Consider the following 53,319-nt stretch of genomic DNA (forward strand, 5'->3'; position numbering starts at 1 on the left):
GCCCTCGCATTTGCAAATCGCCATTGCAAGTAACGGTTATGTAGAAGCCTCAACAAGTGTGCATCAACAATACGATCTTCCCCCATCTTCCCTCTCCGCATATCCACAGAGAAACTGAGAATCGAAGGTGTACCGTTTGGATTACCATTCAATGAGCCAGCATTCCTGACCCGAGAAGGACTAGGCATCCCTCTTGATGGGGACGAAGCTGAGGATGTCCAAAGCTTACTTGGTGATGCAGGCCGTGTGGCTCCTCTAATAGGTGAATCCATTGTCCTTGGAGACAACAATGGGCCATCACTAGCAAACTTTTTCGACTGAACAAACTTTGCTGGGACAGCCATTCTCGACCCAGGGCTCGTCAATAATGGTGAGCCTGGATCCTGCAGGCGCCTCAAACGACTATTTGTCTCCTGCCAAAACCTTGCCGACACAAAAATCCCTCGAGGCCCCCCACCTCTTCCCTTGGAAACAACACCACCACAATCTTGCACTCCGGAAGTGCTGCCAGAGGACACACTATCTGTATCAGATGCAGTGAGATCAGAAGGCACAGAAGATTCATTTACTGAATTGGCATCCGGGTTTTGCTGAACACCTTTCAATAACTCAGCAGCGTTGCTCAAATCCAAGCTCAATCTCCCATCAAACGAGGCCCTCCGACTCTCATCAATCACCATTGAATTCTGCACTGCCCGAACAACCTTCCCAGATCCCACTCCAACCATCTTCTTATCAGCAACACCATTTCGAAAATCCAAACTCCTCGACAATATCGGATTATTCAGACCCGAAATAGTCGAGTTCGCTTGTCGGGTCCTTCCCGGCCAACGATGCTGCTCCAATGGCTTCGAATTCTCCACCTGATCTCCTCCTCTAACAGGGGTCCCTCTTCGCCTCTCCGGAGTACCCTTCCTCGCATTGCCCAAGCTCGGCGTTTGTGCCTTGGTCTTGCTAATTGGAAGTGAAAACGCCTCACCCTGAAACGACACCGATAAACTCCGAGTAGAAGTGACCAAAAGCTTTGTAGCCGCTGATACCTCAGCGGCATTGCCGTATCTCGAGTCGGGGATTGGCGTCATGGGCCGAGACGTAATGGGTCTCCTCCGGTCGACCGACTGGGACCGTTTCGTAGCCGTAGACGAGGGTAATGAGGTCGATACAGGGGTGGAATTGGACGAGCGAGAGAGCAAAGGAGATGGAAATCTTCTAGAAGTCGAAGAAGAAGAAGTGGTCGTGGTTGTTGTAATTGTGGAAGTGGAAGTGGAAGTAGATGTGGAAGGAGAGGGAGACATATACCTGGAAGAGACTTGTCTGCCTCTGGGTCTTCTAGGACGATTTCCAAGGCCATTGTCTTTCTCCGGAGGTAGCAGTGGTGTTCTTAGAAGATGGGCTTGTTGGCCTTCTTCTTGTCGGGAAATGGTTTTGGGGTTTGTGGAAGCAGCTGCCTCAGAAACGGCTGCCACCATTATAGGACTTTTTTGGAACTCTCTCTCCCTCTCACTCTCTCTCACATTGTCTCTGTAACAAAGTGCTTCTATTTCAATCCTCCCAAAACCCACTGTTTCTCATGGCCAAGAGTCAAGACAACCCGCAAAGAGAGATCAAGGATCTTAGCAATAAATGAAAGGGAAACAAGGGGCTTGTGGAGGATTCAGCATTATTCGGGGTCCAGGTGAGGAAGAAGAAGTGTAATATCTTCTGGGTTGAGACTTGAGAGAGAGAGTAGGTGAGGCCGTGAGGGTGAGAGTTGGGAGGGGTCGCAGGTGTGCTTTTTGGTTTTGCGTTTGGGTTTTAGTGAATCTTTGGATGGACGTTACATTATTCTAATAAAAATATACTAAATTAAAACTAATTAAACACAGCATTTAATGGTTCCCTCCTCGTATTTTTTTTCCAAGGAATTCACATGATCTGTTATTTCTTACTTCTTACTTTCGCTTATTTAACTGTATTTTCCATAACATAGGAATCATTCCTTCAATCTGAAACTTAAGAAGCATTAAGTAATTTATGTTGATCTCTGCTATATGCAAACCTGACAAAGTCTGCGTGTGAGCTATGGAGCCCGTGATAGCATCTTTAGGAAGACAAGGATGAAAGAAATAAAGATAAGAGTCTAATTGAGTAATACTATATACATGAAATATATAGATTACACATGATTTACCCATTTAGCCATTCGAGGTTTTGATCTAATTTACTCGGTCTTTGCCTTTCCCACCTACACCAATATTGATACCATGTGCCAGTTCTGGAATCTTCACTTGATTAATGTAAAGCCAAAAGTGACATAATTAATATTTTAGACAATCAGTTGGTTCACAGTCATTTTGATCTCTCCTAAAGTTTCTTTCTAAAAACAGATTCACCTTTTATATTGATTTTTCGAATTAACTAAGAGCAATGACTTGATTGAAATTATGCAAAACACAACACATGAGGTCTGTTTATCCTCTTTGCATACCAGACCATGAATGAAAGGTCCTCAATGCAGATGAAAGTGCACAGCTTTATTTCTTTGCTGTTCTTCTGCATATTTGTGGGTAAAAGTCTTTCTTTTTTTTCACTTGTTTTAAATTTTAATTAGTGAAGTTACTGATTAGACTGAAGATACAGTTACTGGGGATGTTAGAGAGAAAGGGAGAGATTACCTCAATAAGAAAGACATGAATGAGCTAACCTCCTTGAAAATGGCTCTCAAACAAAATAGTGGTTGATGGAGGGTTAATGAAATTGCGACAACCTTAACCAAATCAGATTTTAATAATTTCACTGTTGTGATTTTTGCAAGCCAAGCTATAACACCCATTATTAAATCTCATATAAAGATGCCACATTTCTTTCGGTCTCTTTCTTCTATATGTCTATAATCTTTGTATATATGTATGCATCCCTTGCTTTCAATGCAGTTCTACCTCTTTGAATACACTGCTCTTAACTTTTTCCCCCCTTCAATGCAGTTCTACCTCTTTGAATACACTGCTCTTAACTTTTTCCCCCCTTCGTCTCAACCTTCTCAAACTCACCAGCATCTTGTATTTCAGTCTTCTCTAGCTTCTACATCTTGCATGGTCCACTTGGATCTAAGTAGTTGACAAACCTCAAGCAAGCCATCTGAATTTTTTTTTTTTTTTTTGACAAATAAGTTATAACCCTGGGCAATTATTCATATAGCAAAAAGTCTTTCTTTTTATTAATATGGAAATCAATGTGTCCATGTCCAAGATAGTTGACTGGTTGTGACTTTGTGCAGAAATTGGAAACTGTGATTGTCTACTATTATGGGTGAGGGGGCTGCAAATAGACTACTTTGAACAAATACTACAAATTAAAAGGCAAAAGAAAAAGGGAATAAAGACAATAGATTATTCTCTACGTTATGTTAAAACGACATTAACCCATTCCATCACTCAAATTTACCCTAATACTTCTCAATGTCGTTTCGAGAAAACCAATGATAAAGCTCACAAGGAGAAAAATCTTGGACATATTATTTTTTCTAAAATGTAAATTTTAGGCCCCGTTTGGTTTTTAAACTCATTTGAGTTCCATTCAGTTCAGTCTAATTTTAAATTAAGTCTAACATCTAAATATCTAATTCTTAAATTATTAAACTCATCTCAACGTAAAACTCACAATTTTTTTCAATATAATACTTATTTACATGTGAGATTCATAAATTTTTTCAACTTTCCATAAATACTTATTTACACGTGAAATTAATAGCTCATATTTTTTTAGACTTCAAAGTATATATTGACAAAAAGCTCTGACCAAGAACATGGTATTGTCAAAAGCTATACTGATTAAACTATGAATCTAATAATATAGCTATTACTGTAATTGAATAACCAAAAGTATTGCCAATCAAAATGAATGATTATATCACTAAACGACAATGATGAACCTGCAGTTAGAAACCAAACCCCATCCAAGTTGAACCTCCTTGATATTAATTTCACCCATCATTTACAAACACGAGGGGAGAAAAAGAAAAAGACAGGAAAAAAGAATGAGGTCTAATAAAGCTGAAATGATGTTAGCTTTGGAGTTTTGGAAGCCATGTGACTTAAGGTACACCCCATAGAATGATTAGTTTAAAAGTAACACACCTACTAAGTGATGTTTGTTTAATAGGAAATAACATTCAGTTTGCTTTGTACATAATTACTAACTCAGGGGAATGATTTTGTCTCCACCCTGTAGCTTTCTCATACATTGCTTCTCCTTTCCACTTCATACCCACATAAAAAGAAAGAACTGTATTTATGTTTGCCACGAAAAGACAATCTTTAGACTCGAGGTGGTGCTCAGGTTGGAGTTAGAATTTTCACAGTTTCTTAGAACCAAAGAATCAATGGGAGTTTAAACAGATATTTTGAAAGAAGTTAATGATTTGGAGAACAGAGGAGCCCCCCCACCTTCGAATATCATAAGTTGTGATGGGCAACTTAACAACATATGCCAGTCTTCATCTTTCTAATCTTCAAGCTGCCCCCCATCAAGATGGCAAAAATTCCGCTTACATCAGTAGTTTGATTGGTTAGAGATTGATTCAGATGCAGTCGGCAATGGTACTAATACTCTGACTCTGATCATTACACATCTGGTCGAGGCGTAGAACACAGAAGGAAATTAACCACCAGTTGTGTAGACTTACTTGAAGACAAAATTATTAGAACGAAAAGATGCTTTATACACTAAACTGTTTGCCTTCAGAGATAAATATAAAATTTTAAAAAAATTTCTAAGTTTTGTACGGTTAAACATTCTTGAAAAACAAACACTCATTTTTTACCTTTTTTTTTTTTTTTTTCTTTTTTTAATCTCAATTCATCTCTCATTATTTTATCATTGTTCATTAATTGTACTATGTAACTATAAACAAAAAGTTGCATCGGACCCTCTCCTTTCTCTCTCTCGTGTTACCCTTCGACAGCAAAACCTATTGATACGTAATGCGAATTGATGTTATTTGATGTCTGCTTATCTCGTTCGGGTCGTCTCTCATTGATTGAATTGACGTCTGTACCCTTAACTATTCAAATACCGTTCGTGTCGTTCGTGAGAGATGATATTTTTTCTTCACATCTTTTTCAAATACAGTTTCATAAAATATTACTAAAAAAAACACAATAATTGGTGGATCCTAATTTTTATTCTTTATCAAATACTACAGAAAAAAATCAAATTTTTTTATCGCATCTCTATAAATAAACACACATTTTAACAAAATTATTTCATTTCATCTCAATTCACATATCTCAATATTATATACACATATTTCAAAAAATATTATTTCATCTCATCTAAAAAAAAAAAAAAAACAATCAAGATTAAAGGAGCTTCCCACCATGGCTTATAAGAAAAGTTACAGAAAATATATTCACTTCACAATCACAACATTGAACGCCTGCACAAATGCTGAAGTTGAGCAGCACCAACTTACTGCAAAAAAAAGCTAAAAGGCTGCGGTCTTCTGGCTTTGCTTTTTAAGAAGTTGTTAATACGTCGTTACGTTTGCTGCCGTAACCAAAGAGCTCAGGTCACCTAATTTTCATTAGGTTTCAAAACGACAGCGGACGGCCCCAAGTGAAATTCAAAAAAGTCAACGGAGCAATTTTGTAGTCAAGTGTGTTAAGAGTACATGTTACATCATTTAATCCTTAAGTTACAACAACATTACTTCTCTCTGCAGTAGTAGAAGCTCCTACAGTCATATCTCCATCACTTTGCTTGCGGATTAAACATTGGATCCCCTCCCTTTACACCCTTTCTTCCTTTTCTTTGCTTGGAACAGTCCACAACTTCTACTTACGATTGCACTTACACGTTACTATTCAATCACGACTTTAACTTAGCAGAAAAAAGTGGGGTTTTTTTTTTTTTTTTTAAAAGGAATATTAGTAAACTCATCATCATTCAAAATCATAACGAGGCTTCGCTCCGTTGGTATGGTACAAGAAAATATCTATATTTTGACTTTTTTTTTTTTTAGGTATAGGTGCAGTTTGGATAATGAAATAAGATGAGATGATTTTAGATAAAAATTAAAAATTGAATAAAATATTGTTAGAATATTATTTTTAATATTATTATTATTTTGATATATGAAAAAATTGAATTGTATATTATATTTTATGTTAAGATTTAAAAAAATTATAATGATAAGATGAAACAATTTTACTATTCAAATAGGGTCTAATTTTTTTTTATTTTACAGCTAAGAAGATATTTTATTGATATAAAGATAGAGACATAGTCCAAGTACACAGAAAGTATACATGCAATTACACCTATTTAAGAACTAAAAATTATAAATATCTAGTTTGGATAGTGAAAATGTTTCATCTTATCTCATCACATCATTACAACTTTTTCAAATTCTCACATAAAATATAATAAATAATTTAACTTTTTTAAATCTTAAAATAATAATAATATTTTATTTAACATCTCATCTCATCATCCAAACCGACCTGAACATGTGTTGGAATAAATAATATATTCACAGTTCACACTCTTATCTCGTGAGCAACATACTCCTGTTGTGAACAATTTCAAGTAAGCAAATAAAAGAGTATGCAGAACAAATATATGTCATGAAAGCTGGTGGGTACGTTCCTATGTCCTACTAAATTTATACGGTATAAGTAGGCACAAAAGTACGAGTAGAAAAGGCCCCACTCCCGACAACGAAATCAAATCTCTAAAAAGGCTACGTTTGGTTTTGAAATGAGTTAAATTCAATCGTAAATAGTAATATTTTATAACAATGAATTTAACTTTTTAAATTAAAATGCATAAATTAAGTTGAAATAAATTTAATTAAAACATTAAAAAAGTAATAAATCTTATTAATGATTAATTTAAAATAAATTGAGAAGAGATGAATTTGATTCAACAACTAACACATCCTTAAAAGTTTAAAACCTCCTCTTGAGGTCTGTTTCAGTTACTAGTAGAGTTGCAGCCTTACAAACACGTACCCATTTTTTTCTCCTTTTGGTCCTCAAGAGATTTAGATAGATGGTGTGAATTCAAGGGCTTAAAAAAGGCTTATTTTCTATCCGTTGGTCCAATGAATCTCTTTCTTATGGGACTAATGAATATGAAATATAGAAGCATACATTATTCAAAAGCCGTACCCACATGTCCACACATCACTTCTCCAAGAGAAATGATAAATGCACTGGAGTGTGCAAACATAGAATAATCACTTTTTTAATACAGGACCTACATAAAATAAAAATTAATTTTTTAATAATAAACTCTTACTCTGTTTTACACACTCCACGACTACACAACACTTACACACTCCACCTATATGTAGCACTACTTCAACACATTATTTCTAGAGCAAGGCAGAGGCACCACAAAGAATTTGGCAACGAGACAACTACAACGTCTGAAATAGTGATCATGTTAACACAAATGATTGTCATTATTGATCCAAAATATTTGTTAAAAACTTGAAGTTGAATTCAAGTTAATGAATTGTCTTGACCTCCTATATAAAGGTTGGCCTAAGAGACCAAGACAATCTAAAATACAACTATAACAAGTTTATATTCTTTTTGAATGTATAAATTTTAATTTATAATTTAATTTATATTATAATTTTGGTAAAAAAAAAAAATTAGATCCAAAAAAAATTTATAGACCCAATGGGTCATCGGGTTGAGCAGGAGGCGGGACGGGATGCGGTTTCAACCCAGCCCCTAGTACCAAGGTGGAGTTGAAAACCGTCCCCTGCATGGTGCAGGGCAAAGTGCGGGGATGGGTCCACCCCGCTCTGCACCATGCAGGTATCCCTAACGAATGCTAGAAACGAGGAAAATATTAATGGGAAGATGTACATTGATGCTGGGTCATGTCTTTAAAAAAGACCCGGGTACAACCCAATACCCGGATCGGGTAGGTCTGAAATTTGGCAACCAGGGTTCTGGCTCGAGTTTGATATGGTCCGAAACCCGGAATAGGAATCCAGTTTTCCGGGTTCCGGACCAGGTCCAAAAAAAAAAAAAAAAAAACCAGCCTGATAAACAATCTTAATTATACTCATGAGAAAAGAAACAGATAATAATTAAAAAAAATAACGACAGCAAACAGAAGATAATAAATTATAATTGAACTTCAAATATTTAAGGCAAAAATATTCCAATTCCTGCATCCAAATCAAGTTCCATATTAGATAAACTAAACAGAAAATCAAATTTTCTTAGAACGAACAGATCAGAACGTGGTTCGGCCAAAGCATCTGTTCTTGTGGGACAGACAATTGAAAAAACCCTTCAGCGGTACTGCAAGGCAAAAAAGCATATGGTTTACCTCAATTGAGAGATCGGATTAGAAAACAATCAGAACCTAATATTCTGTAAAGTATACTCGACCAGCTGAAAAAGAGATCATTACCTTAATGAAGCCAATTTCCTTGGCGTTGCTACGGAAGCACTGTCTGCAACACATGAGCCCATACTTCCGGATCAACCCATGGGGATTCCCGCACACACGACTACCAAACAAAGGGGAAAAAGGAAACACCACAATGTCAATATCAAAATCGAAATGGGTATTGGTAAACATGAAATCAGCTAATCCAAAATCACGTATAAAATCAATACTAGAAAGTGTCATATGAACTTCAAAAACTCAATCCAAAACCACCCTGCCTGAAATGTTTTTTAAATCATTGCACTTCAACAAGCACAAGTAACGAAGCAACTCAACACACCACGGCTAATATCGAGAAAAAGGCCATATTATCACTACGACTATCAGATCATTCCGCAGGGCATTTCCCCTCAACTTAAGCATGTGTTATTCTTTCACCAAGTTTTTTTAACACCACTAATTTGTTCCAATGATTACTATCCAGTAATTCCTAATTAGACAGCTTCCGCATGCACTACTAAATTGCTCACAAGAAACCATCGTCAATTACCCAGTTATTTTCCACTGGAATTATCCTCCTGACTAGACGCTAGAATGCATCGTTATTCTTCCAGAGAAAAGGATCATTGTTTTCAAGCATAATTAACAAAATAATGACTTTTTCGCGCAAATATCCAAAAAATTCAACGCCGCTAAAATAAATCTGAGTTGAAAAAAATTCAATCATCGTAGCAATAAACACAGATGGCAAACAGAGTCAACAAATCGACAACCAAAGAAGGCTAAATAGAGAATACAAAACATTAGTGACTCTCCGTAATAAGGAAAAGCCACGGAAGGAATGCAATAAATTAGTTTTTTTATCCCCTTTCGTTTGATAAAATTCTCTCGGGGACCAAACAGGTTGAAAGAGGAAATGCATATTCGTACCAGGCGCGGGAGCCAGGGCCGTAGTTCTTGGGGTGAGAATTCCATACGTTGGAGTGTCCCATGATTTCTTTGGCGTCTCAGTGAAAGTGGGATCTGCAAAGAGCTGCTCAACTGCAAGTCTGCAAGCAAGAGGCGTTGATAAAACCCTAGAAAACGCAGCAGAATACAAGGTCAAGGTAATCAAGGGAAAATTAGTATTTATATAAGGGTTAAGAGTCGAGTCGGCGAGTCCAAACCCTACTCAGCACGGACTTTATACGATTATGGGCATAGTTAGAAAAACCCAAATCAAGCCCAGGTAGCCAGCCCACATAGTTGTTTCGCTTAATGTATTAAACAGAACAGAACGACGTCGTCTATACACAAAAGATTCTGCAGTCTCTCTCTCTCTGAGACAGTCGGTCCCCTCTTTCCAGTTTCCAGTTTCCAGTTTCGATGGCGAGTCAAGCTGCGTCTTCATCATCCTCCTCTGGTCCACAGGTACATCAAACTGAGGGTTCTTCTTCTTATTCTTTTCAAAATCTCTTTTTTTTTTTTCCCTAGAGTGTTGGTTTTTAGTTTAGGTTCTGATAAAATTTTCTGAATGATCGACTCAGGAACACCGACTTGAAGGTCATGCAGAAGAGGAAGAAGACTTATTAACACTGTACGGAGCAGATTCGGGGTGGGTTGAGGCTCGGACTCATTGCGATCATTTGGATGCCCTATCTTCCGATCTCGCTCACATTCCGACCCCCGATACTCCTTGCTACAGGTTTCTTCTCAGATCTATACTCCCTACAAATATCAGCAAAGTTTTCGACTTTTTTTGTTAGAGGTATCTGTTCTATGCTGGTGATAGGTTTGTTATTTACCTTAAATAGAGCCTACCCGTTGATCTGTAATGATCTGTATATTGCATATTGCATATTGCATTCTATCGTATATTGCATTCTATAGTGATCTGTGGAAATCGTTGCCATCAAATAGGTGTCAACACCCGAGTGAGAACTGGTTATGTTTATGCTGTAAGGAAGTGCTCTGCAGCCGTTTCGTGAACAAGCACATGCTCCAGCATTACCAGCAGACAAATCATTGTCTGGCACTCAGCTACAGGTGATAATCATTACCAATTTGGTTTTCTTGTTTAATTTTATCGACAATCTATTACAACGCTGTCTTGCTCATGCGCTGTTTTCTTTCTGAAACAGTGATCTGTCCATTTGGTGTTTCTCTTGTGACGCATATTTGGATGCTCAGATGATTCAGCAACTGCGGCCTGTTCATGAGATAGCATACATACTGAAATTTGGCGAGGCTCCGCCGTTTCGGACGGTTTAATGGTTGAACTTGAGTCATTATCCATCAGAGGCTTGAAGGTTCAACATCAGGCAGCGGCAAGTTTCTCGTTGTGGCCTTGTAGGCTTTGAGGTTTCCTTTTGTGCACAGGACGGGATGGTGTTTGAAGTTTGAACTGACTATATATAATCAGGTATTATATAAAGCTTGGAATGTTCATCTTTCGAGTCTCTGTTTCTTGTGTACCACTACCATTCTTGGGTGCTATAAACTTGCAATTCCTACTGTGTACCACAAAAATGGCATTCCATGCAATTCACTAGGCCAAGGCAGCATAAATACTGCATAGCCTTGTGGTAGAGATGGGTTCTCCTTTGAGAATACCAAACACAAATGTGTCTTTGGACGGATCGATCAATGGAAATCGAAGTCCCAAATTTGCGGTAGCTCAAACTATATTCAAAATTGTCCAAGAGTGAAAAGCAATAACTTTCTTCTTTAAAGAAAAAGTTAGTTTTAAGAAAACAAAAGAAATTAATAGAAGGAAATGGAATTCCATACAATCCGCGTGTAAAGAATCAATCATATTTTTTCCGAGCTATTTCTGCAAACTTGGAATTCAAAACATAGTAAATAAATAAAGAAGAAAACACCATATCATAAATATATCAATGAAATAAATTCGATGTTGCAAGAAAACCGATTATAACAAATGGAGCCTTCAAGCTAAATGCTGAGAATGCAAATTCAGTAGGAATCCAAGGCATTCTATATTCGGTTAAGGGCAGGGAATTCACATCTCCACCAAGGAAATAATGCAACAAGTACCTCTCCTGTCAAAGACTTTGTATGCGAGTCAGTGCCACCAAAAGAATTTCCAAAAAGGCCAAGCTTCAGTTTCTCCTCAGTATGATACAGAACTAGGGTTTTCAACATTCTAAAGTAACATTATAACTTACCATCCTGTTCCGTTCCCTTTCATTTGTCTTCACAATATCCTGCTGAGAGACTTGATAAGTGATTTCAAATTGTGTCTTGTAGCATCATCGCCCATGAGTTTCAGAATATCAGAGCTTTTTTTCTGCAATGGTGGGAAGACATAAAGAGGAAACAAATAGAGAGAAAAAATTATCAAAATGGCCACTAATGCCTTGTAATCAGAGAAGATTCAAGGCAGCTTGCTAATCAGGATCTCACCTCAATGTTCTTCAAGGCAAAAACCAGTGTGTGAATTGATTTTTGAATCAGTTCAGTGTTTTCAGGGGTCATGATGGATGAATGCACCCTTCTGCACGATAAATAAAGAAACATGTATATGAAAGAATATTTAGAAGTTAGTTGGAATCTACTAAAACTTTAACCATGCCATGTAACACCTCTTGATGAATATTTACATGCACACAAGAAAAATAAAATTTTGGATAATTCACCTCAATTCCTCAGAGGCTTCCGCAAGGCTTCTGGTCAATTTCTCAACTTCCTGCGGCAGACCACTATCAGTAACTTCAGCCAGCAGAGGTTGAACTTCTTCAGCTAGGGATTTCAACTGAAACATCACCGCAACAAAGCTAAATGTGGTGCATAACAATTAAATGCTGATTATAAATGTTCATTTCACAGTCAAATAGAACATGCTCATACATGCACACGACTCAGACACACAAATGCCAATTGAATGTTAGCCAGCCCCAGCATGGTGGCTTTGCTAAATATTATTGCAATAGCCATCTTGCAACAAAACCAATAAGGATAGCACATACTACCTTGGTAAGCAATGGCTTTGCCTCTTCAAGAAGAGAGATAGCTTGTTCAGCCAGTGAATAGCTATTGGCAATACCAATGTTCTCCATTCCATGTCCCAGATGAGTGAATATCCCTACCAGTGCATCCAAACTTATCCCTTGATCGCCCTTTATCCTTTGGTAATTGCATATAATTAGACCTTCTTCAACACATTTTGGGTCAAGAGGTCCTACTGAAGGTGTTGGTATCGGATCTTGAGGTGTAATGTCAATTATAGTTTCCATGAGAAGACCTGACCGGTTCACCTCAATAATGGAATTTTTAGGTATGATTATTTTTTCATCTTCAACCTACAAAGAGAAGGTGACACGTTAAAGTTGATACATAACAATATCTTGATCACATTGCAGAATTTTGTTAGTGAGATGAAAACATGGACAGAATTTAGGATCCACGACAAGATTATGGCATCAAACTCACCTCAACAACTGCCTCGATACTTTTCAACGACAGATTGATGCGGATAACATTGCCAACAGTCACCCCTCTAATCCTCACTGGTGTTCCCTTGCGCATACCACTAGCCTGAGCAAACTCCAAAACAGCCAAGTACTTCCTGAATTTAGACCCGATTTGGAACCCTCTCACCCAAGACAAACTGAGAGCTAAAAGAACTGTACCCGACACTAGAAACAGCCCAACCCCGCCTTCCCAAATGCTCCTCCGTCCAAACCCAAAATCACTCAATGGCCGCAATGTTTGCCTCAAAATAATTCGAGGAACATCCAAAACCATGGCAAATGGGTTCTTTGTTTCTGCATCAGAGGGCAGTTGGCTATGTCCTGTATCAGTGGATGCAGCTCTTATCTGGGCAAGTTTCCTTCGTGATCTCAATGGAAAATGAGGCAAGCTTGGGAAAGTAACAAGTGATGGGGATAATACTATGGGGCATGTTGAAACTCGGGGCATAGGATTTCCAACCATCTTTTACTCACCAGTCGACACCAAATGTGAAATCTTTGCACCAATAGATTTATCAAAGACGGCAAGAGCTTCAACGTTTAGAAAGGTCACTGATGGGCTATGAAAAACAACAGATGAACAGAACAGGGGGTTTTATGAGTATACAGACTACAGCTGCTAAAACTTCATTCCCAATGGTCCACGATGATGGGTTTTAAACTCCCTTTAGTTACTATCAAAACTGAAACGTGTTCTTTTATCTTATGCATGATTTAGTCATATGAAATGTGTTCATCAATAACCAATAAATGAAATAACTTCCTTTCAATTCGATTGTCTTAAAAAAAAAAATGAAAAGGAACGATATATGAAGGGCTCACCTCAATTGAACGTTATCACTTGTATTTTAACAGAGTTGACGAGGATCAAGTTCATTTTACTTTCCGTTCTTTTCCTTCTCCACATTTTCTCTAACCAAACAGAACATAGTGAAATCGAAAAATGCATACCAAACATATAGTACCCCTCCAATGAAAAGCCAAAAAACTAGATATCTGATACTTACCTTCAGTAGCACTCTAGGAATCTGAGAACCGTCTGCCGTGACGTATGGTTTTCATGGCGATTGTTAGAATATTAGTTTTATTTTAAGATTTAAAAAAAATTAAATTATTTATTATATTTTATATAAAAGATTAAAAAATTTGTAATAATTAAATGCGATAAGATGAAAAGACTCTCAATCTAAACATCCCAGTGAAGCGCGACGCGGTTTCGACTGAACGAGAATATTAAACTAGTTGTAGTTGTACCCCTTCGTCTAGTTGGTCGTATTGGTAGCTTGAGAGGGCATATTCGTGACTTCATTATGTTTGTGAGGCACGTGATCCGCATCTGCCAGCCTAATAGTTCTTGTTTGGGCTTGAGCCCATCTGTAGTAGGTTATAAGTTCAATTCCGAGTGTCTCCAGATTTTGCAACCAAATCCGATCCATCAGAATTCAGAAGTCCGAAATTCGAATCACACCGTCCCTACGAAGAACATTGCAATGGAAATTAAAAGGCCCATTTTGTTCTTTTATGAAGCATCCATCATTAGTTTTTCAAATTTCCATCACCTTGTATTTTCATTAATGCAAAGTTTTTAGATTAATGAAGGTTCTATTAGGATTATGATAGTCTCAAATATATTTGTGGAACTCATCAGTTGGGAACTTTACATGCAAATTCAGAAATAGAAAAAGAAAAAGAAAAAGAAAAGAGATCATTATTGAATTACTGGTTTTTTAATCAGTTCAATGCATTTTATCCTGATTTTACGACTTCGTTGATTTGATCAATAGTTGTAGACATTAAAGGCTAAAGCCGCGACATAGGAAAGACGAGACTGCATATTTGCCTATTTAAAAGGAATTTTTGCTGAGATATGGGAAATCTACTTTGCCAAAAAAAAAAAAAAAGATGGGAAACCTAGCTTTTCTGATTTCCTTCTCTCAGTTTTTTCGAAGAAAAACAATGTTTTTGTTTCAATTTCTGGTTTGGTTTTTTTTTTTTTAATTTTTTTTTTACTTTGGTTTGGATTTCCATTTTGGTTTTGATTGTTGTGCAGGCAAATGGTGTAAAAATCCACTCTGGTGGTTCATTCACCCGTTGGCAAAGGCGGTAGTAACAGAGAAGGAATGAGACTGAACCCAAGCCCCCCCCGCCCAGACCTTCTTACGCTGCATTGAACTAATTTTTTTTTAATGGCACTGGTGTCCAGGAACAGCATCCCAACTAATCCTAGGTGTGCATAGACGCTCGACAAGGACTTTTCAGCAAGTGCACCTCAAGTAATTCGAAGAAAAAATCTCAGTCTAATGGCCCCTAAGAATTGTTTGCACCCAAGAGGATTCGAACCTTAGACTTAAAAGGAGCATACTACCAAGACCAAAACCTTTACCACTTGAGCCCGCCCCTAAGAATTTTGCAGAAAAGTCAATTTGAGATAGTCATGTGGATAAACTTTCCTCATTTTACAAATACAAAAGTGAATTGATAAATCACCTAAGATGCATGTTACTTGTCAAGAGATTACGCAAATTGAAGGAAAACTTGTCATAACTCAAAAGAAAGGGTAAAAAAACAATAACAAAATGTAGAACTAAAGAAAAAGTAGCACAATAGAGCATAATGATGTGTGTGGACCTGAGGGAGTGCTTACAGCTCCCCGCTTAGACCTCTCTAATCCGAGTCTCAGTGAATAGGGTGCTATTAGGTAGGGAAGGCACCTCCAGTTGCCCCCTCCTACCCTTTTTAATTAAAGAAAAATTATATTCATGCGTGTGTATATGTGTGTGTGTGTGTGTGTGTGTTTGGCACGCTAACATAGCAAAATGATGGTAAACAAAAGGTAGCACCCAAATATATGGATTTGCTTCCCTGAAAGCTGTATCGGTTCACAACACAATAGTTACATGTCGATTGAATCTCTCTTTTTTCCCCCTAGCCAAGGTGGACTATATCACCGACAATAACAAAAACGATTACCACTGGTAAACTTCCATTTGAAAAAAGATTTGCATTCTAATCATCCAATACCTACAACTTTCTATATGTTCCTTCCCCAAATTCTGTTGTATCTCCTAGTAGATCACATGCCCGCTGCTCACACTCCAGCTTGCCCCACCTTGCATCAACTCGCTCACACTGGAATGCCAGTTTGCCGAGGCTGTGAGCCAATCACTCTCATATTAGCATTAACATGACTTGGAAGAAAATCTTTCATAAAAATAAGAAAAAAAAAAAGGGAAGAAAATCGATGTGGTTCAATTTTCTGGTTTTCAAAGGCTTAGGTACTAAGGTCAGACAACATCTAGAATTTCAGATGACCAGAGCAGGTGAACTGGTCAAATGGTCAGCAAGTTCCACAGCGATCTTTCAGATATTAGTTGGGTCATCCAATTTAAGCAGCATACCAGTTTGTAGACAGATACACACATACATAGGTGCACACACTCGGGGCATCCTAGTGACTCTTTCATGTATTTTGATGGCTTTCAACCTTTTGGGATGAACTCATTCAAATGAGACATGCAATTCCAAGAATAAACAAATTTGCCCTAGATTTTACACTGCCACCAATCAATGTTCTATATGGAGTAAAATGAGCATCAGAGAAAGACTCGGCTGTATTTGACAAACAATTAAAAGTTACCTTCTGTTAACAACATTATGTGCATGACATAGCCATTGAGAGAACTCAGAATGAGATCCAGCCTGTACAGGATTTGCTCTGTCAAACATGTAACAAAGATTTACCCACAAGTTAGGAATTATACAAAATTTTCATCGCCATATTGGAGGATGTTTGGTGTTTGTGTTACTGATTATATGAACATAGCCATTCCCTTTGAGGGGAACGTTTGTGTTTGTGTGTCTCACTGTGTAGCATTTAAAAAAAACAAAGGATACCAAATATAAGACAACATCTCTTCATAAAATTCAAACTGTAATGCTATAATTGCCAAGGATTGACTCCTTCCAGGCATTATGAAATTTGTTTTCCTATTTGAGCAGCATGTAGGGCATGAAGAAAAAAATATTGTACCTCAAAATTTCTTTAAAGTGATCTGCGCATTCCTTGCAAGGGTACATTCGAGATAATATTGCCATCTGCATGACGAATGTAATCATGTTAGTAGCTCATAATGGTCAGTGATTACAGCTGCTAGTTTGGTAACATCCAGCTGTTTTCATTCCATGTTGTGTATAAAGGTTTCAAGTACTACTCCATCAATCATACTGATTAATGTACTCCTCGTATTTGCATCTCCTGATGGTTGGTCATATACACAAACATGCGATACAATAATTTAAGTAGAAGAAACGGAGAACCACTGGCATGATTGTAATAGCTTCTTGAAGAATAAATTTTAATAAATAAATTAAAAGAGCATAGATTTGTTATAAGTACGAACTCAGAGTAACATACCAATTCTTTAACATCCTTCTTCTGTTGTCTTGTCGGATTGTCTGGATACTGAGAAGATTAAAGGGTCTTTAATAACGCAGCATACTTTCAATGACAAAGAGCTACTTACTTTAATGACAGAAAGATGATAAAAGGTTTCTTTTAATGGACCTCTCATCAATATAGAAAAAAATGCAGAAACCATTGCCCAGAATGAACACAGGATTGCATTGAGGAATGCTTTTAGAAGCCTATTGGGATAATTTTTTTTTTTTTAAAAAAAAAGACTATAGAGAAAGAATCACTCTAAAACTGTTATCAATAGAGACACATGAAATGGCTAGACAACAACTGTGCTATATGAGCCATGCAATAATAAAAATAAAGGACATTTAAGAAACATAAGTAACGAAATTGAAAAACATGTATCATCTGATAATTCAGGAAGTACAAGCATATAACCATCTGGGAGGACGGGAGGGGAAGGGAAATGAAAAATCATCAAAGCAGGGGATATGAGAGCACCTGAGCAGCAAGGGTGTGAAGAAAAGTCCAAGTGGCCCTTCCAAGCTCTTCTTTAGTCACAGGTGCAGCAGAATTTCCCTGAAGATTTGTTATGATTGAATGAGTTTATAAAAATCCCAAGAAATGTGTAGTCATAACATAACATATGAATGAGAAACCCTCTCTTAGTAAGATTTTGGATAGAAATAGAACCTCACATAATAGTGGTGACTGAAACTCACAGTTAAAACCCTCAAATGCAAACCCCTCTTTTCTCACCATTTAACTATGCTCCGTTAGAACTTAGATTGCTGAAACAAAAAAAGCAGCTGACAAAAAAAATGCTCTTCTATGCGAATAAAATGTGACAATTCAACACTTGACACCAGACTGGCATTAGCACAGAAACCATTTATATGGCTTTATATAATTGAAACACAAAAGGAAATCCACAAGCAGCTGTTAAGTGGCCGCTGTCTCCAAACCAGAAAAGGAAAATGGGCAAAGAGATCATCAAGTAGCCGTTACGCACAATCTGCTAAATATAGAATATTATGTATATAACCACATAATCATCGGTATGGTAACTTTGTTTCCTTCCAAAACCTTTGCCACACAAAACCATCTGTTTTATTCCTTTCTTCCCACCCGCATGAAATAACATATAAATATTACAGCGAATTGTCCTGTCGGAACTTTTGTCAAACAGGTACTGAGCTTCAGGTCCATGACGTGTGGAGCAAATAACTAAGTAAGAAGCGAAAAATAGTTCCGAATACAATTTCAGAAACAAAGAGACTGAGTCGGCGTAGTGGATGAGGAAGTACAAACGGAGACCTTGTTGATAATGTCTTCGGGTTGGAGACGGGAAGCCACGTCGATGCTTGATGGGTTTACTTTGGATGAGGAAGAGAAAGACAAGAGGGGCTTTTTACTTGCGGGCGATGGGTTGTGAGGCTGACCTATCAGATTGGAGAAATGGGTTTGAATGGAGTTGGAGACTTTCTCAAAGGTTTGGATGAGAGCCTGCAATGGATTATCAGACATTCTCGAGGACAGAGAGCGGGAAAAAGAGCAGAAAATGGAAGGTTTGAAACTTTCGCATGATATTTATATTTAAGAAAATATAGATTACACGAAATAATCTTTCGAATTAACGTAATTTAACGTGATTCATTAAATTATAAAATTATTTTTATTATAAAATAAATTTAATAAAACATATCAATTTATAAATTATTTTTATCTAATTTATTTATAATGTAACAGTATCTTATATTTATAACCAGTGAATCACTGAAGAGGATGGCGTAAAAATAAAAGTAAAGAAGAGTTAACTTTTACGCCCACCAATTTCAAGATGCAGGCAACAGTTTTACTGTAACAAAAAAAAAATAACAGTTTTACAATACATATATATTTAAAAAAAATCGCATTTTAAAGTATAAATATATATCCTAAATTAAATTTTAATTAGAAAACGTAAAAAAATTCAGACTCAAGAGTCAAGATGCGGGTAATAAACTGAAGAAAGTGCACGTGTTTGGACTTGTGTTTGGTCCTTTTTTTTTCCTCCCACTCCCCCGGGGGCTTCGGTCTCTCCGTACTTACATTCCCAAGCATAAAAAATTATACAGAAAATATCGATCACCGCGGGAAAGATAGTATTTACCCATTGGAACAGGAAAAAAAACACAAAAACAGAAGAGAGAGACTGGATACAAGTCCACAGCCAATTCAACCTCGGTCTCGTCCCAATTCAGGTTCGAATCACTCTATCGTAGTTCGATTCTCTATTCGCTTTTTGGGTTTTTATTCTCTTCGAATTCCTAAATGGGTTTCTTTTAGTTCTGAAAATTGCTGCGTACATATGCCAAATTTGTTCGATTCACTTTGTTTCTCAGGTACTTGAATTTCGTTATAATTGATTGTTGGGGTAATTTTTTAATCAACGTTTAGTATGTAAATATAAGCTTAGTTCAATCCGCAAAATGTTTCGAATTGGGTTTTGTTCTTTTTTTCGTTAAGATTTTTTTTAAAAAAAATAGCTATATGTTTTAATCGTTTTCTGATGCTTTTTTTTTTTTTTTAAATACGCAGATGGAAACATGATTGGGGAATTAGGGTTTTAGGTTTGGAATTAAAGATCGTGTGTTTGTCATGGGGGTTTGCTGGAGAATTTAAGATTTTTATGAGAACTTTTGTTTTAGGACTGAGGAATTTGGATGTGAAGGATGTCGCCTGATCAAAGCTATACTCGAGTTGACACTTTAGAGCTCAAAGCACTTATTTCGAGAAAAATTGGGCGTGAGAGGGCTGAGAGATACTTTGATCAGCTTACAAGATTATTTAGTTTCAAGGTTAGCAAACGTCAGTTTGATAAGTTCTGCTTTCAGACTATTGGGAGGGAAAATGTCCCTCTTCACAACCTGCTTATACAAGCTATTATCAAGAATGCTTGCCTCGCCAAATTTCCACCTTCAAAGGGTGTTAGGAAAGTTGGAAGTACCCTTAGTGTTAAAATTCCAAACGGGTATCAGAGAAATGGTCTCCAATCAATTTATGGGGATGCCTTTCCCCCTTCCCCTCGCAAGAGCAGGTCTCCGGTTAATAGGGATCGCAAGTTTAGGGATCGCCCAAGTCCTCTGGGCCCACACGGGAAACCCCAAAGTGTTCCATACAATGAATTGGTTTGTAAGGTGCAAGAGCAGCAAAGTGCAACCGAATTGGTTTCTCTTGATAGCAGACCCCCAGCTGAAGTTGCATCTGTTGAAGATGGGGAAGAGGTTGAACAAGTGGCGGGAAGCCCGGGTGTTATTCAAAGTAGAAGCCCTGTGACTGCTCCATTTGGTATATTGATGAATTTGGCTGGAACTCGTAAATCTCTTTCTCGCGTATCTTTATCCAATGATTATCATCCAGGGTCCAGCCTGAGCAGTAGTGAGCTACCCGATACAAGATCTTTAAGAAGTCATTTGGAGCGGAAGTTGGAAATGGAGCATATGAGTGTCTCAGTGGACTGTGCTAACGTTTTGAATAGTGCATTGGATGTGTATTTAAAGAGATTGATTCAGCCATGCATGGATCTATCCAGGTCAAGAGGTAGTTGCATTTCCATGGCTGACTTTCGCGTTGCTATGGAATTGAATCCTCCAATACTTGGAGAAGATTGGGTAATACAGCTTGAGAAGATTTGCTTGCATGCTTCTGAAGAATGAACAGAGCTTTCGTAGTCTATGTATTAGAGATTCAGCTGTGGGTGGGAAGATAGACATGAGCTCATGTCCACACTTCGAAAATTTCAGTATTTTGAAATTGATTATAATCTGATATGATTTTGGTCTCACCTGTTATGGAATTCCACAAGCACTGCGAAAGGGAATAAGAAGATTTTTTGAAGTTTTGGATCGACTTGATTAGTTAACATTTAGATATAGGCATTGATGATTGTTGGGGAGAGGGAGTTGTTTATACAGTGAAATGTAGACTTCTAGACACAATTAAGAACCTCAGCGGTTGAAGAGTGTAACCCCATTTTCCAATAGATATCTCCTTTTGTTTCTCTTCTTCGATGTACTGAGTTAGGCATTTAATAAAGCATCATTTTGTTCAGAATGATCATTGTCATTTCAATTACCTGTTGCAATGTTTACCTCACTTGATCGGGAATCTGCTCTTTACGGACATTACTTGATCAGGATATTATCATTCGTCCCTTATGCAGATGTGTCTTCTCTTTGTGACCCTGGTGAGTTACATTTCTACAGGTTGTAGTTGCCCATTTGGTAATGCAGCTTAGTAATAGTCTCCATAACAGTTCCAGGAAGGTCGACCACTTATCTAATGTACTTAATCAAGATATATTTAAGACTTGCAGCAGGTGTGACTGAATGTTTAACCGACTGTGGCATGAGCTTTTGTCACAGACGCTTAAACTTGCATATTTCTCTGTTTTTCTTTGTCTTTTCAGAAACCAGAAAGAAAAACCTGAAGAAACTATAAATTCAGAGATATTCATGTGCTTACCTCTCTCTGACAAAGTTTGCATCGTTCGGTGCATTCTTGCAACTTCAAAAGCGTAACACAACATTTTGTATGAACTATATTCGCGCACTCATCCTCATTCCTCCTTGTCTGGCAAATAATTCTCATATGTATCTGCATATTTCACGACAGAGTAGTGTTTGTGGAATAGCATGATGCTTGTGCAGCAGCTTGCATTGACTTAATACAGCAGCTTAGCCTTTATCCTTTCTTCTTACATTTTCATGCGCTCATGCACCACGTGTGTGTGTGTGTGTGTGTGTTTGTGTTATATAATATATTTATTAATTAAACAATCCAACTCTTAATATGATTGGTGGGCCCGAGGGAGGCAAAATCTACACGGGCAAGTTGACAACTTCTCCGAGCCTTTCAATTTACAGATGGTATAATGCAGCATCCAGAGGCTATTTCTCATGTAAAACTGTTTCCGCTCCTGGGTGCATCTCATAATTTCTACTTCTTTCTTTGTTCATGGCTGAAGTATATATTGGTGATACTGAATGGCCAATATCGTATCAAGTAACGACTAATAATGCTCTCCGTATTGATGGATTGCACCCATAGACGTTTGGGATTTTTAAGAAAACGAACAAGAAAGTCACTTTCAACGGCAAGACTTCAGTAAGTCAACAATTTCAGTAATAATATGACCATCTATTTCAACCGTAATCGAGGAAGATCAGACTAATAATCTCAGTAAATAATTTGTCCAACCACATTAACACAGCTTTACACGAGCCTTTTAAGTCAGTTAAAGAATAAAAACTACACGAACCCTCTAGAAAGAGATAAATCTCCCACAAAAGCGAGAACCAAGCATGGTTTACACTCAATTTAAACTATAAGTGGAGCGGGTTCATATGCTTCAACCATGGTTCGGCTGTGGACATCACATTTAAATCCCGCAAAGGCACCTGATGCTTTGGTTTGTACGATATCACGCAACTTCCAGCTATAGGCTGTGCAGTCAAAAGAAATCTGTCTTTCTTCGGATCGGTAAACAGAATTGACACTATTGAGTAAATCTGCCAGTAGTTATGCTTGCTTTCTCTAGGCTTGCCATATAGGTCATGTAAATGGTCCACAAATATGAAAACGAATTGCTCACCAATGGCTGTCAAAATTAAAACCCCAAGTACCACATTCACAAGTTAATAGCCAGATTTTCTCAGTATGTGAGGTGTGTGGTCTGAAAATCCTTAACTTTCTCCACACATACAGACCTGCAAACTAAGGCGAGGGGAAAAAGAGCACGTACCTGTAAATGGACGGGCGTGAATCTGAATGTGATAAAGTCACATACGGGCCAATACATGACACCATTGAGCATTGTAGGGAGCAAGTCTCGCTTTAATCGGGCAACAATCTCTGTAATGTTTTCACCTGTTTGGCCATCATGATTATGTGAGCGCAATATCATCTCTTATTCCGAAAAGGGTTGGATCTTTTATCTTTATCGGTTGAGAATAATTCTCTTTATGGACCAAAACTTATATGCAGACGATTCAGAACAAACAGGAGACATTCCACTCCCAAAAGCTTAACCCAAACAACTAAAAACAAAAGAGTACTTAAGCCCAAACATCAAAACCCACAATAACTTCCTCTAATCAAGTCTCACCTATACTAAAACTAAATCGAAATCAGGTTAACTATTTAGATAGACTAGTCGAATCACTCAAAATTAGAAAAGTTTATGCATTCAAGATTCCTTTAAAAGGATGTCACTTATCCATTTCATATTTCACAATGTTTAAGTTCAAATAAACTATATGGACCATAATAGAGTATACAATCCCCAATCATTTTTTCACATCAGCAGCACTTCAAAGAAAATTATTTACATTCAATTCCTTGGCTTGTCTAGTTGCCTGCTCCAATCTTATAGCTTCAGAACATATGTCATAATTTGAATATGTATATTACAAAATTAGATTGTATCATCCAATGTTTCTAGTCCTTAGACAAAAGATCAACCTCTCACCTCCATTTTCCAAACACAGGTAACTACCACAGAATTCATGAGAAAGTGCAGAAATAAATATTAAAACCAATAGTCACCATAAAAATGGATTTCTCGTGCATACCTTGTAAACATGCATTCACAGAGAAGAAAACAACAGTCATTGCAGGTCCATATAGTGCCTGCCCCATGGCCATTTTCTTCAACGTAGAGAATATATCCTGCTTTGGAAAGAGCTTTGCCATGAAATTGAACCAAAAGTGCAGCGATGGTCCTAAAATTAGCATCCCATATCCAGCCATGCGTAATGTCCTTAAAAAGTCAAAAGTTTCTGTAGATGGCAGTGCAATAGTCTGAAGAAATAGTTTACAGAAAACAACATATAAGCATACGACAGTTAACTAACTCCTCAAAAGCACTTAACTTCAAATAATAGACACACATCCACACATAGAATAGGCCTGCCACAAATACATACAAGGTACTCACGAATTCAGACAAAAAGCAGATAATACTTTATTTTGCGAACAAAGTATAGTTAATAGTCAGCCTTCAATATCTAATTTCCATTGAATGCAATGCGATAGAGTTAGGTTTTTCTTATTTGAAGTAAGGTATTGTTAGTTAAGTGCAACAGAAGAAAGAATGCCAAGATTTTTTTTTTTCGTTTTTTTGTTTTTTTAGGACAAGAATGCCAAGAATTAGAATTACAAAAGTGGATTGTTTGGTATACATAAGTTGACTAAATCGAAAGATAAAATCATTTCAACACGGCCCCAATTCCAAAAGAAGAGAGAACACAAACAACCAACAAGGAAAACTTAAGTTATCATTAGACCTGCTGAAAAGAGGCGCTTTAAGCTCATGGCTAATGACCAAGAGGTCCCTCAAGACAACACTTTGCCATGGCTGACATTTTGATTGTGTGTGTATGAGAGAGAGAGAGAGAGAGAGATGGAAGGGAACAAAACCTAGTTGAGCATCCACATCCAGATGAGCAAATTTATATATATATATATATATATATGTGTGTGTCGGGAAACCTCTCCAAGACAGGGTCTTTCGGACCACCGCTGCAAAGTAAACCCTGGTTTCGTGCATCACACCTCTAAAATTTCCCTACATAGAACTGGTTAAATCGTTGACTTTTCACCAGAGGGTGTAGCCCCAAACGATTGTTTGCACCTATGAGGTGTTGAACTTTTTACCTTGAAGGGAGTGATACCCCAAGAGCAAGGCCTTCACCACTTGGGCCAACACCTTGGGATTTCCAAATGAACAAATTTTTACCTAAATTTTAGCTAAAAGTCATATTTTCCTAAGTTTTACTCATCTTTCCAAAAGCTTCTACATCTCACTCCCTATTCTTTCTCTATTCTATTAAAATAATCTTTCTCTACTCTTTCTTTATTATTTTTTTCTCTCACTTCCCTTTACAATCTCAACTACTCACTATTTTATCTTTTTTCTTATGTTTTGAACTATTACTCTCTAGCAAATATTTTAAACAAATAATATAATTTTTTGTCAAAATTCGCCATTTCCAACGGTAATATTTTGTAATGGTTAAATTTTAAAAATTAGTTGGAAATTGAGATAATAATTAAATCCCGAATAAAAAAATCTAGAAATATATAATTATTAGGGAATTGAAATCGTACATAGCACTATAGAAATGTGTGTTTGTTAATAAAAATTAGTTAAATGTTTAGAAAAAATGACTTTATTTAATATTATTGAAAGATATAAAAATATTATCTGCCTCACATTAACAAAAGTAAGAAAATTTGATTTTTATGATATTGTTTCTAGTTTGGAAGAAAGAGTAGGAATAACAAATATATATAAATTCGGAATAAAACAAATGGAAAGAATGATTTAGGCTTGCTACAGTTGCTCCCCAAACCGTAGAAATGGGGAGCAACCGTAGCAATGGGAGCTAACTGTAGCAATCCTAAAATCAAAAGTTAATTTTGGGAGCTGGATGTAGCTCACTTTTCATGTTTTTTTACTAAAATTTGGCTAAGGATCAATTATAAGGAGGCAAATGGGGAGCATACAACTGAAGGAAATCTAGTATGAAGGATATTTATATGTGTGTACATAGAACAAGTTAGCTTTCGTAGAACAAAAAACAAAGAACAGAACCTGGCAATTTCAGATAAGGATACAATTTCAAAAGAACCGAAAAAAGGGAAAATTGTTTGTTAGGGATCTAGCAGCAACTGTGAAACTTAGAAGTGAAGATGAAAATTAAGAATAGTAAAGTGAATTTTGGAGATGGGTTCTACGAACTGATGTGAAGAATGAAGTATTGAAAGAGGAACAACATCGCTGCTAGATAGCACAAAGCACAGCGTTCAAAGAAATAAAACAAAGCAAATTGAGTTGAAGATTGGGTTGCTTCTTGGTAGTTATACGCAACGTTTCATTTATTAGTTGGTTCTATAGTTTTAATTGTAACACACACCGTTTTGAGACTAAAAACACCAAAACGAAGCGTTTAAGTCAGTGTCCTTTACATAACAATCTGTCAGGTCAGTTTAGCATTTTTCATGAAGTTAGTTACAGGGTAGTGTTTACATATATGAGGAAAACACAAGGAAGAAGGGAGTAATCTGGAATGGGGAAAGTAGAATTCTCTAGAACTTTGTAAGGAGGTTAGGAGGCCCTCGAAGCACTCCCGTAGCTATCTGATTTTTTGTGTTCATCTTCAACCTTTTGTCAAACACTGCACAAGCACTCTATTACTTACACGCAGTCCACCATATCAATTGCTATTCCATTTTACATTTTCACTTCTCTTTAAAGACTCAACCATTGATCCAAAAGCCCTAAGACTGTTGGATATTAATTTGGTTAAACCTTTAATCCTCAAGATCACAACATGCCACCACGTTTCCGAATCCGACATCCATGGCGGCCTACTCTTTCGAAACTAACCCGATGGTAGCTCTTTCCCTTTAGGCAGCCTCACTCAACTATCAGTATTCAATGACTTAATACTATATTCATACATATTACCAAAGCATTTTAATCCAGTCTATAGGTCGCCCTCTCTGTGACTTGAACTAGTGACGTGGTCCATGCTTTGATACCAATTGTTAAGGTTCTCAATGTAAAGAGAAGTGGAAATGTAAAATGGAATAGCAGATGGTAATGAAATGAATGCAACTGTCGTAGAATGAATGTAATCAGGAATTGGATTCAAAAGGATATGGTGGACTGTGTGTAAGTAACAAAGGGCTTGTGCAGTGTTTGACAAAAGGTTGAAGATAAACACAGAAAATCAGGTAGCTAAGGGAGGGCTTCGAGGGGCTCCCAACCTCCTTACAAAGTTTCAGAGAATTCTACTTTCCCCATTCCAGATTACTCCCTTCTTCCTTATGTTTTCCTCATATATGTAAACACTACCCTGTAACTAACTTCATGAAAAATGCTAAACTGACCTGACAGATTGTTATGTAAAGGACACTGACTTAAATGCTTCGTTTTGATGTTTTTAGTCTCAAAACGGTGCGTGTTATTAGGGTGTATTATAGCATCCTGACAACACAACTTGATATTATGCCGTTCCCCTGGAAGAATATTTGGAGGTCTCATGTGCCTTCTAAAGTAGTTTTTTTTGTTTGGAGTGCTGCTCTTGGGAAGATATTGACCACGGACAACCTAAGGAAGAGAGGATGTGTAGTGTTGGATTGGTGCTACATGTGCAAGAAGAATGGAGAATCTGTGGACCATCTCTTATTGCACTGTGAGGTAGCAAGGGTGTTGTGGGATGAGATCTTTTTAAGGGTAGATGTTGTTTGGGTTATGACTATGAGGATGGTGGATTTGTTGGGTTGTTGGGTTGTTGATCAAAGATGCAAGGTTGCCATCAAGTGGCAGTAGAGTGGAAGATGATTCCGTTGTCTATTAAGTGGTGCATTTAGATGGAAAGAAATGCATGGTGCTTTGAAGATAAGGAACGCACTCTAATGTGTTGGTTTTCAACTATTGTATTACATGGGGATAATGTCCAGAATTTCTTGTCTTTAATTTATCTTTCTTAGAATGTAATTAGGAGTTCTTATGTATACTTCATGTGTACAAGGGCTATGCCCATTTCATTCATATATATAATATCTATCTTTTACTGATAAAAAAAAAAAACGGTGCGTGTTACAATTAAAACTACAGACCCAACTAATGAAACGCTGCGTATAACTACCAAGAAGCAACCCAATCTTCAACTCAAATTGGTCTGTTTTATTTCTTTGAACACTGTGGTTTGTGCTATCTAGCAGCGATATTGTTCCCCTTTCAATACTTCATTCTTCACCTCAGTTCGTAAAACCCATCTCCTAAATTCACTTTACTATTCTTAATCTTCATCTTCACTTCTAAGTTTCACAGTTGCTGCTAGATTCCTAGCAAACTCCCTCCCTTGAAAGCACCTTGCCCACAAGGTGTGAGTAAAGGGCTTGAAGCCTCCATAGCATCTCCGGACTATTCTCATAGTTCACCAGATAGCATGAAAGCATTGGCCACTGTCTCACTTGTAAAACAGAACAATAAGATCAAGAGCAAAATAAAAGAAGTGAAACACCCAGGATGCTCTCTTATGTACTCTTCCATACTTGTAAGAAAGGATAGTAGAGGCTCACTAAGACAGGAACTGGAAATTTCTAGCAAGTCCCCATCCTCTCCAAACTTCGTAGAACTCAAGCTGATTGCTTGCTGGCCAGCTCGTTTATAAACATCAAGGGTTTTGACAGCTTCAAGTCTTGGCATCAAAGCCAAAGCATATTGTATAACATAGTTGCAAAGTACTTCAACATATGGACGGAAAGGAACGGTTCCATCATTGGCAATTTCAAATTCATAATCTTGCTGCACATAAGGTGTAAAGAGAAGCCAAGAGAAATTCCCATGCACACAACAAACCAGCAGCATCGCAGAGACCACAATTGCACAACTGATGCTAACATCCACTAGAAGCAACCACTGATGATGACCCCTGATTTCCTTAAATAAACCTGTATTATTTATCGGTTTTGAAGCACCCCTCCAAACTTGTGTTGGTGAAGTGCAAAGAAAGTTATTCCCTGCAATATTGTAGACTTTCGCCAGTATTTTTGGAGTGGGACCTCTCAAATTATTAAATGATAAATCCAAGTAAGAAAGACCTGTGAGATTAGGGACAGCTTTGGGAATCTGGCCTGATAAATTATTTCTACTTAGATGAATTAGGGACCCCAAATGCGTCTGGAATTTCTCCATCAAGCTGGTTACCCAAGAGGTCAAGAGTTTGCAACTCTGAAAGCTTTCCTTTGTCGGGTGGGATGGGACCAGATAACTGATTTTTCCGCATTAACATTGCTCGAAGACGACTCAAGTTGCCAGCACTGGGTGAAAGAGTCCCTAATAAGCCCATATTGGTCATCTCAAGGTAAATAACGAAACCTTCGATATAACAAGCAATCATGTTCCCTGTGCAAGGATCAACAAAGTTAATATCCCACCCATCCATCACCTGCAACTCATCATTGATCTTACTCTTCACCGCCATCAAAGCCACCCCCATTATTGTCCACAAATCAAGATTCTCCACCTTCTGTTTAGGGGATTGAAATACAATGCCCACCCAATTTCCATTAACTATACAAGCAGGCCCATCAAAATTTCCAGAGTTCATAGCAACATCTATCTATATACCAAAGAGCTCAGTGAAACCATGGACATAAAATAGGTCTCAAATCGTGAAACAACGCCACTTGTGACAAAAATGGTGTCTCCCCCAACCCAGTAACCCATAACAGTCACGGCATCTTGGATAAGCCACTTTGCAATGAAATCTGTTACAGTCCACAAAAGGCCTATCGCACATATTAATTGATCCAATGCAGGTAGATCCCTAATTCCTACTGGTGATACTCCTTGCCAAATCACGGAATGGGCATTGGTAAGCACCCTCCTCTCCCTCTTAGAGCATCCTCATCGGCTTGGCCAAATGAAAAGGTTGGCTAAAATTTGCATAATTGATGTCAAAAGCATCCCACATTAAATTGGGCAAATCTAAAATAATTTTGGTTTTTGCTACAGTGATTGGCCAAAGATGGAAAACTACAATTGATTCACCAAACATTAAAATACTAATTTTTCACTCCAAGCAAGCATTAAAATATTAGTTTCTCACTCCAAGCAAAAATACTATTTGGTTTGTAATTAAGAAATTTAGATAGAATTTTAGATGAGTTTAATCAAATATTTTTTGTTATTAACATTAAATGACTTTTGAAAATATGATTTTTTTAATATTAATTTAATTAGAATATAATTATATTTAACATTTAATTGGTAGAGCTACAAAATGTGATAAAAATAAATTAAATAAAAAAATTATTAAATTAATAATATTTTATTATTATATAGAGAGTGAATAGATAATCCAATATGGTGATTGAATTTAAATGGAATAGGCAAATGTAAAAAAATGTGATATTGGCTAAATTTTGAAGATGGATTTAGCCAAGCCAATAAGGATGTTGTCACAACCTTCCTTTTCCCCAATTCTACACAACCAACAGTTTCGTCACTGCCACTAACTCTACTAGGGACTTCAACAACCTTTTCCCCCAACACAGAAGAGGAAGAGCACGACAAAACCGGAAGATCCCTTGCCACCTTTATAGCCCTGAGTTCCATCCGGAAGGGTATCTTCCGCAACCAACCAACCAAAAGAATTTGTTGTAAAGCTTCTTCTTCCTCTATCAAAGGGCTCCAAAAATACGCTTAAGTGGAATTTTAACAAATCGTTTGGGTGCCATTACTTTCCTCTGCTTCTGATCAAAAATCCCTTCAAGTTGCTAGAGCCATATTTGGGTAAAAATTTCCAACACTCAACTTTTTTTGTTTGTTTTACTTCAAAATTTCTCATAAAGTCATCTCTGCTTACTGTACCGCCTTGCTCTCTTGCATAGCTCATCAAAATATTGTTTGGGCTGTGAGTCTTGTAGTACAGGAGTACACCATCTTCAAACACGAACCACCTCGACTTTGACCCCCTGTCGTAGTTCACCCCATTGAACAGAGTCCCAAGAACACTACCCTTGAGACCTCCATAAACGTTTGAATAACTGGATTTGACGACGATATCATCCTCCTTGTTGATGTCGTGTTTCGCAGCCCGAATAGTTCTGCAAAGCCCAAGCTTCTTGGTGCCTACAACTAAGAAGAAAGAGAAGCTCCCGTAGCCTCCGAGGTCATTCCGATGCCTAAGTCAGTGGATAGTTCTCTGGTGAGGGAGAAGGAAATATAGAGCAAAGTAGAATTGTTTTTTTTTTTATAGGTAAGAGCAAAGTCGAATTGTTATGCAGGTTGAATCGAGAGTCTCTGTATGAGGGTTTTCCCTTATTTATACCTGATTCGGGACCTTCCGTTGAGGGAAATCGTGGCGTGTCAGACGCCAGGTCTGCCACCACTCATTTTTTTATCGCCTTAGTGGGTGTCAGTCTGCGGCCTAGCGGGAGATCGCACCGTGCCAGTCATCCTGCATTTGTCTGGCCGCCACTTCTCTGTCATGTAGGGGTATAAATTTAAACCGAAAAATCGAAAAACCAGACTGGACCGGTTGGTCCGGTTTTGAACAAGTCTGGTCCGGAACCGGTTCCTATATTATGAAAACCGGCTGGAACCGGTCCGATTTCGGTTCCGTAGTTTCCGAAACCAGACCGTACCGAACCGGACCGGTTCGAAAAAATATATATATAAAAATTAATTTTATATATTATACAAAATATTTATATATATAAGTTTTATATATAATATATAATAATATATGAAATAATTTTATATTATAATTTATAAATTATAACATAAAATATTAATATTAAATATGAACATTTGTAATTTGTTTGATCATATGTTATTAACATAATTATATATAAGATAATGTTATTATAATTTATAAAATAAAAATTTAATCTTAAAAATAAAAATTTAATTGATAATATGCTTTAAACATAATATATATATTAAATTATTAATAATATTTTATCATAAGAAGTAACATTTTATTATATGTTTTTTACATTTTAAAAAAATCAAAAAACCAGACCGAACCGGACAGGAAACCGGTACAACCGGATGTACCGGTTTAAGAGGGTAATCGAGGCGTAATCGGTTTTGAAAAATGAAAAACCGGTACATACAGGTTCGGTCCTAGATTTTGTCCAAAACCGGACCGGACCCGTTACACCCCTATTGTCATGCCAAAAGGTGTCAGATCGCGGGCGAGCCGTCCTTGGCTCATGGGACGTTCCATCGTGCGCCGGATTCCCTGACATTGACCCGGGTTGGCTCGTGCCTTGGATCCGTGACTCTAGGACCAGATGCATGCCGATGTGGTGCTCGTCCAGCCTGGTGATTAAACTTGTTAATTCGCCGACCTCCGAAGCGTTCCTCCCAATCCTTCCGAGCCGGGCCTTGAGTCGACAGGCCAATCTTGGTTGGGCCTACGCTCACTTCCCGATCCTCTCGCCCCGGGTTCCCAATTCCCTCCGAGGTATAATTTCGTACTCGAGCCCTCCTGTAGGGTGTTGTGCACTCGGTCTTCGATCTTGTGGCCCTGAGTCTTTAGCTCCCCTACTCTGGCCAGGGCTTCGTGCTTGGGCTTTCCTATGCTCGGGCCCCTCTGGGGTGGGCCTCCCCTCACACTCATCTTCCTCGCTTTCAGTATCGTTCTCATCTTCACTCTTTGAGATCTCAACATCAAGATTTGGAATCTCTTTAATAACTACAGATTTTTCTGCATTTTCACCAAGCTGGTGAACATGGAGGTTTGTAGTGTAAGGCTCCTCTTCTTCTTCACAAACTACATAATTTACTTTACCTCTCAAAAAACTTGCTGATTTTTGTTTCACTAATTTTTTGATCATAGTATTTCAATTAGGAATATTGTTCTAATTTACCAACCAGTTAATCATCATATCTCTCAACTCGTCCAAGCGATTACTGGAGACTCTTTCCATTAGAGTCCACCCGCCACTGTAAGGCTTCTTCTTGTTACTCGAAAAATATTTCATCCTCCATAGATCGTCGGCTCTAGATACTAATTGCTAAAGACTCAATCATTAATCTAAAAGTCTTAAAAGTGTTAGATACTAATTTGATTAAACCTTTAAGTCTCGTGATCATAACATTTTCGGCCTTTTCTAATATTGACCAACCAGTTGTCCGCGTCAATTTCATTTCTTTTAATATTTTTTTAAGAAAGAAAATTTTCCAGCACTTTCTTTCGATCTCCTTCCATTTTCTCGACGACCAAACATAGACTATACAGAAAGCAAGGTTCCAAGAAAGAAAAAAGAAAAGTAAATATAGAGGGACCTAGGGTCTTTCCTTGATTACCTGAGAGGTCAGGTCAGCTGCGGTGTAAATGAGCGCTGAGGTGATACTCTTCGTTAAGACCGGCCTGGACTTCACCATCCCCACGTACCAACTCACGAATCCAGTCTTCGAGACCGACGACGAAGAAGAAGAGAAAGGATACGAGAAGGAAGACGGGAAGAAGTCATATTCTCGGGTTTTCCTGAGGAAATCGGGAAATCGGAAATAAGCTCTGGACCGCAACGCAGAAGTCCTCGTAACGGGAGCTCGGGTGGGGTCAACGAGGTGGGTGATGGGGTGGTTCTGTAACAGGCGTGGAATGCCGGCGTTTCTCCGGAGAAATGCGATCATTTTGGTCGGGTATCTCTCGAAATGGGGGAGCTTTGAAATATATAGGAAGCCGGCACTGAAGGTTTTGGGAGAGAGACTAGGAAGGGTTTTGGGTTTAGGGGGAGGGGAGTGTGAGCCGTTTACATACACACATGATGCACGTAAGGGTTGGTGGGAAATTTGGCTTTTTGTAACGTGCTTTTCCTCGAGTATCAATTGCATCTTGTACTCGCTTCATCACCCCCATCCAAATATTGTGGCTTTTCTAAAACAAAAATAAAAGTATTATTTATACATTTATAGGAGGGGTTCTTTGTAAAAGGTACACCTTATTAAAAAAAAAAAAAAACATAATTTTTTAGTAAAATTTACTTTCTTATAAAATATATACGCGAGATTTATATATTTAAAAATTATATAAATTATTATCTTTTACTTATATTCTCGTATGGTATCATTTATTGTTATTACTCAAAACTTGGATCTGGTAAAATAAAAGAGAGATGATAGATTTACTAATATATAACAACTTGTTTACAATTTAGTCTAATTTTTATTTTGACTTATATTTTTTATTTGATGGGTTTAAATTTAATAAAAAATATTATTATATTTAAAATTATTTATAAATTATGAATAGATTATAAGCCTATCACTTGTCAAAACAAAATAGGAGGCCTTCCATTGACACTGGGTATCAAGATTTTGGACTTCGTTTAATACCAGCCGCCTAAATATGCCATACCGATCGGGTAGCAGGTACAAAGATTGATATAGTTTTGAATCTGTCAGAATTTCGATCATTTTGAGCAGTCGATATTTCAGATTTTGGCCTTTATTCTTTTTGTTTTTTGCAAACTGTAAACTCATTTGTTGATCTCAATTTAATCTAGACTATTTATAATTTATATATATATAATTTATTTTAAACTATTATTTTAAAATATAATTTATATATATAATTTATTAATATATATATATATACAGAGAAGATGATTTAGAAAATGACGCAAGTCGTTCTAACTGATACCACGTAGAATATTACTAACAAATAGACTGGATTAAATTTGATATTTCGATTTATTAAACTGTGTACAGAGTGTATGTATATATAGAACAATTGTGAGTAACGAGCTCTACTTTACGTTACATTTAAAATTCCTAAATGATGCTATAAATGCGTGTAACAGAAACGGAAGAGCAGGTCCAGGATTCTTTGCCATGTCTTCTCCGCAATTTGAGACTTTGCCTGATTTTTAGTTGCTGCAGAATATTCCTCTCGATCTGTTACGTGATCATCGGAACTTGATTTAATACCTCCCAATGAATTCAAAGATCTCCCAGGACTTCAGCTTCACTGTCGATTTCCTGACACCTATTTTGTTTGAAAATACAGCTCTTTTTCTGACACGGGTATCTTTATTATATGTTACATAGCTTAATTAACAAATCAACTAAAAAACCATGGTTTAAGTACTTCTCTTTTCTCCCAACTTTCTTATGATTGATATATATATATATATATATATATATAAGAAACATGTTGTCTTTGAATCTCGATGCCATGCAGACGGATCTGCTTATTCCGACTTTCGTTGGCAAAATATAAAAACTAGACTACAGGGATGTGCAGATATTTTTGCTTAAGTCCGACTTTTATCCACTACCTTAAGCGGATTCAGAACCTTAGGTCGTACATGGATGAAGTTCAAACGACAAAGGTTAATTTATATATATAAATGAGGATTCCAAGTGTACAATCATCTTATTTGCTTGCTATCATTACTCTTCTGCCAACACATTGACAGGGTGACATTATAAAAAGTATGCTACTTTCATCATACCATAAGTTCTACAATCCCAAAATTCAGAGGAACAGGGAGTAGTAGTAGCTTGCTTCAGCATCCAAAGTCGTATGGCACCAGTCCTTTCAGCTCGGGGCCATTGAGTCTGTTGTTCTCAAAACTATAAAACACAAAACCAAGAGGATCAAACAGTTAAAAGCATCATTCATGGTAGATTAATCCGTAGAGTTAAGAAACTGAGTCCAGAGATTCTGGATCATGACACGCTTTTGCAAAACAAATTTCTAGAGATCGTCGCGTCACATAAATATTACCAAATATATTTCCCAATGTTTGTAATGGGTTGCAAAATTTGGTGCCTAAGGAAAGTAGAGATGGAAAATGGTCCAAAACCCTGCAGGTCTTGGCTTTCTCTAGAAACATTTATCTAAATGGCTAAACCTAGCATTTCAAATGCACTCATCCGGAAACTCCATTATAAGAGAAATTTTCATGCTTTCCCAGACAATCATTTGTTCCATGCATGGCAAAGAAAAAATAAATGCAATTAGGAAATCACTATCATCTCCAAGTTATCTATGAAAAGTTGTAGCCTGGTAAATATAACTGGCATGGTCAAGGAAGTGAATGACACCGGGTACCTTTTCAATGGGAATGTGGCAAAAGGGCCATCGACCGGAATAGTTCCACAAAGATTGTTGTTCGAAACATCACTGCAACATCAACAATTCAAGCATAGCTTATAATACAATCAGAAACGAAAATTAAGGGAATCAAAATGGAGTATATTCTTTTTACTTTATATTTAGAATCAAACTTACAGAACTTTGAGATTAGAGAGGCCAGTGAGCTCCCTTGGTATTGATCCTGTTAGCTTGTTGTTGTTTAGCCGTCTGTAACATCGTTTCAAACCATATCAAATGCAAGTTTCAAGCCAAAATGTAATTTTTGGAAGTTCAGATCTAGCTAGTCAAAGGAAGATACTGATACTTACAAGAATCTGAGAGACTTCAACTTGGCTAAAGACTTTGGGATTTCTCCTTCTAATCTGTTTTCATACAAATCGATGCTGACAAGGTTTTCCAAATTACCCAACTCTTTTGGGATTTTACCTACTATCTCATTCCTATACAGCAACCTGCAGCCCATTAAAGAATTTCAAATCCAGTTACTTCATTTTTCAATTATTATCGGCCATGGGAAATTTGATATCAAAATCTAAAACACCTTTTTTTTTTTTATTAAAGTGGGACTGAGATTAATTCTCCAATAATCTTTAAAAAGTGAGCTGAGCTAACTACCTTAAAAAGCAAAACAATATGATATATAATTCATTAATGTGTGTGTGTGTGTGTGTGAGAGAGAGAGAGAGAGACATTATTTCAACTAATTTGTGTAAATGCCGAAAGAAAAAGAGCAATACAAGTACTGCAGATGCTTGAGCTCGCCAAGCTCTGAACCTAAAGTGCCAGAGATATTAGAATTGCCCAAATCCCTGAAATTCAAAGCAAAGAATATCAAGTGTAAGAATAAACCGCAAACAACACACCAGGAATTCACGAGAATGCAAACAATACTAAAAAAAAACATTACTATTCATAAGCCTCACACACCAAACACCACACATCATAATTTTTTATTTTTTTTATTTTTTTTTATTTTATTCTTCTTAAAATAATTAAAATTTTCTATTCATCATCTATATTTCATATATTTGGTTAGGAAAAAAAAAATCATAAAAAGAGTGTTGCGTGGTTTACTAGGCTTGAATATAATTTTCTTAAAAAAATGTAAAAATCTTGTAGGAATTGACACTGGCATGAAAGGGGGAATCTTACAAGCGAATCACATGGTTGGAGTCGTCACATGTGACATGGAACCAGGTGCAAGGGTTGACCAGAGTGGGGTCCCAGCTCTGCAACACATTGTTGGGATCAAAGAGCCTGCTTCTCAAAGCATGCAAAGCATTTCCTGGAAGCAGAACCATTTTATAAAAGAAAAAAGAAAATTAATAAAATCAAACTGTGTTTCATATCCAAGGAAAAAAAGAAAGAATCGAAATTGAAATTTGAGGCTCAGCAAAGACTTATTCCATAAACATAAAACCCATAATAAAGTAGGAAACGAACGGTACAAAATTGAACAAGCCGTTTCCTTCTCGAGTCATGGCATAAAATTCAAGATTTCAAAGGGTTTTTCTTCTCCTTTTCCATTCCTTTCTCTTCGGTTTTTAAGCAACCAAAAAATGAACGAAATGGATAAAAAGAAGGAAAGTTTAAAACCAAAAGAGAAAAAAGTTAAGGGGTCGAGAGTAGTACCTTCAGAGTTGGTTGACGAGCTGGGAGTGAGACAGAGAAGAAACGGAACAAGGATAGAGAAAAGGGAAAGAGGAGCCATTTCGGACGGAGAAAGGACGAGAGAATTGAAATGGTGGAACTTGAAGATTAACGAGCAGAGAAAGAGACAATCTAACAAAGAAATGAAACGCGTATTTTCTTGAGTGAAGCGTGAAGAAAGAGGAGGGGAGTCAGGGAGTCAAGTCAAATGAACATTGATGCTTCGGAGGCTTGCTCTTTGGGAGAATGCAGGCCAATTGGAAGGGGGAGGCGGAAACTCAAGTCATGCATTGGTCGTACTCGTGACTCGTGACTCGTGAGTGACACGCTTGCCGTGTTGGATGGGGCGCACCGATAGGAAACTTGGGATCTAGGAGTTGGTGGGGGCGTTGGAAGTCCTAGGTTTTGGAAATAGGTAACGATATCTATGTAACACGTTTCATATCATATTACTTTTTAAAATAGAAAAATTTTATATACCATATTATAATTATATTTTTATTTTATTAAATAAGATATAAAATATTTATTATTATTAAATAATTATTTATTATATTTCTTTATCATTTAATAGTAATGAAGGTGTTATATATTATTTAATATGATTAAAATAAAATAAAAATATAGTATATAGTATTATTCTTATTTTAAAATATAGTTATGTAATATATTATAAAAAATTACGTATATTTATCATTTTTCTTTGAGAATCATTAGTAATACTTTGACGGATGATTTTCTCATAGAAATAAATATCAAATTCAGGGGATGCAAATGTGTAGAAAAAGCCACACAAAGTGATATCATTTTCTTTGTTTGATAATTTTGCACTGAATTGTTCAAACTCGTGTCCACAATATTCTCTCGAGTTTTTCTTTGCATTTCCTGTGAGTGAAATTTTCATATTCAGACCAATGACTTGTGGAGCGGTAGTAGCCTTTGAAGCTTTGAGCTACAAAGTTTCCTTCTGACTCAGATGGTGCTGAGTGTGAAAATTTTCCCAGAAACTTTGGGTCAGTCTGAATAAACTCTACCTAGCATTGGCATTGGTTTCATAAAATTTATCTCTAAAATTTGATAAAAAAAAAATATATTTTTCATAAATTCAAAACTTATCTAGCCATAATCCCACATTAAATTAGTCAAAATAAAAATATAAAATATTTTTAATTTAATTTTTTCATGTTTTACAATTATATTAATTATATTTTAATTAATAATTTAATTTGATATTTAAATTATTAATTTTCAACTTAAATATATTGTGGCTCAAAATTAAGAAATAATTATTTAAGTAAATAAAATAATGGTTATAGAGTTTGAACAGTTAGTTTTCAAATTTAAAGATAAATTTAAATATACTGTAGTTCAAAATTAAAGATTTTAGTATATACTGAATTCAATGTAATGATTTTAAACTCAAATTTATCAAATTTTAAAATTGATACTAATTTGATGAGTTCAATACCAATACTCTAATCTCCAATCAAATAAATGGATAAAACACAGTTACCTTGGATGACCCAATCTTTCTTAAAGGGTTGGCTAGATAATTGGGCCAACTAAGGCCCACTTAGAGGCGCGTAAAATGAAGTATAAGATTATGAGATTGACCCACAAAAATTGTAAAGGATTTTGTTATATATTAATTATTATTTATTCACACATTTTATATCTGACATTTTTTTTTTCAGGGTTGTGGTATAATAAATAGTAATTAATTAAAATAATTATTTAATTATAAATAAAAGTATATTTTTATCAATTATTATTTATTACTTCGCAGCGTATGAAAAGAAAAAATTAAATATAAAATATAAAAGTGAATAATGGCTAAAGCAATCCCTCGTTGCAAATAACGTGTTCCTTTCCAATCTCAGGATGAGATATTTGGAAATCAGTGTCCCAACGCACAAAAAGTCGTCTTTAGTTGGTCTATTCTCTTCTTTGAAGATTATTCCTTCTACACTCTCAAATGATTAAAATGTTTTATTTTACATCAAATAATACAAAAATATATGGTGTGTAAAGATATTATTTATTGTATAATTTTTTTATAACTATTGTTTGAAAATCAACATATTAATACATTTAGCATAATGATACTTCATACACATTCTTTACTACTATTTTACTATTTAATTATTTTTATCTTTTGCTATTTGAATATGGATTAAAAATTATAGAACATGACCTTATTGCATAATCTAGATATTCTGGTTCAGAATTTTTGAGCTTGACTTTTCGTTACGATTATTGTATACGATTAAATTTTTATGAGCTTAACTTCGAGTCAATTTTTATAAAATTGAATTTATTTGTAATAAAATTACATAATTACGTTAGCTGATTAAATTTATTTTTGTATAGATTATGCAAGAAGATCATGTTTTTAAAATTTTAATCCATATTTAAAGAATAATAATAAAAAAAGATAACTTATATAGTTGATACTAAAGATTATCACGTACCTTCCGCATTAATAAGTTTCCAAAGAAACTTTATTCTTATGGTCAAAGTGTGTGGTTACCCAATTCGTTGTTGTCAATAGAAATGTTGGGTCGTCTGTTCCTGTAGTATGGTTAATATACCATTATCAGAATTATCAATAAAATTAGAATATTTTCAATTAAAAAAAATGAATAGGCAGAAGATGAATGTGAACGGTGTTTGAATAATCATAGTCTTATAAAATATATAAAAACTTAAAAAGAAAGAGAAATGAAAGTGATATAATTGGAAAATGGACTACGACTACGACTATGAATATGACTTTGAATATGCATCCTCTGAATACTGCCATTGCCAGCTCTCGTCACCGCTCTTCATATGCCGCCACACAGATTCCCATTCCATTGAGATTCTATCGTCTTTTTAGGTTACGTTTGGATGTTGAAGTGAGTTGAATTGAGTTGAGTTGAGTTGAGTTGAGATAATAAAATATTATTAGAATATTATTTATTATTATTATTATTATTTTAAGATTTGAAAAAGTTAAATTGTTTATTATATTTTATATTAAAATTTAAAAAAATTATAATGATAAGTTAAAATGAGTTGAGAAAAATTGTGATTGCAAACGAAGCCATGTCATTGCGCTTGTGCTCATCCATCAAACTCTTTTCCTTTTCTCTTTTTCTCAATCTTGGAAATCGTCTCTGCATAATTCTTTTTCCTTTTTCCATTCTTTTTTAAAATAATAATAATAATATACTATTATTAATCAATTAATGCCACAGACTTCCCCCTCGTATGTATCATTAATGTGTCTCTGTGCGGCAAGATATGGGAAAGCGAAAAACGCACTTCTAAATAACGCGTAGAGTATAAAGACAAATGATTTTGTAGTTGTAATTGTATAAGTATCGTACAGTCATTTTATAAAAATAAATTAATATAAAATTTATATAAAAATAAATTAATATTTTAAAAATAAATTTTATCTTATTTTAAAATGACTGTACGATATTTATGTGTTGTATAATTATATGATGGATTACTCGCTACGCGTAGAGTATAAAAGCGTCAATCGGTCATTCATTCATTCATCGGTCTGCTTCCTTTCTTCCTCTTGACGCGGTATTAACCCCCACCCCCACGACTTTGCTTTCTCCTTATCCCACGCTGTGCTCGCTCTCCTTCTCTTTTCTCTATCTCTCTCTGCCTCTTTAGCTTTTCCATCCCAATCTCACAAACCCAACTAAAACAACAGAGACACAGAAGTCAGAAGCCTTTTCTTCTGGGGGCAAGGCAAAGAAACAGAGACATACAGAGGGGACGAGTATGATGTTTCGTTCGTGTTGCAGACCGCTGGAACGCTGCTTTTTTGGTTGGCGGGGCTGTGGCTCCGGTGGCGGGGGCGGCGATGGGCTTCTCTGGCACAAGGACCTCAAGCCCCATGCTTATGGGGACTACTCCATCGCGGTAATCCAGGCCAATTCAAGTCTTGAAGACCATAGCCAGGTCTTCAGCTCGCCCTCCGCTACCTACGTCGGCGTCTACGACGGCCACGGTGGCCCTGAGGCTTCCATATTCGTCAACAAGCGCCTCTTTCCTTATTTGCACAGTATATTCTCCCCCAAAATCCCAATATATCTTTGTTAAATTTATCAGAAAGAGTTCTTTACAAAAAAACGTGTTTCATGTGGATCGCTTGGTTTGATAAGGTTTCGTTTGGTTGGTGCAGGAGGGAAATGAAAGCACTTGAATAGATGCTTTTTGTTTTTGTCCTTGTGTGAAATTTTTGGTTGTCGAGGATCCGAGCAAAGTAGAGAACTTCACATACTTGTTTGAATGTATTGAATATATTTTTGATCGGTTGAGTTGGCACTTTTATGATTGATTCATAGGTCTATGGGAAGTCTTTACCCTGGGAACATAGGCTCCGTTTTGTGTGTGACTTGTGAGAGAATTTACGACCAATAACGAGTATTATATTAAAGAAAAAACAATTTAATGAATTTTTGAGTTTTGACACTGTAACAAAACGGATTCTACTTATTTTTGTGCATGTATATAAAGTATTTATGTTAACTCGAATTGGGTTTGCTTTCCCATTATTTTCCTTTGCTTTCATGGCTAACAAAGGGACGTTTTGAACTTGCCTGGTTGCATTAGGACACCTTAATCTGTCTCTTTCTCAGTTTGTTGTTGTGATTGTAGAATTTGCTACTGAACAAGGTGGATTATCGGTGGATGTAATAAAGAATGCATTTCACGCCACTGAGGAGGAATTTTTGCATTTGGTAAAGCGAACATTGCCAGCACGGCCACAAATTGCTTCAGTAGGGTCATGCTGTCTTGTTGGTGCAATTTCAAACGATGAATTGTATGTTGCAAATCTCGGGGACTCGAGAGCAGTTCTTGGCCGGATAGCTACGGAGAGTGCCAAGAATTCGGTTGTGGCAGAACGGTTGTCGAATGATCATAATGTCGCAGTCGAGGAGGTGAGGAAGGAGCTGGAAGCACTTCATCCAGATGATTCACATATCGTTGTGTATTGCCGTGGAGTATGGAGGGTTAAGGGAATAATTCAGGTACGGTGGGAGTACTTGTGATACAGTTGTTCTGTTTCCTGATAGTATCAAGTAGTTTACTTGTATTTGAGTTCTTATTAGTAGTAGTCTTTTTTATTTAAGCAATTGTGTTGCAGCATAGAATAAAACTTGAATTTTGCTGAGGCCAGATAAAATGATACTGTTTTCAGTACTTTCTTTGAATTTTCTTCATACATGCAGACAGAGAGAGAGAGAGAGAGAGAGAGTTCCCGTTTAGATGTTGGCAAAGGCAGACTACGGTGTAACACTCTAGTTTTGCTTCAATTTCTGTTATATGTTGAAGTGGTTAGAAGCTGATGCGGTGGGTAATCGTTGGCCGCACGTCTGTAGTCTTAGCCAAAAGCATTATATGCATGAACAATTGCCCCAACCCTGTTCTTGCATAACTATTTTTGTCAGTTATATCCATATCATGCTATATCTGTTGCATTTGTCTCTGCCGATTCCAGCATCTCATGCAGTGAAGTTAAGTACTCTGTCTTCTATGCATGAGATGTACATGAAGACCTCATGGAGCATGGTACTAAGATCTAAGGGAGTTTAACTTGGTTTCTTCCTGTTCAACTTTGTCGGTCATGTGGAACTTAATATTTCGTGAAGTGTGTATTCTTGCTGGCTGGCTGTTTTTACCTTCAAATATTAGATGATAATTTGATGAAGGAAGCTGTTAAGCTGTTATAATTTATTTTTTATTCTATTTTTTTTTTTCCTTTCAGGTGTCAAGATCTATCGGTGATGCTTATCTGAAAAGACCTGAGTTTAACAGAGACCCAATTTTCCAGCAATTTGGAAACCCCGTTCCTTTGAAGCGACCAGTAATGACAGCAGAGCCCTCAATCCTTTTTAGAAAGCTCAAGTCACAGGATTTATTCCTGATATTTGCATCAGATGGCCTCTGGGAACAGTTAAGTGATGAAGCAGCAGTAGATATTGTCTTCAAAAACCCAAGAGCTGTGAGTTCCCATATCTCTCTCTGTCTGGCTCTGTCTCCGTCTCTATCTCTATCTCTGTCTCTGTCTCTGTCTCTGTCTCTGTCTCCCCCACTTTTTTTTCAACAGTTATTCTTTTCCCCAACTGTAATCGACAGCTACTATTGGGGTTTGACTACGTGTGATTCAGACACGGTCCATTCATTAGATTTATTATATGCAGGGCATCGCTAAGAGATTGATCAGAGCTGCCGTTCAGGAGGCTGCAAAGAAAAAAGAGATGAGATATGGTGACTTGAAGAAAATTGAAAAGGGAATAAGGCGTCATTTTCATGATGATATTACTGTTATCGTAATTTATCTTGACCACCAAAAAGGTTCTTCAAACGATAGGTTTAAGCACAATACGGTTTGCTCCATCAATGCACCTGTTGACATCTTCTCCCTGAATGCAAAAGAGGCAGGAGATGATCTGCTTCCCCAAGATTTCTAGAGAAACAAAACCCTTTGCAGGTTGACTGACAAATGATTTTTCTGATAAATATTTTTATCACATAATAGTAGTAGAATACGCGTTCTCTCTCTCTCTCTCTCTCTCTCTCTCTCTCGGGAGGAGGAGAGGATTAAATAGAGAAAGGTACAGATAATAGAGTTTGATGAATGATGGGATCAAGCTGCCATAACTGAATTTCTTGAGCTGCACATTCTCGACTTCGTTATTGATCTTCACTGTTTGAGTTGATGATAGTAAATCCAAGAAAAAGGAGACGCCAATTTTTGTAATTTTTCTTTTTTTAAACAGATTTTAAGTCAAATACAAACTTCTCCACCGTTGAGTAAGCATTAAGCAATTTAAGGTGGGCTAACCTCATCCCTAAATTCACTTCGCATAATTTTCTTTAATTTTTCTTTCCATCAGACGTTTTTTTCTCCAAGACTGGCGAGATTTCCGTTCTGTTACTGATAAATCTTGGACCAGTGCTGGTAAAGGACCTAATTTACTACTTCAAGTTCATTTCATTGTTCTGTTAAAAACTCACGAGAGAGAGAGAGAGTCACCCTGTATCGTACATATTGCTCAATGTTTCAGTTCCAAATTCCAGGAGTAAGAAGCAAATGTGTTTGGGCGTTGGGGGAAGTCTCAACTCCAGCAGGGCCAGAATAGATTCAGTAGGCGCAACAAGTTTTACATAAGGCGCACACAAGCATATAACACGGGAACATTTACCAAAATCCAATTCATTTATATATAATTCCACCAAAGATTAAGATGTGGAACAAAACGAAAACTTGCCTCACAGTTCACATTGCAGTAGAAGCCTAAGTATCTAGAACCTGGAACTAAAAGCTCCTGAAATACTCACAAGACTGAAAACGCTACCGAAGTTGCAAAGAGTGGCGTATCATCAACCTAAACACAGCCATCAAGCGCAAAAGATTAGCTTCATATCATAACACTTTCACTTAAGACCATCTTTGTTCCTCTTGAATGCTTGGTTTCACTTGAGAAAGTGAGGACTAATCAACCCTGCAATCTCGAGAAACCCAATCCGCTCTTTCCCTCCAAATATCTTCTTCAGCTTCTCATCGCAAATTATGATCCTCTTGTTTTCAGGGTCCTAAAAGAATAAAGATAAATGACCAAGTCACCAACGAATTACAGCGACGTAACATAGACATAGCACAGATGACATTTCATGTTAGCAATCTACATTGATGCAAAAAACAGAGAAATTTTAAACACGGTATTAGTGAACCCATCACCAGAGAGGAATCTGTTTGGAACATTAACAACAGTACGTCTTCAACTAATTTAAATTTCCTCTTTTTTGCCGAAGTCATTACTGACAGCTCAGATGTGAAGAACAAGCTTTCAAAGCCATGACAATTATTTTTTATGTATAAGCAAATGTACATCCTTGTAGACTGCTGGCAAGAATTACAAAACATTTTAAACCAGCCTCAAACAGCCTATCAGGGAGAGGGCTCAGACCTTTGCCAATTGCCACACAACTAGAGAAGTACTCGCTGTAAGTGAGATGCTCAAAAATGCACATCTGATACCAAAACCAGCCTCAAACAAGCTGATACACCCATATAAAAGATTGGGAGAACCAAACTAAAATAGTAGCAACAGAGATTCACTTACATCCATATCTTTTATGTTCTATTACACGCCCTTACCCAAACCAAACACACAAAATGATTTCAAAACTAAAGTCTTAGTTTAAAAGATGAAAAAACAGCACCAGATTAACAACTTACCTCACCTTCCATCTCCAACATAACTTATACAACCATAAATATCCCCAACAAAAACCCAAGTCAGAGCAGCATCAAAGCCTAATTTAACTTACGCCAAGAGAAGTAATCCAAGAATGGAGACCCAACTAAAACCCGAAAGAACAAAGAGGAAAAAATAAAAAGAAAACCAAAACCCACATCAAACACACATAACGCTTCAGAGGCATAACCACAAACATAACACACATGTTTCACACTCACGCCAGCAAAGCCTTATCCAAATGCATAGACCCATCTGAAACCCCAAAAGAGGAAATCTAGATATATACAGATCAGATTACTTCAGCACCACCAACCACTATCCAGAGTTCTTCTCGCGGCAGAACCTTATCCAAAGATAAAATGCCATGTAAAACCGCATTAAGTCCAAACATTTCAAATGCAAAAAGCTTTTTAAGAAAATAGCAAACAAGATGAGGCACAACAAGAACAACTTAAGTTACTTAACACACATTTCATTCGCACCAGCAAAGCCTTATCCAAATATAAACCCCATCTAAAACCGCAATAAACGAAAGCCATTTCAAACCCGCAAGAAGGGGTCCAAAAGTAACAACTACTTCAAATGAAGGAGAAATTAAAAGGGAAAAAAAAGAAACTTTTCGATTAAACCTGAAGATTGTGTTCCTTAATATGGGCCCAAATCTGCTTGAGAGCCTGGGTGCGAGAAATCTCGGGGACCCCAACGAGGTCTTGCATCTCGGGCGAGACACGTCGTGGCTTCATGATGCCTCTGGGTGCACGCTTTCCGGGCGCTTCGTTGGAAACGGTGGCGTAGGTCACCGTGCGCACCGTGCGCAGGTTAGCAGGAACCTGGTGAGGATGGAGGATTGGAGAGGAGGATGACCACGAGGGTTTGACCGTCAGAGAAGCCGTTTTGCTGGAGAGGGATGTAGAGAAGAGCCCAAGGCCAAGAGAGGTCGCCATGCCGTTTGCTCCGTGAAGAGATAGACCGGAAGTCTGGAAGTGAGCGAGCGAGCGAGAGAGAGACAAACGTGACGAGACAATTCTGAGCCCGCCAGACGATTTCTCACTTCTTAGCTTTTCCTGATCAACATAATTACGAATATAACCAATCTTTTGGGTCAGATTCTCCTTTTCTTTGGGCTGTAAATACTAGTGGGCCCAATCATTTAGCAATTGCAATTTATGCTTGGGGTCATGCATCTTCCATTGTGGGCCGATGTTTGTTTATTGTGAGGCCCGGCTCAGGTTAAATGGACCGTAATTCTTCCAAATGTTCTGGGCCAAGATTTCATTCCCTTTCACTTTTCTAGCCTGGTGTAATAAATTTTAAATAATGAACTAGGGTTATAAAGTGGGCTTTCTTCTACAGCTTCAACAAAATAGCATAAAGCAACAAAAATAGTGGCGGCCCATATTAGAGAGATCAATCCAATCTTCAAGGAAAAGCGAGTGGAAGGAACTGTATCAATATGTATTCTTCCTTGCTCTATAATGAAGGCTGGCCATGTTTCCTTGGTAGTTGTTATATCATTAATTAACGAATCCGTGCAACTACAAGTTTCGGCTTTTTAGATAACTTTTCGGTCACTCCCAATTAGATTGGATGAACTCAAAAAGAGTAGTGGGTTTAATATCAGGAATTCCTATATATTCATCCCACTATAATGAGATGAATTACTCGCCAATATTTAAATTTTCATTTTTTTTTAAATAAAAATGATTTAAGTGATAGATAGAAAGTGTGATATTTACTTAGTGCCTCAAATGGGAGAGCGAAATGAATATGAGAAATGATAGTTACAGTTCTAAGTGTGTAAGCGCCGCATAATCATTTTTAAAAAAATAAATAAATATGAAACTTACGTTTAAAAAAAAATTAATTTTTTAATAATAAATTCAATTCATTTTCAAAGTAATTATATGGTGCTTGCGCACTTCACGACTGTATGTAACATTACTCAATGAATATATGAAATAGATTTCACAATATTTATTATTATTTATAAAATAAATCTAACATATCATACGAAATCAAATTAATTTGTAAATTTAATTTTATCTTATCCATTTGTGATTATAATAGTCGTCTTATTATATATAAGACTAGCGTTTATCTCTATTATATTTAAAGGTCTTAAATGCAAACTGTTTGGTTTTCATCTATCTCAAATTAACGAGTGGAACATACCAGAAGAAATGTGTTACAGATATAATGATAAGTCATCATATTATAGTAGTTGGCCTCGTGATTGAGACTGACCCGTAAAGGATCTGCTTTAACACGGCTGATAAAATTTTGTAAATGTGCGTTGTGAGTTGAAAATTCGAAATGAGATAAAAGTCAGCTCAATTGGTGGGGGAGAGGTCATTGTGAGCATTAGAAATAAATGGGCCAACAGGAAGAGGCTAACCAGTAAACATCGACAGGACCGTTAACCCTAAATGGGTCCCTATTGCTTCTTCTCTACGTTGATTTGGGCTCCGGGACCCACCTTTATTTTAGCTGTCCTCAATAACATTATGGTACGACACACAGCTTTACTTCAAATTTTCTCATATATATAATATATATATATATATATATATATATATTTGAGTTCACTCTTGGGAGCTACATGCACTGTGGAGATCATCATCACAATTTTGTTTAAAAAATTTAATATAAAATTATATACTCAAAAATGTTAATTCTTTTTAATAAAATTAATTTTGGTCTTTAAAAATTAATTATATAATCTATTGTAAAAATAGAGATGAATTTTCATTTCAGTTTACCTTTTTTTTTTTTTTTTATAAGATAACCTTAATGCGCCAGCGTGCGTGACAGCTCATAAGGCCCACACCTTTTTGTTTTTGTTTTTTATTTTTTTATTTTTGGCCGTGCTGCATCATCCCAACTAATTTCGACGGCTCTGTGTTATTCCGACGCTTGGTGTACAGATCACAGCTGCTATTATAAGTTGCATACCATGCAAAGGCAGGTCCCACTAAGCGTTTCACCTTGATCACTCATCACTGTTTTCAAATGAGGATTATAGTATTATAAAATAAGAAAAATTATAATTTCATAATTATTTTAAAAAAATAAAAAAATATGAAATTTATATAAAAAAAATTAAATTTTTAATATTAGATCTCATTTTTTTTAAAACGATTACATGACATTTGTACACTCTATAATTATATGTAGCATTACTCATAAAACAATAGCCTCGGAAATACCAAAAGTTATTTTTATAAATAGGTATTATCTTAAAAATTGTCTTTAAACTTCTGTTAAGCACTGGGACTTAATTTTTTCATTTGATGTTAAGATGATCTTAAATGATTTATAAATATTAATATTTTATAAATCTCATTGGGTTATGTTTGAATATAAATAAGTTGAAATATGTATATAAATATATAAAATATGTTGAGATAAATTTAACTTTTTTATGAAAAATTAAAAAAGTAATTAATTTGAGATGGATTGAGATCACTCAACTAATCAAACACAGCCTAAAGATAAAGCCTGCGGAATTAAAACAACTTCCCCTCAAAATAAAACAAGAAGCTGTACAATTTGCACTCAGATGTGAAAACTTTGTTGTAGTAACATATCATCAAGCCTGGTATTAACTAAGGGCATATAACAATAAAAAATACATAATCACTATGGAAGCATGCACATCCATTTGGGTAGTTGAATATTCTCCCAGCACTTCAATATTATTTATTATTTTATTATTATTTTATATATTTTTTATTATTATTTAATATTTTATTATTATTATTCACAAAATATTTGAAATCGGCTCACTATTCAAATACAACCGATTTTTAACCTATTCCAAAAAGCCCATAATTGGGAGCCCAATCAAGATTGTTGAGAACAATAAATCTCAACATCTTCTCCAATAAAAGATGGGTTGCCCACCAGCCCTATGATTGTCATAACAATCAAAACGGACCGACCAGCTTCTTCGGTGACAACCTTAATCCGAAGTGTTGCAAAGTTCCTAATGCTCCTCAACTCACACTTAATGCCAAGCTCACCAAAACAAGGAGACATTTAGTATACCTCAGCCACAAAACGTAACCACAATTTATGTACATTAAATCCGAAATGGCTACTTCCATCGAGCAACCTATCCATGGGTAACTAACTATAGAGCATTCAAATTTCAATATGTGAAATGAAAAGCTTGATTATATATGTTTTATTTTCAAAAAATAAAAATAAAAGAAAAAACACAATCCGAGACAAAGGCAGCATGGTGCTGTAAATAATGAGCTGAACCTAGTATGATTTGATTTCAACCTTCCAACAACACATGAAGGGTCCCACGGCATCACCTGTCATGTTTTTTCTTTTTTTCCTCTTATTTCTCCTCTTTTTGGGTTAAATAACCTGTCTTCTTTTTCACCCGTACCTGACAAGGTTAAAAAGTCCGATAAAATATGGATACCATAAAAAAGACGATGCAACGTGGCACTCCGAAACGCAATCTCCCACCAGATGGGGGCCACCATCGGATATGTTTGGTAGGGACGATCAGCCTACGTGGACGAACGAATCCGGACCTTCCCTTCTTACGTGTAGGGATCCGAGTGGCCCTAAGCCCCTAACCTTTGCCTTTGCACGACGCCTATTTAATCCCCTCCCATTTTCCCTCTCAATCTCAAACACACACAAAGTTACAACTTTATAAAACTTTATACTCGCTCTTACACTGCAGTACTACTGCCAGCACTGCATCTGCACGCAGTAAAGCAGGGAGTGGTAAGCATGATCAGAGAACTGATGAGTCGGAAGGCAATTCTCTTCTTTGGTTTCGCGTGCATTGTGATCGCCGGCGTTAGCGGCCAATCTCCGGCTACGCCTCCCAGCTCGACTCCCGCCCCACCGACGCAGACTAGTCCTCCCGCAGTTACTCCACCACCCACCACGACCACCACACCACCTCCGGCTGTCACCACACCTCCGCCGTCAAGTCCACCTCCGGTCAGCACTCCCCCTCCAGCTTCACCTCCCCCGGTAAGCTCTCCTCCTCCGGTGACTCCTCCCCCAGCCAGTCCACCTCCAGCATCTCCTCCCCCGGCCAGTCCACCTCCAGCATCTCCCCCTCCGGCATCTCCTCCACCGGCAACCCCTCCTCCAGCCCCTGCAACTCCTCCACCCCCAGCAACCCCTCCACCAGCTCCATTCGCAGCTCCCCCTATGGTTCCCACCACGGCTCCGGCTCCCGCACCGAGCAAGGACAAGGTGAAAGCTCCTGCTCTTTCTCCCTTGGCACCGAGTCTGTCCGTTCCGCCCACGGGAGCTCCAGGGCCCAGCAAGGCAGCTAGCTCTCCCGCACCAGCCCAGGTCAACGGCGTAAGTTTCCGTTTCTTTCATTATTTTTCTCAGTTTGCACTCTGATGAAATGCACCTCGGTGACAGTTTACTGGTCAGTGGCTTCCAAAAGCAGCAGTTCTGAGTGTTCTAGTAAACGACATATCAGAAAATCCAATCAATCAAAACCAGTTTTTTGTGGCCACCCATTTTGGGTTGCACACTTGTATCGAGTAACAAAAAATATACTCATGGAAGAAGCATGAAGTGAATTGATTTCACTGTCTATAAGACCTTAACCTAAAAGGAAGAGTAAAAAAGACTTCTGATTTTCATTGTTCATTCGTTCTTGCTCTAAATAATTTTTCAGAATATCAATATATAATCTTTTATTACTGATCACTAAGGTGATAAGTTTTCACGAGTGTAAATAATAGAGTCAGGGCTGGCCAACCTCTCATGTGCTGAAATGTTCTCATTTTTCTGTTAGTGATCTTCTATATACATCCTATCGATTAAAAAGCTTAATTTGCATGGTGCATTGCAGAGTGGAATTGAGAAGATATCATCCGTTCAGAAGGTGGTAGGAAGTTTGATCTTTGGGTGGGTTCTCCTCTGGTCGGTGCTTTAGATCGATCCATCTCTCAGGCTGCTCTGCTTTATTTCCGCATTATCGATCTCTTTCGCCTCTCTCTCTCTCTCTCTATATATAAATATATATATATATATATATATATTTACCGGCCATATATCATTGTAGCCTCACCAGATTATGGAACTTGGTACTTGTATTTGGGACTATATACTTTACATTTGATTGAATTCTTTTGGGAGATTATTGAGGGGAGTTTTCTGTATTGGTTATTGAAGGAGTATTACTACTTATTTTTATTTTTTTGATTTTGCCTGATCATCACTTTGAATACATTATCAGTATTGTCTCTTTATTCTTGTTATCATTTTCTTCCTGGCCCATCTCTTTCAGACTCTGGTCGATCTCTTTGTTGTCCATAGAAATTAAACACATTAAATGGCTGGGATTAGAAATTTAGAACATAAAACAAGTCCGTCCCAAAGCAAAATATGGTATAATTAGTGGAACGAATTGTGTAGGGTCACATATCGGTCTAATTGGCCTCAAGGCCCTCAATCATTGACTCTTAATTCAACCTCCATTGATCTCACTGTTTCAACAATGGCTATATATACATAAATCTTAAGCTCGGCGGATGTTAGAGCGATCCACTTCAAAATCTTAGGAAATTAATCTTGAATAGGGTCGGTCAGTTTTGGTCTGTTGCTTCGGCAGAGCGATTTCGATCTGTAGCAGTAAGTCATCAGTTGCTAGTAACAAATATCAGCAAAACATTGCTCCGTGTGTTTGTTGTCGTGCAAATAGGAAAAAAAGGTAGCTCCTGCTTGCCTTTGTGCTCAATGGATCGTCATCGACCATGTTCCACGGCATGCTTTTGCTACTCTCTCCATTCTCCGAAGTACATATTTTCTGGCCACATCTTCCTTGTATATCAAATGAGAATTGTGAGCCTTTTAAACCCATTCTCGTTTTGCACAGCCCAGTAAAATTGGGGCGAGTTGTTCACTGTACCACTCGAAGGCCCTTTGCGAGGCCCATAAGACTCACATTGGACAACCTAGAATTTATATATCTTTGTTAAGGGCTACGTGGTCCTTTGCAACCCGTCCTCAATCTAATTCAATATGGCCCCAATTAATATTTAGGCCCAGTTTAGATAGCAAAAGTCTTTAATTTTATCTCATATTATCTTAATATCCGAACAATACAAATATAAATACAAGTACTTTTTCAATTTTTAAATTTTTAAATTTTTTATCTAATTATTACAGTTTCCTCAAACTTCTAAACAAAACATAAAAATCAATTCAGTTTTTTCAAATTTCAAAATAAAATTTATATTAAAAAATTATATTATAATAATATTTTAATTTATAATATTTGGATTCTACTTTTTCTCTCTCATTTTTTAAAATCCCATAAAACATCTCAATTCAAATGTTATTTCCATATTATTTTATTAATATTCACATATCATTTCACTATCCAAACGAGACCTTACAATCTTGGACCCCATCCACCATTGTTCCAATCC

General features: G+C 36.8%; 11 protein-coding genes across 11 annotated transcripts in view; 4 read left to right on the forward strand and 7 right to left on the reverse strand.

Moving 5' to 3' along the window:
* LOC109014207 (QWRF motif-containing protein 2-like) overlaps positions 1 to 1,789 on the reverse strand; it is a 7,175-nt gene extending 5,386 nt beyond the window's left edge. Inside the window, exon 1 of the mRNA XM_018996569.2 lies at positions 1 to 1,789. This exon is cut by the window's left edge and continues 37 nt beyond it. Within this exon, the coding sequence (XP_018852114.1) occupies positions 1 to 1,469 (1,469 nt within the window). The 5' untranslated portion in view covers positions 1,470 to 1,789.
* Positions 1,790 to 8,103: 6,314 nt separating this feature from the next.
* Positions 8,104 to 9,548, reverse strand: LOC109014206 (40S ribosomal protein S29). Its single transcript, XM_018996568.2, has 3 exons — positions 9,328 to 9,548; positions 8,419 to 8,518; positions 8,104 to 8,306 (listed from the first exon to the last, which is right to left on the reverse strand). The coding sequence occupies exons 1-3, from the start codon at positions 9,387 to 9,389 to the stop codon at positions 8,298 to 8,300; spliced, it is 171 nt and encodes a 56-aa protein (XP_018852113.1). The 5' UTR covers positions 9,390 to 9,548; the 3' UTR covers positions 8,104 to 8,297.
* A 134-nt stretch (positions 9,549 to 9,682) lies between these two features.
* On the forward strand, positions 9,683 to 11,051 carry LOC109014204 (histone deacetylase 6). Its single transcript, XM_018996567.2, has 4 exons — positions 9,683 to 9,807; positions 9,924 to 10,081; positions 10,297 to 10,422; positions 10,518 to 11,051. The coding sequence occupies exons 1-4, from the start codon at positions 9,763 to 9,765 to the stop codon at positions 10,645 to 10,647; spliced, it is 459 nt and encodes a 152-aa protein (XP_018852112.1). The 5' UTR covers positions 9,683 to 9,762; the 3' UTR covers positions 10,648 to 11,051.
* A 194-nt stretch (positions 11,052 to 11,245) lies between these two features.
* LOC109014203 (protein TRIGALACTOSYLDIACYLGLYCEROL 2, chloroplastic-like) lies at positions 11,246 to 13,780 on the reverse strand. Its single transcript, XM_035686741.1, has 6 exons — positions 13,692 to 13,780; positions 12,829 to 13,429; positions 12,369 to 12,698; positions 12,036 to 12,151; positions 11,803 to 11,893; positions 11,246 to 11,686 (listed from the first exon to the last, which is right to left on the reverse strand). The coding sequence occupies exons 2-6, from the start codon at positions 13,330 to 13,332 to the stop codon at positions 11,594 to 11,596; spliced, it is 1,134 nt and encodes a 377-aa protein (XP_035542634.1). The 5' UTR covers positions 13,333 to 13,429; positions 13,692 to 13,780; the 3' UTR covers positions 11,246 to 11,593.
* Positions 13,781 to 15,692: 1,912 nt separating this feature from the next.
* Positions 15,693 to 18,868, reverse strand: LOC109014215 (FAD-linked sulfhydryl oxidase ERV1). The gene is made up of 6 exons (XM_018996582.2): positions 18,604 to 18,868; positions 17,788 to 17,865; positions 17,284 to 17,331; positions 16,900 to 16,964; positions 16,507 to 16,584; positions 15,693 to 16,020 (listed from the first exon to the last, which is right to left on the reverse strand). The coding sequence occupies exons 1-6, from the start codon at positions 18,811 to 18,813 to the stop codon at positions 15,891 to 15,893; spliced, it is 609 nt and encodes a 202-aa protein (XP_018852127.1). The 5' UTR covers positions 18,814 to 18,868; the 3' UTR covers positions 15,693 to 15,890.
* A 480-nt stretch (positions 18,869 to 19,348) lies between these two features.
* LOC109014202 lies at positions 19,349 to 21,378 on the forward strand. Its single transcript, XM_018996564.2, has 2 exons — positions 19,349 to 19,529; positions 19,867 to 21,378. Exon 2 carries the CDS (start codon positions 20,001 to 20,003, stop codon positions 20,982 to 20,984), a length of 984 nt encoding a protein of 327 aa, XP_018852109.1. The 5' UTR covers positions 19,349 to 19,529; positions 19,867 to 20,000; the 3' UTR covers positions 20,985 to 21,378.
* A 1,068-nt stretch (positions 21,379 to 22,446) lies between these two features.
* LOC109014201 (PXMP2/4 family protein 4-like) lies at positions 22,447 to 33,611 on the reverse strand. Its single transcript, XM_018996563.2, has 4 exons — positions 33,167 to 33,611; positions 23,901 to 24,129; positions 23,072 to 23,196; positions 22,447 to 22,927 (listed from the first exon to the last, which is right to left on the reverse strand). The coding sequence occupies exons 1-4, from the start codon at positions 33,494 to 33,496 to the stop codon at positions 22,826 to 22,828; spliced, it is 786 nt and encodes a 261-aa protein (XP_018852108.1). The 5' UTR covers positions 33,497 to 33,611; the 3' UTR covers positions 22,447 to 22,825.
* A 1,566-nt stretch (positions 33,612 to 35,177) lies between these two features.
* Positions 35,178 to 37,981, reverse strand: LOC109014200 (leucine-rich repeat protein 2-like). The gene is made up of 7 exons (XM_018996561.2): positions 37,599 to 37,981; positions 37,119 to 37,251; positions 36,704 to 36,775; positions 36,275 to 36,418; positions 36,102 to 36,173; positions 35,922 to 35,993; positions 35,178 to 35,440 (listed from the first exon to the last, which is right to left on the reverse strand). Exons 1-7 carry the CDS (start codon positions 37,675 to 37,677, stop codon positions 35,374 to 35,376), a joined length of 639 nt encoding a protein of 212 aa, XP_018852106.1. The 5' UTR covers positions 37,678 to 37,981; the 3' UTR covers positions 35,178 to 35,373.
* A 3,182-nt stretch (positions 37,982 to 41,163) lies between these two features.
* LOC109014197 (probable protein phosphatase 2C 63) lies at positions 41,164 to 44,376 on the forward strand. The gene is made up of 4 exons (XM_018996557.2): positions 41,164 to 41,682; positions 42,279 to 42,652; positions 43,390 to 43,626; positions 43,826 to 44,376. The coding sequence occupies exons 1-4, from the start codon at positions 41,400 to 41,402 to the stop codon at positions 44,093 to 44,095; spliced, it is 1,164 nt and encodes a 387-aa protein (XP_018852102.1). The 5' UTR covers positions 41,164 to 41,399; the 3' UTR covers positions 44,096 to 44,376.
* Positions 44,377 to 44,773: 397 nt separating this feature from the next.
* On the reverse strand, positions 44,774 to 46,940 carry LOC109014199 (zinc finger CCCH domain-containing protein 44-like). The gene is made up of 2 exons (XM_018996559.2): positions 46,519 to 46,940; positions 44,774 to 45,221 (listed from the first exon to the last, which is right to left on the reverse strand). Exons 1-2 carry the CDS (start codon positions 46,831 to 46,833, stop codon positions 45,102 to 45,104), a joined length of 435 nt encoding a protein of 144 aa, XP_018852104.1. The 5' UTR covers positions 46,834 to 46,940; the 3' UTR covers positions 44,774 to 45,101.
* Positions 46,941 to 50,552: 3,612 nt separating this feature from the next.
* Positions 50,553 to 51,991, forward strand: LOC109014198 (classical arabinogalactan protein 9-like). The gene is made up of 2 exons (XM_018996558.2): positions 50,553 to 51,232; positions 51,738 to 51,991. Exons 1-2 carry the CDS (start codon positions 50,645 to 50,647, stop codon positions 51,819 to 51,821), a joined length of 672 nt encoding a protein of 223 aa, XP_018852103.1. The 5' UTR covers positions 50,553 to 50,644; the 3' UTR covers positions 51,822 to 51,991.
* Positions 51,992 to 53,319: the final 1,328 nt, after the last annotated feature.

Source organism: Juglans regia, chromosome 16, assembly GCF_001411555.2.
Source record: "Juglans regia cultivar Chandler chromosome 16, Walnut 2.0, whole genome shotgun sequence".
Classification (NCBI taxonomy): Eukaryota; Viridiplantae; Streptophyta; class Magnoliopsida; order Fagales; family Juglandaceae; genus Juglans; species Juglans regia.

Bases quoted from the DNA above. Each gene is read 5' to 3' on its own strand.
- LOC109014199 (XM_018996559.2), bottom strand. From the start codon at position 46,833: ATGGCGACCTCTCTTGGCCTTGGGCTCTTCTCTACATCCCTCTCCAGC. The intron at 45,222-46,518 runs GTTTAATCGAAA...TTATTCTTTTAG, and splicing joins TTAAGGAACACAATCTTCAG to GACCCTGAAAACAAGAGGAT.
- LOC109014206 (XM_018996568.2), bottom strand. From the start codon at position 9,389: ATGGGACACTCCAACGTATGGAATTCTCACCCCAAGAACTACGGCCCT. The intron at 8,519-9,327 runs GTACGAATATGC...TTTGTTTGGTAG, and splicing joins GGCCCTGGCTCCCGCGCCTG to TCGTGTGTGCGGGAATCCCC.
- LOC109014198 (XM_018996558.2), top strand. From the start codon at position 50,645: ATGATCAGAGAACTGATGAGTCGGAAGGCAATTCTCTTCTTTGGTTTC. The intron at 51,233-51,737 runs GTAAGTTTCCGT...GGTGCATTGCAG, and splicing joins CACCAGCCCAGGTCAACGGC to AGTGGAATTGAGAAGATATC.
- LOC109014201 (XM_018996563.2), bottom strand. From the start codon at position 33,496: ATGATCGCATTTCTCCGGAGAAACGCCGGCATTCCACGCCTGTTACAG. The intron at 23,197-23,900 runs GTATGCACGAGA...ATGGCCAAACAG, and splicing joins TGTGAATGCATGTTTACAAG to GTGAAAACATTACAGAGATT. The intron at 22,928-23,071 runs GTACGTGCTCTT...TAATTTTGACAG, and splicing joins TCACGCCCGTCCATTTACAG to CCATTGGTGAGCAATTCGTT.
- LOC109014204 (XM_018996567.2), top strand. From the start codon at position 9,763: ATGGCGAGTCAAGCTGCGTCTTCATCATCCTCCTCTGGTCCACAG. The intron at 9,808-9,923 runs GTACATCAAACT...TGATCGACTCAG, and splicing joins CATCCTCCTCTGGTCCACAG to GAACACCGACTTGAAGGTCA. The intron at 10,082-10,296 runs GTTTCTTCTCAG...GCCATCAAATAG, and splicing joins CCCGATACTCCTTGCTACAG to GTGTCAACACCCGAGTGAGA.
- LOC109014203 (XM_035686741.1), bottom strand. From the start codon at position 13,332: ATGGTTGGAAATCCTATGCCCCGAGTTTCAACATGCCCCATAGTATTA. The intron at 11,894-12,035 runs GTGAATTATCCA...TTTATCGTGCAG, and splicing joins GAAGCCTCTGAGGAATTGAG to AAGGGTGCATTCATCCATCA. The intron at 11,687-11,802 runs GTGAGATCCTGA...CCACCATTGCAG, and splicing joins TTGCCTTGAAGAACATTGAG to AAAAAAAGCTCTGATATTCT.
- LOC109014200 (XM_018996561.2), bottom strand. From the start codon at position 37,677: ATGGCTCCTCTTTCCCTTTTCTCTATCCTTGTTCCGTTTCTTCTCTGT. The intron at 36,419-36,703 runs GTATTGCTCTTT...AATGGGCTGCAG, and splicing joins CTCAAGCATCTGCAGTACTT to GTTGCTGTATAGGAATGAGA. The intron at 35,441-35,921 runs GTACCCGGTGTC...TGTGTTTTATAG, and splicing joins GCCACATTCCCATTGAAAAG to TTTTGAGAACAACAGACTCA.
- LOC109014202 (XM_018996564.2), top strand. From the start codon at position 20,001: ATGTCGCCTGATCAAAGCTATACTCGAGTTGACACTTTAGAGCTCAAA.
- LOC109014215 (XM_018996582.2), bottom strand. From the start codon at position 18,813: ATGTCTGATAATCCATTGCAGGCTCTCATCCAAACCTTTGAGAAAGTC. The intron at 17,332-17,787 runs GTGCTCTCATAT...TAATCTTCTCAG, and splicing joins TTCACACCCTTGCTGCTCAG to TATCCAGACAATCCGACAAG. The intron at 16,021-16,506 runs GTAACTTTTAAT...ATTGGCTCACAG, and splicing joins CATAATGTTGTTAACAGAAG to CCTCGGCAAACTGGCATTCC.
- LOC109014197 (XM_018996557.2), top strand. From the start codon at position 41,400: ATGATGTTTCGTTCGTGTTGCAGACCGCTGGAACGCTGCTTTTTTGGT. The intron at 41,683-42,278 runs GTATATTCTCCC...TTGTGATTGTAG, and splicing joins CCTCTTTCCTTATTTGCACA to AATTTGCTACTGAACAAGGT. The intron at 42,653-43,389 runs GTACGGTGGGAG...TTTTCCTTTCAG, and splicing joins GGGTTAAGGGAATAATTCAG to GTGTCAAGATCTATCGGTGA.